Here is a 54984-nt window from a genome sequence, read left to right as displayed (position 1 = left end):
AACTAGAACTGAACTAGAACTGAACTAGAACTGAACTAGAACTGAACTAGAACTGAACTAGAACTGAACTAGAACTGAACTAGAACTGAACTAGAACTGAACTAGAACTGAACTAGAACTGAACTAGAACTGAACTAGAACTGAACTAGAACTGAACTAGAACTGAACTAGAACTGAACTAGAACTGAACTAGAACTGAACTAGAATTGAACTGGAACTGCACTAGAACTGAACTACAACCGAACTGGGTCTCAAATTAAACACAAAGTTTGAATATTTTGAAAACATAAGTCCTGCAATTCTTGTACTAGATTCAGTTTTTAATAAATTTGCAGTCTGTGACACTAACAATAACGTACGTCATAGTAAATGTACATATACATATATAAATCATTAAATAAATTCTTATCAAAAGACTTTAAATTGTTTTAATTAATTGAATTTATTAACAGTAAAGCGAATTTTCAATGTTGCCTTTGTTATAATAAAATAAAAAAAAATATATGTAAGTGTAGAAAATAAATAAACAATAAATAGACTATTTTAACTGATTAGAAGTGACATAAAAATCTCAATAAAAAAAACAAAATCTATTTAATTTTGCAAAAGAAATAAAACTACAGAAAAAAATTAGCAATCAATTTGCACTTGTGTAAAAATCGTATGAAATCAATCAATATTCAAGAAATTAACAATTAAGCAATTATTAATATCGTTGGATAGATTAATGTTAGCGATCGATGTTCTCTTCTTTAAAATAAACACAACATAAGAGAAGTCAACCCCCTTAAAGAGTAAAACATGTTTTTCCTATTTAAAGATGAGTGAGCGTAGAGACAAGAAGTGAGTTTAACACGAGAAAATGTGAAAAAGAAAGATGCATTTTAAAGAACACAAGAAGACCGTCATAAAAGTCAAAATTGTTGGTAATTTATTATGGTATTTTGTTATTTTTAAAACTGGTATTTTTTATTCTTTATCTTTAAGAACAAAAATAAAGTGCAGGTAGTAAAGGTTTCCCATTGTGTAGCATGCAGTTGTTTTCTGAACACAAAACTTTTCTAATCTACAGCAACAATTACACAGCAAGAAATGGGCGAAAGAGTGGGAAAATCATTGTTACAGGTAAGATCAACATCATCCTCATCATCTCAAAATGGTTATACTTAACTTACTATTTATTTTAATCTCAGGAAAATAACCTTTAATGACCTTAGTGTTTAAGTATAGAAACAAATTAGATATTTTTTCACTAGCTTAAATACATATTAGAATAAAAATAAAACAATCTGAACGATAACTGAAGCAGACTGAATTCGAACTGAACAGAACTAAAACAGAACTACAACTATAGCTGAACTAGAACTGTACTAGAACTGAACTAGAACTGAACTAGAACTGAACTAGAACTGAACTAGAACTGAACTAGAACTGAACTAGAACTGAACTAGAACTGAACTAGAACTGAACTAGAACTGAACTAGAACTGAACTAGAACTGAACTAGAACTGAACTAGAACTGAACTAGAACTGAACTAGAACTGAACTAGAACTGAACTAGAACTGAACTAGAACTGAACTAGAACTGAACTAGAACTGAACTAGAACTGAACTAGAACTGAACTAGAACTGAACTAGAACTGAACTAGAACTGAACTAGAACTGAACTAGAACTGAACTAGAACTGAACTAGAACTGAACTAGAACTGAACTAGAACTGAACTAGAACTGAACTAGAACTGAACTAGAACTGAACTAGAACTGAACTAGAACTGAACTAGAACTGAACTAGAACTGAACTAGAACTGAACTAGAACTGAACTAGAACTGAACTAGAACTGAACTAGAACTGAACTAGAACTGAACTAGAACTGAACTAGAACTGAACTAGAACTGAACTAGAACTGAACTAGAACTGAACTAGAACTGAACTAGAACTGAACTAGAACTGAACTAGAACTGAACTAGAACTGAACTAGAACTGAACTAGAACTGAACTAGAACTGAACTAGAACTGAACTAGAACTGACTAGAACTGAACTAGAACTGAACTAGAACTGAACTAGAACTGAACTAGAACTGAAACAGAACTGAACTAGAACTTAATTAGAAATGAACTAGAACTGAACTAGAACTGAACTAGAACTGAACTAAACTGAACTAGAACTGAACTAGAACTGAACTAGAACTGAACTAGAACTGAACTAGAACTGAACTAGAACTGAACTAGAACTGAACTAGAACTGAACTAGAACTGAACTAGAACTGAACTAGAACTGAACTAAACTGAACTAGAACTGAACTAGAACTGAACTAGAACTGAACTAGAACTGAACTAGAACTGAACTAGAACTGAACTAGAACTGAACTAGAACTGAACTAGAACTGAACTAGAACTGAACTAGAACTGAACTAGAACTGAACTAGAACTGAACTAGAACTGAACTAGAACTGAACTAGAACTGAACTAGAACTGAACTAGAACTGAACTAGAACTGAACTAGAACTGAACTAGAACTGAACTAGAACTGAACTAGAACTGAACTAGAACTGAACTAGAACTGAACTAGAACTGAACTAGAACTGAACGAACTGAACTAGAACTGAACTAGAACTGAACTAGAACTGAACTAGAACTGAACTAGAACTGAACTAGAACTGAACTAGAACTGAACTAGAACTGAACTAGACGAACTAGAACTGAACTAGAACTGAACTAGAACTGAACTAGAACTGAACTAGAACTGAACTAGAACTGAACTAGAACTGAACTGAACTGAACTGAACTAGAACTGAACTAGAACTGAACTAGAACTGAACTAGAACTGAACTAGAACTGAACTAGAACTGAACTAGAACTGAACTAGAACTGAACTAGAACTGAACTAGAACTGAACTAGAACTGAACTAGAACTGAAGAACGACTAGAACGAACTAGAACTGAACTAGAACTGAACTAGAACTGAACTAGAACTGAACTAGAACTGAACTAGAACTGAACTAGAACTGAACTAGAACTGAACTAGAACTGAACTAGAACTGAACTAGAACTGAACTAGAACTGAACTAGAACTGAACTAGAACTGAACTAGAACTGAACAGAACTGAACCAGAACTAAATTAGAAATGAACTAGAACTGAACTAGAACTGAACTAGAACTGAACTAGAACTGAACTAAACTGAACTAGAACTGAACTAGAACTGAACTAGAACTGAACTACTGAACTAGAACTGAACTAGAACTGAACTAGAACTGAACTAGAACTGAACTAGAACTGAACTAGAACGGAACTAGAACGGAACTAGAAAGGAACTAGAACTGAACTAGAACTGAACTAGAACTGAACTAGAACTGAACTAGAACTGAACTAAAACTGAACTAGAACTGAACTAGAACTGAACTAGAACTGAACTAGAACTGAACTAGAACTGAACTAGAACTGAACTAGAACTGAACTAGAACTGAACTAGAACTAGAACTGAACTAGAACTGAACTAGAACTGAACTAGAACTGAACTAGAACTGAACTAGAACTGAACTAGAACTGAACTAGAACTGAACTAGAACTGAACTAGAACTGAACTAAAACTAGAACTGAACTAGAACTGAACTAGAACTGAACTAGAACTGAACTAGAACTGAACTAGAACTGAACTAGAACTGAACTAGAACTGAACTAGAACTGAACTAGAACTGAACTAGAACTGAACTAGAACTGAACTAGAACTGAACTAGAACTGAAACAGAACTGAACTAGAACTTAATTAGAAATGAACTAGAACTGAACTAGAACTGAACTAGAACTGAACTAAAACTGAACTAGAACTGAACTAGAACTGAACTAGAACTGAACTAGAACTGAACTAGAACTGAACTAGAACTGAACTAGAACTGAACTAGAACTGAACTAGAACTGAACTAGAACTGAACTAGAACTGAACTAGAACTGAACTAGAACTGAACTAGAACTGAACTAGAACTGAACTAGAACTGAACTAGAACTGAACTAGAACTGAACTAGAACTGAACTAGAACTGAACTAGAACTGAACTAGAACTGAACTAGAACTGAACTAGAACTGAACTAGAACTGAACTAGAACTGAACTAGAACTGAACTAGAACTGAACTAGAACTGAACTAGAACTGAACTAGAACTGAACTAGAACTGAACTAGAACTGAACTAGAACTGAACTAGAACTGAACTAGAACTGAACTAGAAACTGAACTAGAACTGAACTAGAACTGAACTAGAACTGAACTAGAACTGAACTAGAACTGAACTAGAACTGAACTAGAACTGAACTAGAACTGAACTAGAACTGAACTAGAACTGAACTAGAACTGAACTAGAACTGAACTAGAACTGAACTAGAACTGAACTAGAACTGAACTAGAACTGAACTAGAACTGAACTAGAACTGAACTAGAACTGAACTAGAACTGAACTAGAACTGAACTAGAACTGAACTAGAACTGAACTAGAACTGAACTAGAACTGAACTAGAACTGAACTAGAACTGAACTAGAACTGAACTAGAACTGAACTAGAACTGAACTAGAACTGAACTAGAACTGAACTAGAACTGAACTAGAACTGAACTAGAACTGAACTAGAATGAACTAGAACTGAACTAGAACTGAACTAGACTGAACTAGAACTGAACTAGAACTGAACTAGAACTAGAACTGAACTAGAACTGAACTAGAACTGAACTAGAACTGAACTAGAACTGAACTAGAACTGAACTAGAACTGAACTAGAACTGAACTAGAACTGAACTAGAACTGAACTAGAACTGAACTAGAACTGAACTAGAACTGAACTAGAACTGAACTAGAACTGAACTAGAACTGAACTAGAACTGAACTAGAACTGAACTAGAACTGAACTAGAACTGAACTAGAACTGAACTAGAACTGAACTAGAACTGAACTAGAACTGAACTAGAACTGAACTAGAACTGAACTAGAACTGAACAGAACTGAACCAGAACTTAATTAGAAATGAACTAGAACTGAACTAGAACTGAACTAGAACTGAACTAGAACTGAACTAAAACTGAACTAGAACTGAACTAGAACTGAACTAGAACTGAACTACAACTGAACTAGAACTGAACTGAACTGAACTAGAACTGAACTAGAACTGAACTAAACTGAACTAGAACGGAACTAGAACGGAACTAGAAAGGAACTAGAACTGAACTAGAACTGAACTAGAACTGAACTAGAACGAACTAGAACGGAACTAGAACTGAACTAGAACTGAACTAGAACTGAACTAGAACTGAACTAGAACTGAACTAGAACTGAACTAGAACTGAACTAGAACTGAACAAGAACTGAACTAGAACTGAACTAGAACTGAACTAGAACTGAACTAGAACTGAACTAGAACTGAACTAGAACTGAACTAGAACTGAACTAGAACTGAACTAGAACTGAACTAGAACTGAACTAGAACTGAACTAGAACTGAACTAGAACTGAACTAGAACTGAACTAGAACTGAACTAGAACTGAACTAGAACTGAACTAGAACTGAACTAGAACTGAACTAGAACTGAACTAGAACTGAACTAGAACTGAACTAGAACTGAACTAGAACTGAACTAGAACTGAACTAGAACTGAACTAGAACTGAACTAGAACTGAACTAGAACTGACTAGGAACTGACTAGAACTGAACTAGAACTGACTAGAAGTGAACTAGAACCTGAAATATGAACTGAACTAGAGCTTAACATGACCGAACTAGAATAAAAAAAGCTCACAAAATTTAAAATCCATGCGTTGTTATTGTTGTTATACATTTACACAATAAAGTTTTTGTGGTAAAATGTTCCCGTTGTTTCCGTTCTATGTTGGTTTGGATTTAAACTTTGTGCCGATTCACAAGGCCTTACTGCTTCTAGTTTTAGAATCGAAGAAAATGCTATTTCTGTAACATAATTGAACAAAAATAAATGTCTCTATTTATAAACTTAAATCAATATTGTGACATTACTAAAATATCATAACTAGAACGTGTTTAAGTTATAACACTCCTGAATCTTACACAATTCGAAAAATAAAACTGAAACCTCTAATCAATTATCATATTTTTATCTATTTTTTTACACATTTAACTTATGAAAAAAAAAGTAAAATCAATTTGCTACTTTATCTCTAACTGACACAAACGTAAGTCGTATTATAATAAACGCTTCAAATTTTCAAGATTTCAAGAGAAGAACACACAATAAAGTAAACAAAGTTATGATTAACAATAATTTGTTAATGGAAAATTAAACAACTAAACAAATAGACTTAACAATTGCTACAAAAAAATACGCATTTGAACAATAAAAGAATAATGTAAACTTAAATCGTGTATATAGTACCGGCAGACAGACAACCATAAACTGTATTTATCGGAATTTTCAATTGTTATTGTAAAACTGAGATTGAAATAAGAGCAACAGTAGTGTAACATGTCACTCTAGTAAACGTTCTCGTATAAAATGACAACAACAACAACATTATAATTGATTGTAGCTATTATCACCACTTAGCGTGCAACAGTTTGACTTTCGTACTTGTTATCAATTTTTGTAGTTTTTATTATTGTTGTACTTTTTTTGACAACCATAACAACAATAACATGATATTTTAAAAATATACAGACTAATTTGATTCTGATGGAAACTTTCAAAAGTTCTCTTTCCCTTTTTTTGATAATAGTGATAAAAAGTTATTTTACTCTTTCAATTTAGTTGTGTCTCTTAATGTGATGCACATATTTACATCGGCTGTGCATTTTAAACTGAACTAGAACTCAACTAGAACAGAACTGGAACAGAACTAGAACAGAACTAGAACTGAACTAGAACTGAACTAGAACTGAACTAGAACTGAACTAGAACTGAACTAGAACTGAACTAGAACTGAACTAGAACTGAACTAGAACTGAACTAGAACTGAACTAGAACTGAACTAGAACTAAACTAGAACTGAACTGAACTAGAACTGAACTAGAACTGAACTAGAATTGAACTAGAACTGAACTAGAACTGAACTAGAACTGAACTAGAACTGAACTAGAACTGAACTAGAACTGAACTAGAACTGATCTAGAACTGACTAGAACTAGAACTGAACTAGAACTGAACAGAACTGAACTAGAACTGAACTAGAACTGAACTAGAACTGAACTAGAACTGAACTAGAACTAAACTAGAACTGAAGTAGAACTGAACTAGAACTGAACTAGAACTGAACTAGAACTGAACTAGAACTGAACTAGAACTGAACTAGAACTGAACTAGAACTGAACTAGAACTGAACTAGAACTGAACTAGAACTGAACTAGAACTGAACTAGAACTGAACTAGAACTAAACTAGAACTGAACTGAACTATAACTGAACTAGAACTGAACTAGAATTGAACTAGAACTGAACTAGACTGAACTAGAACTGAACTAGAACTGAACTAGAACTGAACTAGAACTGAACTAGAACTGAACTAGAACTGAACTAGAACTGAACTAGAACTGAACTAGAACTGAACTAGAACTGAACTAGAACTGAACTAGAACTGAACTAGAACTGAACTAGAACTGAACTAGAACTAACTAGAACTGAAGTAGAACTGAACTAGAACTGAACTAGAACTGAACTAGAACTGAACTAGAACTGAACTAGAACTGAACTAGAACTGAACTAGAACTGAACTAGAACTGAACTAGAACTGAACTAGAACTGAACTAGAACCGAACTAGAAACTGAACAAGAACTGACCGAACTGAACAAGAACTGACCTTGAACCGAACTAGAACTGAAATAGAATTGAACTAGAACTGAACTAGAACTGAACTAGAACTGAACTAGAACTGAACTAGAACTGAACTAGAACTGAACTAGAACTGAACTAGAACTGAACTAGAACTGAACTAGAACTGAACTAGAACTAGAACTGACTAGAACTGAACTAGAACTGAACTAGAACTGAACTAGAACTGAACTAGAACTGAACTAGAACTGAACTAGAACTGAACTAGAACTGAACTAAGAACTGAACAAGAACTGACCTTAACCGAACTAGAACTGAAATAGAATAATAGAACTGAATAACTGAACTAGAACTGAACTAGAACTGAACTAGAACTGAACTAGAACTGAACTAGAACTGAACTAGAACTGAACTAGAACTGAACTAGAACTGAACTAGAACTGAACTAGAACTGAACTAGAACTGAACTAGAACTGACTAGAACTGAACTAGAACTGAACTAGACTGAACTAGAACTGAACTAGAACTGACACTAGAACTGAACTAGAACTGAACTAGAACTGAACTAGAACTGAAACTAGAACTGAACTAGACTGAACTAGAACTAGACTGAACTAGAACTGAACTAGAACTGAAACTAGAACTGAACTAGAACTGAACTAGAACTGAACTAGAAACTGAAACTAGAACTGAACTAGAACTGAACTAGAACTGAACTAGAACTGAACTAGAACTGAACTAGAACTGAACTAGAACTGAACTAGACTGAACTAGAACTGAACTAGAACTGAACTAGAACTGAACTAGAACTGAACTAGAATGAACTAGAACTGAACTACGAACTGAACTAGAACTGAACTAGAACTGAACTACAACTGAACTACAACTGAACTACAACTGAACTAGCAACTGAACTAGAACTGAACTAGAACTAGAACTGAACTAGAACTGAACTAGAACTGAACTAGAACTGAACTAGAACTGAACTAGAACTGAACTAGAACTGAACTAGAACTGAACTAGAACTGAACTAGAACTGAACTAGAACTAGAACTAGAACTAGAACTGAACTAGAACTGAACTAGAACTGAACTAGAACTGAACTAGAACTGTACTAGAACTGAACTAGAACTGAACTAGAACTGAACTAGAACTGAACTAGAACTGAACTAGAACTGAACTAGAACTGAACTAGAACTGAACTAGAACTGAACTAGAACTGAACTAGAACTGAACTAGAACTGAACTAGAACTGAACTAGAACTGAACTAGAACTGAACTAGAACTGAACTAGAACTGAACTAGAACTGAACTAGAACTGAACTAGAACTGAACTAGAACTGAACTAGAACTGAACTAGAACTGAACTAGAACTGAACTAGAACTGAACTAGAACTGAACTAGAACTGAACTAGAACTGAACTAGAACTGAACTAAAACTGAACTAGAACTCAAAAAATTTCCTTAAAAACCTCGATTCTTTATATATTCTTTAAAAATTACCTGAATGCATTCATTTCTCTTTTAAGATCCTTTCAGTGCATTTCAAACTGTTAGATATTTTCTCTTTAGACATTTATCACACGTTGTTTTTGTTGTGTACAATTTTCATTTATTATATAACTGTGTGTGTGTTTTCGGATGGACCATGTGTATTTGTAATTTGCTCGATCACTCGGTATTTTTGTTTTTCTTTTTAAATATTTTACCCGTATTGTTGTTGTTATTCGTTCATTAATTTTTCCACATGTTGATCGTTTAGTTTTCGTAAAGTGCTCTTTCTTCTTTTTAATAATTTTGTTATTGTAAAATCACACATTTGTATGTTTGTATAATGTGTATGTGTGTGTTTTGTTTTGAACACAAAATTTTCTTCTAAGAGAACTTCTATAAACGTCAATTTCACTTACGACTCGGTTACGTACGGACGGTTATAATGATCGCTCTAAAATAAACGTTAAATTTGAAAAAAAAAATAAAAAAATTTTCAATAACGCTTTTGAAGAAAGCCACGGTTTGTGTGAATGATAAATTTAAAAAAAAATAAATAATAAAATGTTAATTTTTTTGTTTGTGCTTCCATTAATTTACTAATAAAAGCTTAATAATTTTTTTATTAAAAATAAATTAAGAAAAATTAAATTTTAATAAAACGAAAACAATTTTAAATGCTTTAAACAAAAAAGAAATTTATTTTATGAGAAAATAAAAAGTGCTTTTTTTGAAAATAATTGCTTAAAGAAATTTAAATTAAATAGAAAAAGTTTATTAAATGTTTTAAATTTTTTCAACGATTATGATCTTTTCCCTGGGATTAATATAATTGGATTACATATTCCCCTAAATTTGGATTACTTTGGTCGATTTTGCTAACAACTAAAAGGTAAGATATAGTTTTGAAACGAAATCCAGAGACTATGTTCTATATGAAAACTAGTCAGGAATTACGTCTCTATTCCCTTAATGGAGACTATACAGTCTAAATATTATAATCCCAAACTAAACTTTAGTTTACAAATTCCGAATATATTGTTTGAAAATCTCTGAATTTTAAGACTTCTTCGAGAAATCCTCTGAATACGTGAAATATTAAACCGAAACAATTTTTTATCACAATTAATTTAATAAACCCTCAACTAACCGCAACAAAATTTTATAAATTGCTGAACAAAATTCTTAAACATTTCGACCTTGACTTAACAAACTGAAAAATTCTTCAAAATAACCCTTTCAATCTACAAACGTTAATCTCACAAATTAACCTCAAATTTATCGTGAACTTTTTTAATAAAAAAGTAAATTTTAATTAAATTTATTTATTTATACATTTTTATCAATTAACTTACTTTTTCAAAACCCCCCCCAAAAAACAAAACTTAATGATTACGATTTAGTATGAATGAAATATGACTCAATATATTGTGATAAAAATTTTTAGAGAAATATGAAAAAAATAATGCACAATGGAAAAACAAAACAAAAATTTATCACATCAACGATATAAAGTAGTTTATTTCAATTAAAAACAATTAAGAAAATAATAATTCTTAAAGAATACAATAACAAATATTGTAGAAACTATTTTGTTCAAGCTCTCTTGCTCAACGGCTTGAAAACGAGTGCTGGAAGTGAAGAAAAATAAAAACAATAACATTATTTAACTGAAGATAATTGGCAAATTAGTTTTGAATCATATAACTATAGGTCTTTACAAGAAATGACTTTCGTTAACAAATTAGACGAAGCTCTGCGCTTGTTTTCCATTTAAAAAACATGCTCAGACCTCCGAGAACTTTTGCCTGGAAAATAAATTTTCGAGACTGGGCTATACCTAAGCTATAGTTCAGTTCTAGAACTAGAACAGAAATAGAGCAGAACCAGAATAGAACCAGAACAAAACTAGAATAGAACTAGAACAGAACTAGAACAGTTCTAGTTCACTTCCAGTTCAGTTCTAGTTCAGTTCTAGTTCAGTTCTAGTTCAATTCTAGTTCAATTCTAGTTCAGTTCTAGTTCAGTTCTAGTTCAGTTCTAGTTCAGTCTAGTCAGTTCTAGTTCAGTTCTAGTTCGTTCTAGTTCAGTTCTAGTTCAGTTCTAGTTCAGTTCTAGTTCAGTTCTAGTTCTAGTTCAGTTCTAGTTCAGTTCTAGTTCAGTTCTAGTTCAGTTCTAGTTCAGTTCTAGTTCAGTTCTAGTTCAGTTCTAGTTCAGTTCTAGTTCAGTTCTAGTTCAGTTCTAGTTCAGTTCTAGTTCAGTTCTAGTTCAGTTCTAGTTCAGTTCTAGTTCAGTTCTAGTTCAGTTCTAGTTCAGTTCTAGTTCAGTTCTAGTTCAGTTCTAGTTCAGTTCTAGTTCAGTTCTAGTTCAGTTCTAGTTCAGTTCTAGTTCAGTTCTAGTTCAGTTCTAGTTCAGTTCTAGTTCAGTTCTAGTTCAGTTCTAGTTCAGTTCTAGTTCAGTTCTAGTTCAGTTCTAGTTCAGTTCTAGTTCAGTTCTAGTTCAGTTCTAGTTCAGTTCTAGTTCAGTTCTAGTTCAGTTCTAGTTCAGTTCTAGTTCAGTTCTAGTTCAATTCTAGTTCAGTTCTAGTTCAGCTCTAGTTCAGTTCTAGTTCAGTTCTAGTTCAGTTCAGTTCTAGTTCAGTTCTAGTTCAGTTCTAGTTCAGTTCTAGTTCAGTTCTAGTTCAGTTCTAGTTCAGTTCTAGTTCAGTTCTAGTTCAGTTCTAGTTCAGTTCTAGTTCAGTTCTAGTTCAGTTCTAGTTCAGTTCTAGTTCAGTTCTAGTTCAGTTCTAGTTCAGTTCTAGTTCAGTTCTAGTTCAGTTCTAGTTCAGTTCTAGTTCAGTTCTAGTTCAGTTCTAGTTCAGTTCTAGTTCAGTTCTAGTTCAGTTCTAGTTCAGTTCTAGTTCAGTTCTAGTTCAGTTCTAGTTCAGTTCTAGTTCAGTCAGTCTAGTTCAGTTCTAGTTCAGTTCTAGTTCAGTTCTAGTTCAGTTCTAGTTCAGTTCTAGTTCAGTTCTAATTCAGTTCTAGTTCAGTTCTAAGTTCAGTTCTAAGTCAGTTTAGTTCAGTTTCTAGTTTCAGTTCTAGTTCAGTTCTAGTTCAGTTCTAGTTCAGTTCTAGTTCAGTTCTAGTTCAGTTCTAGTTCAGTTCTAGTTCAGTTCTAGTTCAGTTTCTAGTTCAGTTCTAGTTCAGTTCTAGTTCAGTTCTAGTTCAGTTCTAGTTCAGTTCTAGTTCAGTTCTAGTTCAGTTCTAGTTCAGTTCTAGTTCAGTTCTAGTTCAGTTCTAGTTCAGTTCTAGTTCAGTTCTAGTTCAGTTCTAGTTCAGTTCTAGTTCAGTTCTAGTTCAGTTCTAGTTCAGTTCTAGTTCAGTTCTAGTTCAGTTCTAGTTCAGTCTCTAGTTCAGTTCTAGTTCAGTTCTTGTTCAGTTCTAGTTCAGTTCTAGTTCAGTTCTGTAGTTCAGTTCTAGTTCAGTTCTAGTTCAGTTCTAGTTCAGTTCTAGTTCAGTTCTTGTTCAGTTCTAGTTCAGTTCTAGTTCTAGTTCAGTTCTAGTTCAGTTCTAGTTCAGTCTAGAAGATATTTGGTCTCAGAAATATGAGTCTGTTTTTAGTTTAGGAAACAGTCTTATAAGATTGAGACTGTTTTCATTTGAAAACTCGATTCAGATTGATGTTGTTCCTGGAATTAGTCTCAGAATGATTGATTATAACTTCCTGTTAATAAAAGAAGAATAAATTTTAATTTCAATCGATATCTTCTAATTAAATTTTGTACCCTAAATGGGGGATAAATATTAAATCTTAACTCTCCGTATACGTTTTCATCCCCTCTGATATCAACTATTTCTTGTCACCTAATTACTTTTTAAATTTAGATTTCTTCTAAAAAAATTTTTTTATTTCACTTTTATTTTAAAAATCCCCCAAAAGAAATGTTCTATTTTTAAGCAACAATTTTATTTAAGCTTAAAATTTGTGTTTTCTATGTAGCGTTTGTCGTGTATTTTTCAAAAAAAAGTGAAAAATTAGTACATAATACTAAAAAGAAAAAATAAATCATACACTCACAAAAACTAATCTGTTACAAATACCCACATACACGAACGAATTTATACGCACGAGTTAGAAATGTCAAACACAACCACAATTTCCTAATCACTCTCTACACACAGGCTCTCACGTAATCCATAATTTTGTACTCATACTCTCATCACCTCATGCTAAGATAACACCTGTTATTATCAGCTAAAAACAAATGATCATATTTATTATTTTATGACAATTTCAGAGTAAATTAAATATTATATACTGAAACACTTTGATATGAAGCTGTGAGTACTATTTTTACAAAGATCATTAAGATTTTATTATCCGTTAAAATTATGAATATTCTCTTTTTTGTCCAACTCGGACTAATTCTATCTTATTGTGTCAAACCAACATCTTTTGGGGGATTTTATTTTTCTGTTTTCTGCTAAATTATTTAAAATGCTCTTTATTTCTGTTTGTGATTTGTTTGTCCAGTGATCGGTTTATTATAGGAGGGCAGGCGGTAAAGTGTTTTTAAAAGTTCAGTTCCATTTCAGTTCTAGTATAGTTCTAGTTCAGTTTTAGTTCAGTTCTAGTTCATTTCTAGTTCATTTCTAGTTCAGTTCTAGTTCTAGTTCAGTTCTAGTTCAGTTCTAGTTCAATTCTAGTTCAGTTCTAGTTCAGTTCTAGTTCAGTTCTAGTTCAGTTCTAGTTCAGTTCTAGTTCAGTTCTAGTTCAGTTCTAGTTCAGTTCTAGTTCAGTTCTAGTTCAGTTCTAGTTCAGTTCTAGTTCAGTTCTAGTTCAGTTCTAGTTCAGTTCTAGTTCAGTTCTAGTTCAGTTCTAGTTCAGTTCTAGTTCAGTTCTAGTTCAGTTCTAGTTCAGTTCTAGTTCAGTTCTAGTTCAGTTCTAGTTCTAGTCAGTTCTAGTTCAGTTCTAGTTCAGTTCTAGTTCAGTTCTAGTTCAAGTTCTAGTTCAGTTCTAGTTCCAGTTCTAGTTCAGTTCTAGTTCAGTTCTAGTTCAGTTCTAGTTCAGTTCTAGTTCAGTTCTCATTCTAGTTCAGTTCTAGTTCGGTTCTAGTTCACTCTCCATCAAAAAGTACTAAGTTTAACATGTTTGCAAATAAAAGTTGCAAAGGATCCTATATAGGGTATTTACCTTCTGATGGACTTCCAGATGTCCCTCGTAACTGGTGCGTCTGTACATATGAGGGTGAGTGTAAACATATTTTTCAATTTATTTATTTTTTTGTTGTTTCTCTCTTTCCATTTGCACGATCAATTTAAATCAATTAACGTTGGAATTGACTTGGGTTTTAGTTGTCTGATTGTCGGCTTTCTAGTTATTTCCCATATACACGTTTTTTTCTTTGGAATATGTTCTTTTGTTATTTATTTTACATTTTAAAAAGAAAATTAAACAACTTGTTGATTGTATTTAATTTAATTAAGAAAATAGTAATCATAAAAATATTGTATAATATATTTTGTATGTTCTGCTAGTGTAGTAGAATTTACATTCGTATGAAGATCATCATTAGTTGTGAAGAAAATAGAAAGGGAAAGTCGAACGATTTAAACACATTTATCAATAAATATTTGTGTGTTTTGAATGTTTAGTATATAATGGGTTTTTGTTAAATAAATATTTTAGTAAAATCTGACAGACTATGATATAGAATCAGGCATTATTGTATTTGTACTTAAAATGTTGTGTTTGTTTGCACTTTAATTTCAAAATACTGATAAGATTTTGAAAATTTTACATTTGTTTACAAAAAACTAAATGTATGTAGTATACAGGTTAAACATTTTAACGAAATCGGTTCGGTAGACAATTTAGAGCTTTGAGCCAAATTGGGACTATCCAACTCCATATCGCCCAACTTAGCGAAAGTTGTATCCTCAGAATGAACTTCTAACAACATCAGAACAGTCTAGTCTATAGTTTAGTCTAGAGTATAGTTTAGTCTATAGTCTAGAGTATGGTTTAGTCTATAGTCTAGTCTGTAGTCTTGCCTATAGTCAAGCCTATAGTCTAATCACTAGTCTAGTCAAAAGCCTAGTCAAAAGTCTAGTCAAAAGTCTAGTCAAAAGCATAGTCAAAAGTCTAGTCAAAAGTTTAGTCAAAAGTCTAGTCAAAAGTCTAGTCTGTAGTCTAGTCTAAAGTGTAGTCTGTAGTCTAGTCTATAGTCTAGTCTATAGTCTAGTCTGTAGTCTAGTCTAAAGTGTAGTCTGTAGTCTAGTCTATAGTCTAGTCTATAGTCTAGTCTATAGTCTAGTCTATAGTCTAGTCTATAGTCTAGTCTATAGTCTAGTCTATAGTCTAGTCTATAGTCTAGTCTATAGTCGAGTCTATAGTCTAGTCTATAGTAGTCTAGTCTATAGTCTAGTCTATAGTCTAGTCTATAGTCTAGTCTATAGTCTAGTCTATAGTCTAGTCTATAGTCTAGTCTATAGTCTAGTCTATAGTCTAGTCTATAGTCTAGTCTATAGTCTAGTCTATAGTCTAGTCTATAGTCTAGTCTATAGTCTAGTCTATAGTCTAGTCTATAGTCTAGTCTATAGTCTAGTCTATAGTCTAGTCTATAGTCTAGTCTATAGTCTAGTCTATAGTCTAGTCTATAGTCTAGTCTATAGTCTAGTCTAGTCTATAGTCTAGTCTATAGTCTAGTCTATAGTCTAGTCTATGGTCTATTCTATAGGCTAGTCTATAGTCTAGTCAATTGTCTACTCTAAGTCCAATCTATATTCCAGTTTATAGCATGGTCCATAATCTTGTCCATAATAATCTATAGTGTAGTCTGAAGTGTAGGCTATAGTCTAGTCTATGGTCTAGCCAAAAGCTTGGTTTTTAGTTTAGTCTCTAATCCCTTCTATAGTCTAGTTTTTAGTCTGGTCTATGTCTCTGCGATATTGCACACTTTATCGAGTGATCTGTGAATCAAAAGCCCTTAAAGAATTCACAATTTGTCATATCACAACCATTTATGGATCGATTTTCAAAACACTATCGAAGTCATATCTAATGGACTGCTATCATGAGTCTTGAGAAAGTTTTTTGAAACAAAAAGACATATATCTCTAAAAACACTTCATTACCATTTTGAATTTCTTTTGATTAATTTTAAATTTTTTATTTTCTCAAATTTTTCATTTATTTCCTCACAATTTTGCATTAAAGGCTTAAATTACCCATTTACTAGGTAAAAGAAAGGAAGTATTTTGACCGAATTATCTTTAGAAATTTTTGAAAAAAATATAAGAAAAATTATCGAAACAATTTGTTTTTTCTCAACTTAACAGAAAGATAAAGTTAAAATCATTAAAATAATACGCAGAATAAGTTTGGGGAAAGCATGGGCAGAAGTGGGAACTTAGGAAAATTATTTTTTAACAAATTTCACATATTAACCGAAAACGTTAATATATAAAATTTATGCAGCAACCGGAACTCTCTGTCTAAATATTATTCCATATTAATCATACGCCCCGTATAAAAGTCGCCATAATAATTGTTTATTTTATATATATTTTTTTAAATATTGTTATGATTGATCATTTATTAGAACGCATATTTTTCTTACCACAATATTCTCTTTTTTTAAACCTTATGGAGCCATATGGATTATGAAATTCATTAAATAAATATAATTCAAATAAAATATCTTGCATTTTTTTAAATTACTAATAAACGTTTCAAATATATCTATATATATAAAATTCTAACGTTACTGACTGACTGACTGACTGACTGACTGACTGATTCACTGACTGATTCATCATCGCACAGCCTAAACGGTTGAAGCTAAAGAGCTGAAATTTGGACAGGAGGTTGGCCTCCCGCCAAATAGATCCACTAAGACGGGATTTTTGGAAATTCGAATGTTTAGGGGGTAAAAAAGGGTAAAAACGGGTAAATTCGGTAACCTTATATCTCCTAAACTAGAAAAGATACAAAAACAGTTTAAAGCTTATCGCCGTTCATTTAAAAAATAAACGGACAGGTGTCTGGTACTTTTTTAAAATTCGGCCCCTTTAGGGAATAAACGGGTAAAAACTGTATTTTGGTACTTTTTTCGCACCCCATGTATCTTTTAAACCAGTGCACATTCAAAAAATATTTTTAACTTCTTCATAACTTAACGAAAAAATAAAAATATGAATTTAGTACTTTTTGGATATTCGGACGTTTAAGGGGTTAAAATTGTACCTATTTTTGGTACTTTTTTCATAAAACATTGTTTTTGGTTTATTAAATTATACATATGAATACATAATAACGGGCTCCCACTACGATGTTGCAACTTTTTGGAATAGAATTTTTATTTCGTTAATGGGGAGGAAAAAAGTACCAAAAGGGGTAAAAACGGGAAATTTGATTTTATTCAACCACAATGATCCAATTTAGATAAAATTTTTAAATTTAGAAACACTAAATATCCTAATGGGGTGTTATTTGGAACCCCGGTATCAAGTGATATTTTTTGGTACTTTTCATTCTCCAACTGGTCCTTTTTGAGTTTTCTATGATATTGAAATAGAAACATGAAATTAATAATAAAGGGACTTTTCGCTACTTTTTCGTTCTACACAGGTACTTTTTTGAGTTTTCTTTAAAATTAAACCTAGAAACATGAAATTAAGCATGTAGAGCTCGGAGTAAATGAGAATCTATAAAATGGGACTTTTTGGTACTTTTTCGTTCTTCAAAAGGTACTTTTTGAATTTTCTATAATATTGAACCTAGAAACATGAAATTAAACATGTAGAGACCGGAGTAAATGAGAATCTATAAAAGGGGACTTTTTGGTACTTTTTCGTCCTTCGACTGGTACTTTTTGAGTTTTTTATAAAATTTAACCTAGAAACATGAAATTAAGCATGCGGAGGCCTTAGTTAATGAGAATCTATAAAAGGGGACTTTTTGGTACTTTTCCGTCCTTCGACTGGTACTTTTTGAGTTTTCTATAAAATTTAACCTAGAAACATAAAATTAAGCATGTAGAGCCCTTAGTAAATGAGAATCTATAAAAGGGTACTATTTGGTACTTTTTCGTCTTTCGACTGGTACTTTTTGAGTTTTCTATAAAATTTAACCTAGAAACATGAAATTAAGCATGTAGAGCCCTTAGTAAATGAGAATCTATAAAAGGGGACTTTTTGGTACTTTTTCGTCCTTCGACTGGTACTTTTTGAGTTTTCTATAAAATTTAACCTCTCTATAAAATTTAACCTTAGTAAATGAGAATCTATAAAAGGGGACTTTTTGGGTACTTTTTCGTCTTTCGACTGATACTTTTTGAGTTTTCTATAAAATTTAACCTAGAAACATGAAATTAAGCATGTAGAGCCCAGCGTAAATGAGAATCTATAAAAGGGGACTTTTTGGAACTTTTTCGTCTTTCGACTGGTACTTTTTGAGTTTTCTATAAAATTTAACCTAGAAACATGAATTTAAGCATGTAGAGCCAAAAGTAAATGAGAATCTATAATAGGGACTTTTTGGTACTTTTTCGTCCTTCGACTGGTACTTTTTGAGTTTTCTATAAAATTTAACCTAGAAACATGAAATTAAGCATGTAGAGCCCAGAGTAAATGAGAATCTATAATAGGGGACTTTTTGGTACTTTTTCGTCCTTCGACTGGTACTTTTTGAGTTTTCTATAAAATTTAACCTAGAAACATGAAATTAAGCATGTAGAGCCCTTAGTAAATGAGAATCTATAAAAGGGGACTTTTTGGTACTTTTTCGTCTTTCGACTGGTACTTTTTGAGTTTTCTATAAAATTTAACTTAGAAACATGAAATTAAGCATGTAGAGCCCGGAGTAAATGAGAATCTATAAAAGGGGACTTTTTGGTACTTTTTCGTCCTTCGACTGGTACTTTTTGAGTTTTCTATAAAATTTAACCTAGAAACATGAAATTAAGCATGCGGAGGCCTTAGTTAATGAGAATCTATAACAGGGGACTTTTTGGTACTTTTTCGTCCTTCGACTGGTACTTTTTGAGTTTTCTATAAAATTTAACCTAGAAACATAAAATTAAGCATGTAGAGCCCTTATTAAATGAGAATCTATAAAAGGGGACTATTTGGTACTTTTTCGTCTTTCGACTGGTACTTTTTGAGTTTTCTATAAAATTTAACCTAGAAACATGAAATTAAGCATGTAGAGCCCTTAGTAAATGAGAATCTATAAAAGGGGACTTTTTGGTACTTTTTCGTCTTTCGACTGGTACTTTTTGAATTTTCTATAATATTGATCCTAGAAGCATGAAATTAAGCATCTAGAGCCTGGAGTAAATGAGAATCTATAAATGGGGACTTTTTGGTACTTTTTCGTCCTTCGACTGGTACTTTTTGAGTTTTCTATTAAATTGAACCTAGAAACATGAAAATAAGCATTTAGAGTCCGTAGTAAATGAGAATCTATAAAAGGGGACTTTTTGGTACTTTTTCGTTCTTCAAAAGGTACTTTATGAATTTTCTATAATATTGAAAATAGAAACATGAAAGTATGCATGTAGAGCCTGGATTAAGTGAGAAACTATAAAAGGGGACTTTTTGGTACTTTTTTGTTCTTCAAAAGGTACTTTTTGAATTTTCTAAAATATTGAACCTAGAAACATGAAATTAAACATGTAGAGCCCGAATTAAGTGACGACCTATAAAAGGGGACTTTTTGGTACTTTTTCGTTCTTCAAAAAGTACTTTTTGAATTTTCTATAATATTGATCCTAGAAGCATGAAATTAAGCATGTAGAGCCTGGAGTAAATGAGAATCTATAAAAGGGGACTTTTTGGTACTTTTTCGTTCTTCAAAAGGTACTTTTTGAATTTTCTATAATATTGATCCTAGAAGCATGAAATTAAGCATATAGAGCCTGGAGTAAATGAGAATCTACAAGAGGGGACTTTTTGGTACTTTTTCGTTCTTCAAAAGGTACTTTTTGAATTTTCTATAATATTGAACCTAGAAACATGAAATTAAGCAAGTACAGCCAAGATTAAGTGATAACCTATAAAAGGGGACTTTTCGGCACTTTTTCGTTCTTCAAAAGGTACTTTTTGAATTTTCTATAATATTGAACCTAGAAACATGAAATTAAGTACGTAAAGCCCGGAGTAAGTGAGAACATATAAAAGAGGACTTTTTGGTAATTTTTCGTTCTTCAAAAGGTACTTTTTGTGTTTTTTATAACATGAAATTAACCATGTGGAGCCCAGAGTTAATGAGAATCTATAAAAGGGGTAATTTTTCGTTCTTCAACTGGTACTTTTTTAATTTTCTATATTATTGAACTTAGGAACATGAAATTAAATAAAAGAGGTCTTTTGTTACCTTTTTGTACTTCATTGGTACTTTTTGAGTTTTCTAAAATATTGAATATATAAACATAAATATAAATAGGGGATTGCAGATATATATACATTTACAATAATATTTATTTTATTCCATTACGATGAGGGTAGCGAAGCACACTGGGTATAGCTAGTATTTAATAAAAATAATAACACAACAAAATTTATTTACCCCCGAAAAGTAAAAAGATTTGGTTTTTGTTTTATTATTACTTAGCTAGTGGATTTGTGTTTATAATATGTGTCCATCTATCTAAACGTCTGTTTGTCTGTCATATTTTTTTTTCTTAAAAATTTTCTTTTTATAAAAAAAATTTAAAATTTCTTTTATGTGAGTTTAAATGTAGGTGTTTTTTTCATACTTTTTGGTTTATAATATAATTCTAATACATGTTTTTAGTTTTTGGTCATAAATTTCATTCATTTGTTTTGTTTTATTGGCGTTTTCGTTGGACAGGCACACGCCGTCCACATATTGTTGCACATTTTCCACATTTCCTGCATAAAACCGATACATTTTATTTGCTGTGTTTTAGAAGGGGGAACATTTTGTTTTTCTATAAATCTGTGGCATACATTAGGAAAAGTTTGTGTTTATATATTGACCAGTGTAAATTTAAATTTATGAAAATTATGGAAAAGTACAAAGTTGGGAAAAACTTTTTGGCGGCGTCTCACATAAGACATGTTGTCTAGTACCTTAGTCTATATACTGGTCTAAAGTGTAATCTATAGTATAGTTTATAACCTAGTCTGTAGTTTATTTTATAGTCTAGTATCTAGTCTAATCTGTAGTATAGTCTAGTCTATAGTTTACTATAGGCCATAAACTATACTAAATACTAAACTATACTATAGACTAGAATAAAGACTAGACTATAGACTAGACTAAAGACTAGACTAAAGACTAGACTATAGACTAGACTAAAGACTAGACTATAGACTAGACTAAAGACTAGACTATAGACTAGACTATAGACTAGACTATAGACTAGACTATAGGCTAGACTATAGACTAGACTATAGACTAGACTATAGACTACACCATTTTAAGTTTAAATTGAGAAAATACAAATTCATATTGAGAATTACAAATTAAAATTTGGAAAATACAAATTAAAGTTCAGAAATTTAAATTAATATTGAGAAAAACCTATTTGAAAATGGGAAGTCCAAATTAATATTGAGAAATAATTAAATTAAATTAAGAAATGCAAATTAACATCTAGAAAACACTAATTGAAATTCAGAATTCCAACATTATATTAAGAAATTAAAAAATTAAAATTGAGAAATTAATAAATGATAATGAGATATTTAAAATTTGTATGAAATTATTTGAAAATACTTTTTTTTATAAGTCTTTTATGTATTTAAAATGTTATAAATTTCAATACAAAATTATTATTACCAATATTAATTTACGTTTTCGTAATATCATTTTGTATTTTATCAATTTCAATTTGTATTGTCTCAATATTAATTTCGATTTCTCAATATCAATTGGTTTTTTCTCAATATTGAGTTGAAATTTCAAATTTCAATTTGTTTTTTCTTAATATTAATTTTGATTCCTAAATTTAATTTTGTTATGTCTCAACATAACAAACTAGACTATAGACTAGTCTATAGTCTAGTCTATAGTCTAGTCTATAGTCTAGTCTATAGTCTAGTCTATAGTCTAGTCTATAGTCTAGTCTATAGTCTAGTCTATAGTCTAGTCTATAGTCTAGTCTATAGTCTAGTCTATAGTCTAGTCTATAGTCTAGTCTATAGTCTAGTCTATAGTCTAGTCTATAGTCTAGTCTATAGTCTAGTCTATAGTCTAGTCTATAGTCTAGTCTATAGTCTAGTCTATAGTCTAGTCTATAGTCTAGTCTATAGTCTAGTCTATAGTCTAGTCTATAGTCTAGTCTATAGTCTAGTCTATAGTCTAGTCTATAGTCTAGTCTATAGTCTAGTCTATAGTCTAGTCTATAGTCTAGTCTATAGTCTAGTCTATAGTCTAGTCTATAGTCTAGTCTATAGTCTAGTCTATAGTCTAGTCTATAGTCTAGTCTATAGTCTAGTCTATAGTCTAGTCTATAGTCTAGTCTATAGTCTAGTCTATAGTCTAGTCTATAGTCTAGTCTATAGTCTAGTCTATAGTCTAGTCTATAGTCTAGTCTATAGTCTAGTCTATAGTCTAGTCTATAGTCTAGTCTATAGTCTAGTCTATAGTCTAGTCTATAGTCTAGTCTATAGTCTAGTCTATAGTCTAGTCTATAGTCTAGTCTATAGTCTAGTCTATAGTCTAGTCTATAGTCTAGTCTATAGTCTAGTCTATAGTCTAGTCTATAGTCTAGTCTATAGTCTAGTCTTTAGTCTAGTCTTTAGTCTAGTCTATAGTCCAGTCTATAGTCTAGTCTATAGTCTAGTCTATAGTCTAGTCTATAGTCTAGTCTATAGTCTAGTCTATAGTCTAGTCTATAGTCTAGTCTATAGTCTAGTCTATAGTCTAGTCTATAGTCTAGTCTATAGTCTAGTCTTTAGTCTAGTCTATAGTCCAATCTATAGTCTAGTCTATAGTCTAGTCTATAGTCTAGTCTATAGTCTAGTCTATAGTCTAGTCTATAGTCTAGTCTATAGTCTAGTCTATAGTCTAGTCTATAGTCTAGTCTATAGTCTAGTCTATAGTCTAGTCTATAGTCTAGTCTATAGTCTAGTCTATAGTCTAGTCTATAGTCTAGTCTATAGTCTAGTCTATAGTCTAGTCTATAGTCTAGTCTATAGTCTAGTCTATAGTCTAGTCTATAGTCTAGTCTATAGTCTAGTCTATAGTCTAGTCTATAGTCTAGTCTATAGTCTAGTCTATAGTCTAGTCTATAGTCTAGTCTATAGTCTAGTCTATAGTCTAGTCTATAGTCTAGTCTATAGTCTAGTCTATAGTCTAGTCTATAGTCTAGTCTATAGTCTAGTCTATAGTCTAGTCTTAGTCTAGTCTAGTCTATCTATGTCTAGTCTATAGTCTAGTCTATAGTCTAGTCTATAGTCTAGTCTATAGTCTAGTCTATAGTCTAGTCTATAGTCTAGTCTATAGTCTAGTCTATAGTCTAGTCTATAGTCCTATAGTCTAGTCTATAGTCTAGTCTATAGTCTAGTCTATAGTCTAGTCTATAGTCTAGTCTATAGTCTAGTCTATAGTCTAGTCTATAGTCTAGTCTATAGTCTAGTCTATAGTCTAGTCTATAGTCCAGTCTATAGTCTAGTCTATAGTCTAGTCTATAGTCTAGTCTATAGTCTAGTCTATAGTCTAGTCTATAGTCTAGTCTATAGTCTAGTCTATAGTCTAGTCTATAGTCTAGTCTATAGTCTAGTCTATAGTCTAGTCTATAGTCTAGTCTATAGTCTAGTCTATAGTCTAGTCTATAGTCTAGTCTATAGTCTAGTCTATAGTCTAGTCTATAGTCTAGTCTATAGTCTAGTCTATAGTCTAGTCTATAGTCTAGTCTATAGTCTAGTCTATAGTCTAGTCTATATACTAGTCTATAGTCTAGTCTACAGTCTAGTCTATTGTCTAGTCTATAGTCTAGTCTATAGTCTAGTCTATTGTCTAGTCTATAGTCTAGTCTATAGTCTAGTCTATAGTCTAGTCTATAGTCTAGTCTATAGTCTAGTCTATAGTCTAGTCTATAGCCTAGTCTATAGTCTAGTCTATAGCCTAGTCTATAGTCTAGTCTATTCTAGTCTTTAGCTGCAGACACACTGCCGGTCTGCTAAGATTTTGCCTTCTTATCGACCTGGTACTCTTTTTATTTACTTCTTAATTTATGACTTTTTAAAGAAATGCTCATTAAATAGAAATAATATTAAATAAGAATTCTTAAAATTTTCTCTATAATTGATTTGATTGCTTCTGCATTTCTTTCCTTCATAAATATGTTTTTTAGAAAAATAAATTTAAAAGAATTTTGTAACAATTTTACAAAATGTGTTTCATGTTATTAAAGTTTTCGAATTTTCCCCAAAAAAAACAGCCATCGAATTTGTTTAAAAATATTTATATTTATTTATAAAATGACACTAACGAACAATGATTTTGTAAAAAGCTAAAAAAATAAAATTAATTATAGAAAAATTTTTAACACTTTCCGTAAAAATATTTTCCCGATCATTATTCGTACATTGTTGTGGTGAATTTTCGAAAGATTTGTGAATGAATATTGTGGTTGATGGTTTTGGTGCAGTGTAAACGCTTGTGTTGTGGGTTGTTTGAGGGGGAGAATGGAGCTTTTTTTCTATATAATAACAGGTGTTTTAACATATTTCTCGTAAACATTAAAATGAGTGAATATTATTAAGAGATTTTCATTTATTTTCTATTTGTGTAGGTTTGTGTGAAGATTTATTCGATGTGATTGTTTTTTGTTTTTACTTTATAAACAGATTAGAAATAGTTTGTTTTAAGATTTATTATTTAATTCAAATTGATTTACTATTGTTTGTCAAAAAAGGGCTTTTTGTTTGATGTCATACAAATCTAGGAAAATATTATTGTACTCGAGAGATTAATAAAATCTTTAAATAAATAAAGAAAATGTTTAAATGAGATTAGGAAGTGATTATCATTAAATAAATGTTGTTGCAAAAGTGTTGATAGCTTTCTGAGACCAGGGTGTTTTAGTAATTTATAGTTTAGATTACTACAATATGGCAAAGACTATGACTAGACTATATTATGGACTATATAATGACTATAGTCTGGACTATAGAGTGGACTGTAGAATAGACTATAGTCTGGACTATAGAATGGACTATAGTCTGGACTATAGAATATACTACAGTCTGGACTATAGAATAGACTATAGTCTGGACTATAGAATAGACTATAGTCTGGAATATAGAATAGACTATAGTCTGGACTATAGAATGTACTATAGTCTGGACTATAGTCTGGACTATAGAATAGACTATAGAATAGACTATAGAATGAATTATAGTCTGGACTGTAGAATAGACTATAGTCTGGACTACTGAATAGACTATAGTCTGGACTATAGAACAGTCTATGGACTATAGAATAGACTATAGTCTAGACTATAGAATGGACTATAATATGTACTGTAGTCTGGACTGTAGAATAGACTATAGTCTGTACTATAGAACAAACTCTAGTCTGTACTATAGAACAAACTATAGTATGTACTATAGAACAAACTATAGTATGTACTATAGAACAAACTATAGTCTGTACTATAGAACAAACTATAGTCTGTACTATAGAACAAACTATAGTCTGGTCTATAGAACAAACTATAGTCTGAACTATAGAACAAACTATAGTCTGAACTATAGAACAAACTATAGTCTGAACTATAGAACAAACTATAGTCTGGACTATAGAACAAACTATAGTCTGGACTATAGAACAGACTATAGTCTGGACTATAGAACAGACTATAGTCTGGACTATAGAACAGACTATAGTCTGGACTATAGAACAAACTATAGTCTGGACTATACAACAGACTATAGTCTGGACTATAGAACAGACTATAGTCTGGACTATAAAACAGACTATAGTCTGGACTATAGAACAGACTATAGTCTGGACTATAGAACAGACTATAGTCTGGACTATAGAACAGACTATAGTCTGGACTATAGAACAGACTATAGTCTGGACTATAGAACAGACTATAGTCTGGACTATAGAAGAGACTATAGTCTGGACTATAGAACAGACTATAGTCTGGACTATAGAACAGACTATAGTCTGGACTATAGAACAGACTATAGTCTGGACTATAGAACAGACTATAGAACAGACTATAGTAAGGACTATAGAATAGACTATAGTCTGGACTATAGAATAGACTATAGTGTGGGCTATAGAACAGACTATAGTAAGGACTATAGGATAGATTATAGAATGGATTATAGTGTGGACTGTAGAATATACTATAGTCTGGACTACAGAATAGACTATAGTTTGGACTATAGAACAGACTATAGTATGGACTATAGAATAGACTATAGACTGGACTATAGAATAGATTATGGATTAGACTATAGGCTGGACTATAGAATAGACTATAGTCTGGACTATAGAATAGACTATAATCTGGACAATAGAATAGACTATAGTCTGGATTATAGAATATACTGTAGTCTGGACTATAGAATAGACTATAGAATGGACTATATTCTGGACTGTAGAATGGACTATAGTATGGACTATAGTCTGGACTATTGAATAGACTATAGAATGGACTATAGTCTGGACTATAGAATAGACTATAGTCTGGACTACAGAATAGACTATAGTCTGGACTATAGAATAGACTATAACCTGGACAATAGAATATACTATAGTCTGGATTATAGAATAGACTGTAGTCTGGACTATAGAATAGACTATAGTCTGGACTATAGAATATACTATAGTCTGGACCATAGAATGGAGTATAGTCTGGACTATAGACTGGACTATAGTCTGGACTATAGAATGGACTATAGTCTGGACTATAGAATGGACTATAGAATGGACTATAGAATGGACAATAGAATAGACTATAGCCTGGACTATAGAAGAGACTATAGTCTGGACTATAGAAGAGACTATAGTCTGGACTATAGAATAGACTATAGTCTGCACTATAGAATAGTCTGGACTATAGAATAGACAATAGTCTGGATTATAGATTGAACCATAATCTCGACTATAGAATGGACTGTCTGGACTATAGAATGAACCATAGTCTCGACTATAGAATGGACAGTCTGGACTATAGAATGAACAGTCGAGAGTCGAGATTTTTGCAATAAAATCTATTTACAATTTAAAGAATTCAAGAAATTTGATTACAATTTTCTAACATCCCTCGTAGATTTTAAAGTAAAATGCAAAATATGTATATAATTATCTAGTGCATTTAACAATAAAAAATTTGCTGACATTTTTCCCTACATTTTAAGACCTTTTTTTCAACATATTAAGTAGATATTTTTAATATAATTATTTCGTTTGCTGTTATTATAGAATTTGCGTGTTTAGCGAATATTTTTCTTTTGTTATAAACAAATTATTTTGTTAAATTGAAATTTTGTGATTGAAAAGGAAATGCTTACCTAGAGAGAATGACAAGACACCCTTAAATGCATAAATTATGATTTTGTACAAAAAAAAAAAAAAATGTTTTGAAATTAATCATCTAAAAAAGTTAAAATAACTATTTTTTATTTAACAAGTATGATTAAATTTCATTTAAACAATATATATTTTTATGACTAATTGAAAGTTACTTTTAAGTTGAATAACTAAAAAAAGTCTATAGAATATTTTTGTTATTTTTGCAAAAACATCATTATCGTTATTTTTGAAATTAGCAGTTGTTTTTACTGTTTAGTAATACTTATGTATTATTCATATTTTATTGATTTATTGCGGTATCAAAGTCTTCGAGGCATGTTTTCTGAAACAGTCAAGAGAAATTATATGAAATAATGTATTTAGCGTTAATTTAAGTTTTAATAATTAAAAAATAACCATTTTCTTTGTTTGTTTTCTGGATAAAATATCGAAATTCCCAATGATTTTAATTATTGCATTTAGTATAAAATGAACATATGTATTTCTATTACTTTTTCTTAGTTATTGAATCAGAATTTTTTAATAAAATAAAGTAGTTTTTTATAAAACGAATAGAATTTTTCAATATACTGCAATCGGTTGAAAAGCTATATCCGGTCATTTTAAGATATGAGTTATTTCATTTAGAATGACATTTCCGATTAACTAAGTACTACACTAAATCTTGGAGAAGTCTTAACTATAGTCTGGAATAGAGACTAGACTATACTCTGTCCTATAGTGTTGGTTAAGGTCTGGACTAGAGAGTAAACTACATTCAGAAGTATAGAGTAGAATATAGCCTCGACTATATAGTAAACAATAGAGCTACCTATTCTCCGGACTAGAAGTTAGAGTAGACTATATTCTGAACTATAAAGTAGTAGTGTAGTTTGTACTGTAGATTAGACTAAAGTCTGGACTATAGAGTAGACTATAGTCTGGACCATAGAGTTGACTATAGTCTCGACTATAGAGTTGACTATAGTCTGGACTATACAGTAGACTATACTCCATACTATAGTGTAGATTATAGTATAGACTAAAGATTTGACTATAATCTGGAGTATAGATTAGACTATAGTCTGGACTATATAGTAGACTATAGTCTGGACTATATAGTAGACTATAGTTTTTACTATTAAGTTGTCTATAATATGGACTATTAAGTTGTCTATAATCTGGACTATTAAGTTGTCTATAGTCTGATTAAATAGTAGACTATAGTCTGGACTATAGAGTAGACTATAGTCTGGACTATATAGTAGACTATAGTCTGAATTATAGTGTAGACTATAGTCTGGACTATAGAGTAGACTATAGTCTGCACTAGAGAGTAGACTATAATCAGGACTATAGATTATACTATACTATAGTCTGGACTATAGATTAGACTATAGTCTGAACTTTAGAGTAGATTATAGTTTAGACTATAGAGTAGACTATAGTCTGAACTACAGTGTAGACTATAGTCTGGACTATAGAGTAGACTATAGTCTGGACTATAAAGTAGACTATAGTCTGGATTATAGAGTAGACTATAGTCTGGACTATACAGTTGACTATAATCTGTGCTATAGAGTTGACTATAGTCTGGACTATAGAGTAGACTCTAGTCTGGACTATAGTGTAGATTATAGTATGGACTAAAGATTTTACTATAATCTAGACTATAGAGTAGACTATAATCTGGACTATAGATTAAACTATAGTCTGGACTATATAGTAGACTATAGTTTTTACTATTAAGTTGTTTATAGTCTCATTAAATAGTAGACTATAGTCTGGAGTATAGAGTAGACTATAGTTTGGAATATTGAGTAGACTATAGTCTGGACTATAGAGTAGACTATATTCTGGACTAAAGAGTAGACTGTAATCTCTCTTGTAGAGTAGACAATAGTCTCGCCTATATAGTAGACTATAGTTTGGACTATAGAGTAGACTATAGTCTGGACTATAGAGTAGACTATATTCTGGACTAAAGAGTAGACTGTAATCTCTCTTGTAGAGTAGACAATAGTCTCGGCTATATAGTAGACTATAGTTTGGACTATAGAGTAGACTATATTCTGGACTATAGAGTAGACTATAGTCTGGACTATAGAGTAGAGTATAGTCTAGACTATAGCGTAGACAATAGTCTGGACTATAGAGTAGACTATAGTCTGGACTATAGAGTAGAATATAGTCTGGACTACAGAGCAGACTAAAGTCCGGACTATAGAGTAGACTATATTCTGGATTATAGAGTAGACTATTGTTTGACCTGTAGAGCGGTCAGAGTAGAGTGTTTTCTATACTATCGAGTAGAATATTCTCTGGACTATAATTTGCAATATAGTCTGGACTATATAGTTTTGGCTATAAAGTATACTACAGCCTATACTTCCTCAGATTTCTTTCATTTTATTTAAAAATATTTTTACGACAGATTTTCCGCATTAACTTTAGTCATAAATAAATAATAAAGTTAAAACCAAAATGAAAACTTTTATAAAAGATTCATTTATTACCTGTCACCAGCTGAGTGGGTTGAAGGTGTTAAGACACCATAAAATTATGAATTTTTAAAACATATTTTATACGTATAATTTTTACGAGACACATTTAATGTTCCCTAACAAAATTATAATCTTAAACATATTTTCTCGATAAAATCTAGAAAATCAGCTGAGTAAAATTCTAAGATTTTTAGATTTTCCAAATGTTCTTTGGAAAAGGTTTAAATACTTGCTAGTATTATATTTATGAACAAATAAATTTTTCTTTTAAAGACCAAAGTGGGCGTAAGAGTATTTAAAGTATTTAAATTTATAAGTATTTCTTTTGAAGTTTATAAAGTGACAAATTTTAAGGTTACAAATGTAATAAATTTCCTCAAAATTTTCTGTTGAGTTCGAAAAAGAAAACATTGATATAGATTAATATTTACTGGGAAGGTGAATGAGTAGATATTCAAAAATATCTCTTTCATATTTACAGTTTCGTCATTATTTATTTAAGTAGTAGTAAAATGTTTTCCAGTATCTTATCATTTAGTACTAGGTATAATAGATAGATCTAAATTGATAAGAAATGAAATACGAACGAATATTTCTTATCATAGTTGACATATTTCTGTTATTGTTTTAAAATCTTATCTTTTAGAAAAATATGTAAGAAATGTAATGAAAGCAGAAAGAATTGCAGCTAAAATTATAAACTTTATTGGAAATATGAAGTTCATTTTGTAATTTTAATAATAAAGTAATTTTTATGTTAGATTAAGACAATTCGATTCGAATCTACTTGTAACTAAAGTGAATAGTCTTGCCAATAGATCAGTCTATAGTCTTGACTATAGATCAGTCTATCGACTTGACTATAGATCAGTCTATAGACTTGACTATAGATCAGTGTATAGTTTTGATTATAGATCAGGCTATAGTCTTGACTAGAGATCAGTCTGTAGTCTTGACTATAGGTCATTCTAAATTTTGACTGTAGAACAGTCTATAGCCTTGGCTACAGATCAGTCTATAGTCATTACTATAGCTCAGTCTATAGTCTCGACTATAGATCAGTCTATTGCCTTGGCTACAGATCAGTCTATAGTCTTGATTAAAGCTCAGTCTATAGTCTCAACTATAGATCAGTCTATAATCTTAAATACAGTCTATAGAGGTAACTATAGATCATTCCATAATCTTGAATAAAGATCAGTCTGTAGACTATAGATCAGTCTATAATTTTAAATGTAGATTAGTCTATAGACTTGACTATAGATAAACCTATAGACTTGACTATAGATCATTCTATAGTTTTGACTATAGATCAGTCTATAGTCTTGACTATAGATCAGTCTATAGTCCCAACTAGACATCAGTCTATAATCTTGAATACAGTCCATAGACTTGACTATAGATCAGTCTATAGACCTGAATATACATCACTAGACATCAGTCTATAATATTCAATACAGTCCATAGACTTGACTATAGATCAGTCTATAGACTTGACTATAGACTGATCTATAGACTTGACTATAGACTGATCTATAGTCTTGACTATAGACTGATCTATAGACTTGACTATAGACTGATCTATAGTCTTGACTATAGACTGATCTATAGTCTTGACTATAGATCTGTATCTATCTATCTATCTATCTATCTATCTATCTATCTATCTATCTTCTATCTATCTATCTATCTATCTATCTATCTATCTATCTATCTATCTATCTATCTATCTATCTATCTATCTATCTATCTATCTATCTATCTATCTATCTATCTATCTATCTATCTATCTATCTATCTATCTATCTATCTATCTATCTATCTATCTATCTATCTATCTATCTATCTATCTATCTATCTATCTATCTATCTATCTATCTATCTATCTATCTATCTATCTATCTATCTATCTATCTATCTATCTATCTATCTATCTATCTATCTATCTATCTATCTATCTACTCTATCTATCTATCTATCTATCTATCTATCTATCTATCTATCTATCTATCTATCTATCTATCTATCTATATCTATCTATCTATCTATCTATCTATCTATCTATCTATCTCTATCTATCTATCTATCTATCTATCTATCTATCTATCTATCTATCTATCTATCTATCTATCTATCTATCTATCTATCTATCTATCTATCTATCTATCTATCTATCTATCTATCTATCTCTATCTATCTATCTATCTATCTATCTATATCTATCTATCTATCTATCTATCTATCTATCTATCTATCTATCTATCTATCTATCTATCTATCTATCTATCTATCTATCTATCTATCTATCTATCTATCTATCTATCTATCTATCTATCTATCTATCTATCTATCTATCTATCTATCTATCTATCTATCTATCTATCTATCTATCTATCGATCTTATCTATCTATCTATCTATCTATATCTATCTATATATCTATCTATCTATCTATCTATCTATCTATCTATCTATCTATCTATATCTATCTATCTATCGATCTATCTATCTATCTATATCTATCTATCTATCTATCTATCTATATATCGATCTATATCTATCTATCTATCTATCTATCTATCTATCTATCTATCTATCTATCTATCTATCGATCTATCTATCTATCTATCTATCTATCTATCTATCTATCTATCTATCTATCTATCTATCTATCTATCTATTATTATGCAGTTCAAAATTAAACTTATGAATTTTGAACTAATTCTCACGAGAGTATGCATTTTGTTGTACTAGAAAAAAAATCAAGTTTATTTTTAACAAATTTCATCTAAAGGTCAGCACCAGATACCACCCCATCCATTATTCCACAAACAATCAAGAACAAAACTAAATAAATTAAATGAACGGTTAGATAGCATGAGATCAAAACACACCTCTAAATTTATCCAACTAAATACGAACTTGAAAATCTAGGCCTGTCTGTCACTGAAGGTTTCTCCTCCCCACAAATACTATAAATGTCTGAGTTCGGATTAAACAAAAGCACTTACTTAGCAATAAATACGACTTATGTATGATATTGCTGTTGTTATTGTTTTAAAACATTTGTTGTAAATTTGTGATAAATTACTTCGATGACATTTTTACTATTTCGTTAATTTGTGGTATTATTTAAATTGTAGTTTGAAAAACTATATTAGAAATTTATTGTACATATTTTCACATTTTCCTTTATGCAAATCAATGTTTTTTTGGAAAAGCGGCGATAGGCATGAATGAATTTTGTTTAAATAATTTTGTTATTAAGGCAAGGCATTGATCTTCAAAAGATCAATTAAATTGTTTATAAATAGAAATTATAAGTATTAAACGATTAACACGTAATTGATGATGATTATTGGAAAAAATTGAAAATTTTAAAAAATGTATCAAAGAAATATTATTTAAATACATACATAAGTACATACATATTAGGTCTGTTCAATAACTAAAAGCTGTTATTACATGTAACAAATTTTCATTAAAAGTAATTGAAATTTATATTTAAATACAAAAACATTTTTTTTGTTATTGAACAGATTTGATCTTTTATATCTTTAAGTTCATTATCACTCAATTGGAGTCTTAATGGAATAAAAAGGTCTCAATTTTATAAATATTGTGTCACATCTCTACAATGACCAGCATTTGTCATAATAATTAAAAAATATTAAAATACCAATTTAAACAAACAAACAGTTCAGTGTCCTGTTTTATTGTTGCCTTCCTTTCTCACTCTCTCCTTAGCTCTTTCCTAAAATACCTCACACATGTTAACAAGTAATTGTGAGGATATCAAATTTCAAACCACAGCCGAAACTCATTGACCATAAAAATGTTTTTAAATACAAATTTCATGGTACACTTTTGTTTTTTTTTGTGAATCAAGTACCAAATTCCTTTAAGTGTGAACCAATGCAAATATATTGAAATATTTCATCATAATTTTGTTGTAGATCCCTACAGGAGATTTTTAAATGTGTTTAATTTGTTGAAACATTTGTAATTTTTTTTTAATTTTCAATAATTTTACTATTTTTGGGAAATTTTAAAATATTTCCTTTTTTATAGGAAATTGTCCATAATTTCAATCTTTTCACAGGAAATTTTCAATAATTTCTTTTTTTATAGGAAATTTTCAATAATTTCCCTTTATGAAAAATTTCAATAATTTCCCTTTTTATACAAATTTTCAATAATTTCCCTTTTTATAGCAAATTTTCAATAATGTCCCTTTTAATAGGAAATATTTAATAATTTCCGTTTTTATACGAAATTTTCTATAATTTTCCTTTTTATAGGAAATTTTCAATGATTTCCCTTTTTATGGGAAATTTTCAATAATTTCCCTTTTTATGGGAAATTTTCAATAATTTCCCTTTTTATGGGAAATTTTCAATAATTTCCCTTTTGATAGGAAATTGTTTATTAATTTCCCTTTTTATAGGAAATTTTCAATAATTTCCCTTTTTATAGGATATTTACAATAATTTCCCTTTTTATGTAAAATTTTCAATAATTTCCTTTTTTCTAAGAAATTTGCAATAATTTCCCTTTTTAGAAGAAATTTTCAATAATTTCCCCTGTTATAGGAAATTTTTAATAATTTCACTCTTATAGGAAATTTTCAATAATTTCCCTTTTTCCAGGAAATTTTCAATAATTTCCCTTTTTTTAGAAAATTTTCAATAATTTCCCTTTTTCTAGAAAATTTTTACTAATTTCCCTTTTTACAGGAAATTTTCAATAATTTCCCTTTTTATAAGAAACTTTAAATAATTTCCCTTTTTATAGCAAATTTTTAATAATTTCCCTTTTTAGAAAAAATTTTCAATAATTTCCCTTTAAGAAGAAATTTTCAATAATTTCCCTTTTTATATGAAATGTTCAATAATTTCCCTTTTTATAAGAAATCTACGACAATTTCCCTATTTATAGGAAATTTCCCTTTTTTCAATTATTTCCCTTTTTATAGGAAATTTGTAATAACTTCCCTTTTTATAGGAAATTTTCAATAATTTCCCTTTTTATAAGAAATTTTTAATAATTTCCCTTTTTAAAGTCAATTTTCAATAATTTCCCTTTTTAAAGTCAATTTTCAATAATTTCCCTTTTTAAAGGAAATTTTCAATAATTTACCTATTTATAGCAAAATAATAATTTTGTAATATAATCTGTAGTGATCTTAACAAATTCGACTAAATCCTAAAAATACATTATTAACTGTCATCTTCATACCATTGTTTAACTAAAAATTAAAAACTGAAACTGACCCTTTATTTATTGCATTCAAAACTAATTTGAAATTCCTCCGTTTTTTTCTTCTTCTCATTTTAGCATGGAACTCAGTTCAGTGATCTTGCAAATTTCATTTCTTATAATTTTTGGCAAAATGTTGGCATTCGGTTTTGTCGGTCCCGAAGAGCGAAAGTGTAAATATTTGCGAGTGGATAAATTATTGAAAATACGCTGTTACGATATGAATCTGAAGGAGGTGCCGCAATATCTTAAAACATCTGTAGAGGTAAAGTGAAAGTGTTAATTTAATAAAAGTAAAATTTATGTAAATTTTGTCTGAACAAAAGTGGTTTTATCAGTTTTAATTGAATTAGATTTTCAATTATTTTTCGTTGTCATTTTAAGTGATCATTAACTTATGTGAACTTGATTTGTTGCATTTTTTCATACATTTGTATGTATGTGTGTATCTATGTATGTACTTTGTTGAAAGATCAAATGAATGAATGTAAATTAAATGGATTTGTATTTTAATTAAATGAGAAAGAAGAATGTTTGTGGTATCCACACTATCAGTGTACATGTTGTAACTTGCTGCAAATGTCACTCAGGGTTCGGAATAATTGATAAAATAAATGTTGTAGCTTAATTGAATTAAAACAAATGAATAAATTATTAGGTTTAATAGTAAAATAAAGTAATTTAAAATCTTAAATTTTTGAATATGTTTAAAACTTTTAAAGAAAGACACTTTCTTAAAGAAATTTAATTGAGAACACAATGAAAGAGAAATAAAAGAGCAATGTAACTTATAAAAGAGCAATCTTATACATATATAAATAGTGATTTTGAACGTGTGGTTAACAACTTTTTAACCGATTTTTAAATTTTATATAATTTTGAAACACAATTTTGTCTTCCTATTTATTATTCTTTATGAATAAGTTTAATATTTTTTTACAAAATTTTAGTGGGAAAATTGATATTTCCTGCACACAGTTTATGTTTTACTCCTTTAAAGTCAGGGTTGGAATTATTAAGAACAATAACAACAACAACTTCCATTTGTCGGCAATTGCGACAATTTATATCAATAAAACTTTATACTGCATATAATCATACAAAAGAACTGAGGTTTATTCGAAATTCTATGAATGCTGCTACAACACAAACCAAACACGATAACAATATTGCACTAAGACCCCGTTTTACGATGACATTTATATTGTTTTTCATAGGATATTGTTTAATAATTTGTCTATTTATAGAAAATTTTTATTAAAATTCCTTTTTATAGGATATTTTCAATAATTTTTCCTTTTTATAGAAAATTTTCAATAATTTCCCCTTTTAAAGGAAATTTTCAATAATTTCCCTTTTAAAAGAAGTTTTCAATAATTTCCCTGTTTTACAGGATTTTTTTTTTCAATATTTTCGCTTTTTAAAGGAAATTTTCAATAATTTCCCTTTTTAAAGGAAATTTTCAATAATTTCCCTTTTTAAAGGAAATTTTCAATAATTTCCTTTTTTAAAGAAAATTTTCAATAATTTCCCTTTTTAAAGGAAATTTTCAATAATTTCCCTTTTTAAAGGAAATTTTCAATAATTTCCCTTTTTTAAGGAAATTTTCAATAATTTATTTTTTTAAAGGAAATATTTAATAATTTCCCTTTTTATAGGAAATTTTCAATAATTTCCCTTTTAATAAAAAATTTCAATAATTTCCCTTTTAATAGAAACATTTTCAATAATTTATATAATCTCCCTTTTAATAGAAAAATTTCAACAATTTCCCTCTTTAAAGGAAATTTTCAATAATTTCCCTTTTTAAAGGAAATTTTCAATAATTTCCATTTTTAAAGGAAGTTTTGAATAATTTTCCTTTTTTAAAGGAAGTTTTGAATAATTTTCCCTTTTTACAAGAATTTTTTCAATATTTTCCCTTTTTAAGGGAAATTTTCAATAATATTTCCATTTTATAGGAAATTTTCAATAATTTCCTTTTTTAAAGGAAATTTTCAATAATATTTCCTTTTTATAGGAAATTTTCAATAATTTCCCTTTTTATAAAAAATTTTCAATAATTTCCCTATTTATAGGAAAATTTGAATAATATCCCTTTTTATAGGAAATTCTCAATAATTTCCCTTTGTATAGGAAATTTTTAATTATTTACCTTTTTATAGGAAATTTTCAATAATTTGTCATTTTTATATGAAATTTTCAATAATTTTTCTTTTTAAGTAAATTTCAAATAATTTCCCTTTTCAAGGAAATTTTAAATAATTTCTCTTTTTATAGCTAATTTTCAATAATTTCCCTTTTTATAGATAATTTTTAATAATTTTCCTTTTTAAAGGAAATTTTCAATAATATTTCATTTTTATAGGAAATTTTTTAATAATATCCCATTTTAAAGGAAATTTACAATAATTTCCCTTGTTATACGAAATTTTCATTAATTTCCCTTTTTATAGGAAATTCTCAATAATTTCCCTTTTCAAAGAAAATTTTCAATAATTTGCCTTTTTAAAGAAAATTTTCAATAATTTCCCTTTTTATAGCAAATTTTCAATAATATCCCTTTTTATAGGGAATTCTCAATAGTTTCCCTTTTTATAGGAAATTTTCAATAATTTCCCTTTTTTTATAAAATTTCAATAATTTCCCTCTTTATAGAAAATGTTCAATAATATCCTTTTTTCAAAGGAAATGTTTAATAATTTCCTTTTTTATAGGAAACTTTCGAAAATTTCCCTTTTTATAGAAAATTTTCAATAATTTCTCTTTTTATAGCAAATTTTAAATAATTTCCCTTTTAATAGAAAATTTTCAATAACTTCCCTTTTTATAGAAAATTTTCAATAAATTCTCTTTTTATAGCAAATTTTAAATAATTTCCCTTTTTATAGGAAATTTTCAATAATTTCCCTTTTTATAGGATATTTTCAATAATTTCCCTTTTTATAGGAAATTTTAAATAATTTCCCTTTTTATAGAAAATGTTCAATAATTTCCCTTTTTAAAAGAAATTTTCAATAATTTCCCTTTTTAAAAGAAATTTTCAATAATTTCCCTTTTTATAGGAAATTTTCAATAATTTCCCTTTTTATAGAAAATTTTCAATAATTTCCCTTTTAATAGGAAATTTTCAATAATTTACCTTTTTATAGATAATTTTCCGTAATTTCCCCTTTTTAAAGGAAATTTTCAATAATTTCGCTATTTCTAGAAAATTTTCTATACTTTCCCTTTTTTATAGGAAGTTTTCAATAATTTCCGTTTTTATAGAAAATTTTCAATAATTTCGTTTAAAAAAAAATGTTCGATAATTTCTAAATTTTTAGGAACATTTCAAATAGTTTTCAGTTTATAAAGCAGAGGAATAGTTAACCAATTCGATCAATATAAAAATGTACTGCAAAGCGAGGTTGTAGTGTAATATGAAATACATACATTTTGTATGGCATAATTGACGCTCAATTGATCTTAATTATTAAATAAAACACTTGTTCCAGCTATATGGCTGGCTTCCAGCAACAACTAATATACATTTATATATAATTTTATACTATTTAAAATAATTTTAAGAAAAATTTATTAAAACTAAATATAAAATGTATTTCTTTGCAGGTTTTAGATTTATCATTTAATCGCATTAAGAAACTTAAACGCAGCTCATTTCAACCCTATACAAGTGTTAAGTATTTATTACTCTATGAGAATATGATACAATCCGTGGAACCGGGTACCTTTTCACATTTAACATCACTACAGGTAAGTGACACTTTTTCACAAACGTTATAACACAATGACAGTTTTATTACTGTTATAATAAAACAAAAATGTTATTCACATACAAATTATCAGATTAATTATTTCACTCATTACGTTTGAGATTAATTGTTAACAAATCATTTTACTAAATAAGAAACATGCAATTGTCATATTAACTAATTACATTTTAGACAATCGCCTGTAACTAACAAATTATTTGAAATTATTATTAAAAATAAATCTCACACAATAATTATAACACTTTTGTTAACAAGCGTTTAATAACATTTTTGTATTCCCTTACAGGAAATAGATTTATCAAATAATGCTCTTATGACCATACCGTTGGAGCTGTTGCAATTACCCTCTTTAAGAAATCTATATATAGATAGTAATGAATTGACTTTCTTGGAAAGAGATCTAGAGGCTTTGGAAACTCCTATAAAAGCTCCTTTAGAATATTTAAATGTGGCCGATTGTGGTCTACAGGATATACCCGATTTGGGTATATTACCAAGTAAGTTTTTTGTTAAATTACTTTTTAAAGGAATTTGATTTAATGTTCAAATATTTTTTTCTTTCAGAACTTTGGCATATAAATGCCTCTATGAATCCTTTAATGGACTTAAGTATTGATCGTTTTGCCAATTTGTGCAATCTGAAGAGTATAGATTTAACACGCACTCAACTATCACAGTGTCAGTGCCAGCAGGTTAATAATCACTTAAGAAGTTTACAAGTGAAGACAAAATTTGTTCCAGTTTGTGTGGGTAAGTTGAAAGATAAAATTGATTAAGTCTTTAGAAAAGATTAAAGTCCAGACTATAGAACATACTAGACTGTAATGCAAACAATCGGCTATACTATAGTCCACACTATAGACCATATACCAGACTAAAGTCCAGGCTAAAGTCTAGCCTATTATCCACACTATAGACTAGACTGCAGACCAGACTATAGAGTAAACTACAGTACAGATTATGAACTAGACCAGATTATAGACTAGACTAAAGTCCAGACTATAGAATATACTATAATCCAGAGTACAGACTAGACTATAGTCCAGAATATAGACTAGACCACAGTCCAGACTATAGACTAGACTAGACTAGACTATAGTCCAAACTATTGACTAGACTATAATCCAAACTATAGACTACAGACTGGACTATAGTAAAAACTAGAGGCTAGACCATATTCCAGACTATAGACTAGACCCTAGTCCAGACTATAGACTAGGCAATGATCCAAGCTATAGACTATGCAATAGTCCAGACTATAGACTAGACCATATTACAGTCTATAGACTAGACTTTAGTCTAGCCTACAGACTAAGCTATACTCCAGACTGTAGACTTGACTTAAGTTCAGACTATAGCCTAAGTTATTATCCTCACTATAGACTCTAGTCCAGGCTATAACTAGACAATGGCCCCAACTATAGACTAGATTATACTCCAATCTATAGACTATAGTCCTGAATATAGACTAGACTTTTGTTCAGACTACAGACTGAACCATAGTCCATTCTAGAGGCTAGACTATAGTCCAGACAAGAGTCTATACTATAGTCCAAGCTATAGACTAGACTATAGTTTAGACTACAGAATAGACTATAGTTCAGACTGTAGATTGGACTAAATTTCAGACTGTAGACTAGACTAAAGTTCAGACTATAGACCAGCCTATTAACAACACTATAGACTAGACTATAGTCCAGACTATAGAGTAGACCATAACCCAGACTATAGACTAGACCATTGTCCACACTATAGACTAGACTATATTTCAAACTATCGACGATAGTCCAGACTATAAACTAGACTAGACTATAGTTTAGACTACAGAATAGACTATAGTTCAGACTGTAGACTGGACTAAATTTCAGACTGTAGACTAGACTAAAGTTCAGACAATAGACCAGCCTATTAACAACACTATAGACTAGACTATAGTCCAGACTATAGACTAGACCATAGCCTAGATTATAGGCTAGCTCATTGTCCAGACTAGAGTCTAGACCATAGTCCACACTATAGACTAGACTATATTTCAAACTATCGACGATACTCCATACTATAGACTAGACTTTAGTCCAGACTATAGACCAGGTTAAAGAAGAGACTATACACTAGACTTTAGTCCACACCACAGACCAGACTATAGACCAGATAATAGTCGAGGCTATAGACTAGACCGTAGCGCAGATTATAGACTACACCGTTGTCTAGACTAGAGTCAAAGCCATAGTCCACACAATAGACTAGAATATATTGAAAACAATCGACTATAGTCAAGACTATAGACTAGACTTTTCCAGACTATAGTCCAAAGTAAAGACTAGACGTATTAACAGTCCAGACTATAAACTAGACCATAAGCTAGACTAGAGTCTAGAGCATACTCCACTATAGACTAGACTATATTTCAAACTACATACTATAGTCTAGACTATACTTTTTTCAGACTATAGATCAGACTATAGATTACACCAAACTATAGACTAAACCATACTATAGACTAGACCAGACTCTAGACTAGATCAGACTAGAGTACAGAGTATAGATTAGACCATAGTCCTGACTATAGACTGGACCATAGTCCAGATTATAGACTAGACCAAAAGCCAGACTGTAGACAAGACCATAGTCCAGACTATATACTAGACTATAGTCCAGACTGTAGACTAGACTATAGTCCAAACTATAGATTATACTATAGTCCCGATTATATATTACACTAGAGTATAGTCCGGACTATAGACCAGACTATAGACTAAACCATACTATAGACTAGACCAGACTATAAAGTAGATCAGACTATAGTCCAGAGTATAGATTAGACCACAGTCCAGATTATAGACTAGACCAAAAACCAAACTGTAGACTAGACTATAGTCCACACTATATACTAGACTATAGTCCACACTATAGACTAGACTATAGTCCAGACTATAGACTAGACTATAGTCCAGACTATAGTTTATACTATAGTCCCGATTATATATTACACTAAAGTATAGTCCAGACTATAGACGAGAAAGAATTTATAAAAAAATACAAATTGTTAACAAATTGTTCTTCCTAAATATTTACAGAAGTTTTAGAAACCTCCATCTGTCCACTGCCTTACAATTTCACCATCGATTCTGAAACATTTCAGACATGTAAGACTACGGTGAAAATAGCAGAAGCACGAAGTATGTGGATGCTGGTAGCGGGCTGCGCGGGCGGCGTACTAGCAGTTATATTAGGTAAGTTATAAAGCTAAGATTATAAAAAAACAATCCGAAAATATATATTCTATTCTAATTTTTGTTTCAGTGGTCTGGTACTGCATCTACAGACGACGCAAGAGACGTAATAAGAAATTAAGAGCCGCTGCCTTGCATCGCAAAAGTTTAGTTATATCGCCGAAAAATGCCATAAATAGAAATGAAAAGGAATTTCACTGCATCAATCACAAAAATGAACTGTTATACTGTGATACTGCCTAAATAAAATTTTAATTTTAATTGAAATTGAAACCCTTCCTCAAATATTTACCAAACAATTAATTAGTTTTTAAGTCCATAATAACATTAATGCCATATGACTTTGTTTTGTAAAATAAAATTTAATTTATTATTTTTAACGGTTCTATATAGTTAGTGCCTTAGCTTGCTGTAGAAATTAGTATTATTAATTAAAGTTTTAATTAAACAATCACACAACTAGTTAATTAATAGTTTCATTAATATAATTAATATTTAATTATTATTAGAAATATTTTTTATAAAATCTTATAAAAAATTTTAAAAAAGCCAATCACAAAGGTGCCTTATTTTTTAAACTAAATTTATTGTTTAATATTTAATATGTTTAGTCAATTAATTTTTTTTTTAATTATTTTAATTTTAAGTTTATATATAAATTTATTATAATATTTAATTACAAAAATCCCACCATAATATTTAACAAAAAAAAAAAAAGGAAAATTAAACAAAAAACGACTTAATAAAATTTTAAAATGTTTTAAAAATATTAAATTGTTTTAAATTTGTTTGTGTTTTGAAAATTTGAACAAGTTTTTATTTTATTGACTTTTATTAACATGAAAAGTGACTAACAAATGTGTCATAAAAAGTTCAATGTCCTTAATATTTAGTCCTCCCACAATGTATGCAGTTTACATAGGAATATGTTGTTAGTTAAAAGCCTTTAAAAGTTCTAGAAAAATCTAGATATGAAATACAGTGACAGCGAACAAAGAGGGGAGTAAAGGCTATGACGGACGAAAATTATATCGTTTTAACGAAGTCTATTCTATATAGCAAACATTCCAGAATATAGAATAGACTATAGCCCAGACTGTTGTCCAGACTATAGACTAGACGATATAATAGACTATAGTCCAGACTATAGACTAGACTATTGACTAGACTAGATTATAGTCACGACTATAGGCTAGACTAAGGTCACGACTATAGTCTATACTATCTTCATGAATATAGATTAGTCTATAGTCCAGACTGAAGACTAGACTATAGTCCATATTATGGAATAGACTATAGTTCATAATATAGACTACACTATAGTTCAGCCTATAGATTAGGCTATAGTCAAGGCTATAAACTTGACTATTGTCCAGAACAAAGACTAGACTATAGTCCATACTATAGACCAGACTATATTCTAGACTATAGTCCTATACTATACTATAATCCATATAATAGACTAGACTATATAAAATACTATAGTCCACACTATATACTAGATTATAGTCCAGACTATAGAATAGACTATAGTCCAGACTATAAAATAGACTATAGTCCAGTCTGTAGACTAGACTATAGTCCAGGCTATAGACTAGACTACAGTCCAGGCTATAGACTGAAGTAGACTATAGAATATAGTCCAGTCTTTAGACTGGAGTAGACAATAGTCCAAACTATAGATTGGTGTAGACTGTAGCCCAGACTATAGTCCAAACTCTAGACTAGACTATAGTTCATAAAATGGACTAGACTATAGTCCAGATATAGACTAGATTATAATCTAGACTATAGTCCAGTCTATAGTCTAGACTCTAGACTATAGTCCAGAATAGACTAGGATGTAGTCCTGAAGTAGACTATAGAATATAGTCCAGTCTTTAGACCGGAGTAGACAATAGTCCAAACTATAGATTGGTGTAGACTGTAGCCCAGACTATAGTCCAAACTCTAGACTAGACTATAGTTCATAAAATGGACTAGACTATAGTCCAGATATAGACTAGATTATAACCTAGACTATAGTCCAGTCTATAGTCTAGACTCTAGACTATAGTCCAGAATAGACTAGGATGTAGTCCAGACTATAGACTAGGATATAGTCCATACTATAGACTATGTTATAGTCCAGACTATAGAATTAGACTATAATGCAGATTATTGACTAGACTTTAGTCCAGACTATAGACTGGAGTAGACTATAGTCCAGACCATAGATTATAGTAGACTATAGACTGAACTAGACTATAGTCCAGACTATAGATTGGAGTAGACTATAGCCCAGACTACAGCCCAGACTATAGTCCAGACTATAGCCTAGACTATTGTTCATACTATAGACTAGACTATAATCCATACTATGGACTAGATTAGACTAGACTATAGAATAGACTATAGACAAGGCTATAGCCCAGACTGTAGACTATAGACCAGACTATAGACTGGACTAAAGTCCAGACTATAGACTGGACTAGTCTAGTCCAGACTATAGACTGGACTACTCTAGTTCAGACTATAGACTGGATTAGTCTAGTCCAGACTATAGACTAGACTGTAGTCCAGACTATAGACTAGACTGTAGTCCAGACTATAGACTAGACTGTAGTCCGGACTAGAGACTAGACTATAGTCCAGATTATAGACTAGACTATAGTCCAGACTATAGACTTGATTATAGTCCAGATTATAGACTCGACTATAGCCAAGACTATTGAATAGATTGTAGACTAGAGTATAGTCTAGACTATAGACTAGACTATAAACCAGGCTATAGACTAGACTATAGACTAGACTATAAACCAGGCTATAGACTAGACTATAGACTAGACTATAGTCCATACTATAGACTAGACCACTATAGACTAGATAAACAACTAAGATTACTTTCAGAAAGTTCTACAAGCCCGAGTAGTAGAATTGTCCATATGTAAATATTTCAAAACCCACGACTCTGTTAAAATTCTAGAACTTTCGTTCACGTGTTCAAAAAAAAACAAATATTTTGTTTTATGTTTTTATATGCAGCTAACCTATTTAAATAAAAAAATAAGAACTTTATAACATGCAACAGGACTTATATGTAAACAAAACATATAGAAAACTAACGTCAACATAAATGAATCGATTAGAATTTTGCAACTTATCACTCAGTTCATAAAATCAACTCCAAACGACTGCAACACAAATACGCGACGGTACGGTGAATAAGCATGGATTTAAAAACTAAACTTTTTTGTTTAATAATACCCATATATACCCTGCTAGTGGTCGATGAATTACTCTATACGGAGGCATTTTTAAAAAGTGTACGTATCGATGAGATACCCTTTGCTCTGTCGTTGAAAATTCACAATCGTACAAGTGATAGTTCTTCCCTTAGACATCCGGTTCAAGATGACACAAAAAATATTTACGCCATGAAACGTTTGGATCAACATAAAAGTTTTCTAAAAATATTCAATATACCATGTAAGTTTTGATAGAATTTTAAAGTTTCATATCGCCCTCATCTCATCTCATTTCATTCATATATTTTCATCTTTCATTTTCATATTCTTTTGGACTCTTAGATATAATTTGCTTTTTTGCGGCTAAAGGTAAATGGCCGTTCATACCGCCTTTTATGCAAAATCGTGTTGATGCTGCCGCTCGCACTCTGTTCAGTCAGAATGATAGTTTTATTAAACAGTTTTGTCAGAAATGGATACAGATTAAGGAATGCTTTCGCCCGCTATTTTGTAAGTAATTGTTAATTTGTAATTTAAGGAAACTTTTCGAGTAATAGAGATCGGTAACTGTGTTATACAACTGCAGTTCTCAGAATTAAAATTTGATTTAAGACCCCAATGTTGAGAATTTTCAGATAAAATCCAACATTCCATATCCTCTAGAAATATAGCAATATATGCTCAATATTTGTATCCTACACTTCTGTAGTGGGGAGGTCCCTAATTTAAAATATGCTTATCGGCTCAGAATCATTTTTTGAGTTGATTAAGCTATGTCGGACCGTTTGTTCTTCGTCTTCCACGTAAACTATAAACTATACCAATAGGTTCAGAATCGTTTTTTGAAACAATTTAGCGATGACCGCCTGTCATAAACCTTGTAATAAAAGTAATTACCGCAGACTATAAACTAGACATAGACTAGACTAGACTATAGACTACTATAGACTAGACTATAGACTAGACTATAGACTAGACTATAGACTAGACTATAGACTAGACTATAGACTAGACTAGACTAGACTATAGAAACTATAGACTAGACTATAGACTAGACTATAGACTAGACTATAGACTAGACTATAGACTAGACTATAGACTAGACTATAGACTAGACTATAGACTAGACTATAGACTAGACTATAGACTAGACTATAGACTAGACTATAGACTAGACTATAGACTAGACTATAGACTAGACTATAGACTAGACTATAGACTAGACTATAGACTAGACTATAGACTAGACTATAGACTAGACTATAGACTAGACTATAGACTAGACTATAGACTAGACTATAGACTAGACTATAGACTAGACTAGACTAGACTATAGACTAGACTATAGACTAGACTATAGACTAGACTATAGACTAGACTATAGACTAGACTATAGACTAGACTATAGACTAGACTATAGACTAGACTATAGACTAGACTATAGACTAGACTATAGACTAGACTATAGACTAGACTATAGACTAGACTATAGACTAGACTATAGACTAGACTATAGACTAGACTATAGACTAGACTATAGACTAGACTATAGACTAGACTATAGACTAGACTATAGTCTAGACTATAGACTAGACTATAGTCTAGACTATAGACTAGACTATAGACTAGACTATAGACTAGACTATAGACTAGACTATAGACTAGACTATAGACTAGACTATAGACTAGACTATAGACTAGACTATAGACTAGACTATAGACTAGACTATAGACTAGACTATAGACTAGACTATAGACTCGACTATAGACTAGACTATAGACTAGACCATAGAGTAAATTATGGATGAACATCCGTCCAATCGATCGGAAGAAGCTAGAAGGCTGAAATCCTGATTATTACCTTGATGTTTATATTAAGATCGATATATGATAATACAATTCAATATGAAACTAATAAATAAACCATTCTTTTAAATTTGGAAATAAGTTTTGGGGTCATATTTTTTATTGATATAAATAAATGATTCTGATATCATTCAATGCCCCCACATATGACAGCATCCGCTTATATTTTGTTGTTTATGAAAAGAGTACTGCCAGCCTTAAGAAATGATCGTGTATAAGCTAAGACAAAAACCAAATTAAACAAAGCCCCTAAAAAATTTAAAAAATGGGTTTTTGGCTATACTACAAGCAAAAACTGTACAAATGAAGGTTGCCAGCTGTAAACTACATATAACATGAAATGGCTTGATCATGGGCTTGTTCACTGCCATAGTATTAACTAATATCAATATTATGGCATCCGGGAAGTGGTAGTGATGTATCTGTATCTCACAGGGAAAATCTAAAATTTTGTTTCATTCGACTTTTATGTTATTTGACAAGGGAATTTTTTGTTTTCCATTCGATTTTAATGATTGTCTGAAAGTGTTAGTCTAGATGTTCCGCTTTATCACGATATCGTGCTATAATGTTCCGTTTTATCGCGATTTCCTAACTGGGACTAATATCTCACCGTTTCCGACAAAAGAAATTTCTCTAGTAAATAACGTAAGAATGAATACGTAATTGATACCCCTTACTGTTTTAATTTGTTTAAGAGAATTCCTAGAAATATGTCGAGGTTTTGATATTATGGGCCTTATTCATAATTATTTATAAAATTTTTAAAGAATCAATCAAGTTCCATTATTCATTGAAATTCCTACAAAAAAACAGTTTTATGGAGGTATTGTTTATTATTTGCCTATAACTGTTGGACTCATTGACGTATTATTTATTGATGAATATAATCATTTTTTAGACTTAATCTAAAATGAACTAAAGAACCGCTAACATTGGCAAATTCTTATCTTAACTGATTTGTACTTAAAATATTAATTTGACATTGATATGGACTACAAATTAGCAACATCATTGAACAAAATAATTTTTTTTGTTTTTTAATTTTATCATCCAAGTGCAGTGTCATTAATTTGGTAAATAATTTATTAAAATATTTGTTTAATATAAGTTTAGATTAAAAAATTGATAACTTTTAAAAGTTTATCAATTTCTGAAAATATAATTTTATAAGTTAATCGGAAATATTCATTAAGGGACTCATAAATTTAAATCAACTTCCTCCAAATTTCTTAAAAATTTAATAATCTTTTTCCAATTTTCTTTTACAGCCCCGACCACAACTGTTTCAAGTTTGGATGTGGTCACTGTGCCCAATCAACGTTGTCAGTGTGCTAATCTAGTGGCTACCGATGCACCAGTTCCCGTTGTTTATTTTGATCGTGATCATATAGGAAATATCAGTGTGGAAACTATTTCGAATACTATAGAGTTTTTGCAAAACTTTTTACCACCTCCTACTAAGAAGGGTAAACGGAAAAATCGTGTACGTTCTCGAGTCGATGAAATGGAAATTGAATGAATGGATTTTTTTTTTTTTTGCAATCGCATATAAGATTTTCGATTACTGCCTTGTATTTATGAAAGTTCTAATAAATATTTAATTAAATATAATACTTAAATAAAAGTTTTGGTTTTACAATATTTTCGGAAGTGTTAAGTCATATTTCAGAAATTTAGTTTTTAATATTTGAAATTTTCTAGACTAGGCTATAGACTAATCCATAGACTTGTGTATAGATTACTTCATTTGTTATTCCTCAGATCTGTCTTTACGCTAGTCAATAGAATAGTCGGTAGACTAGTCGATAAACTAGTCGATAGAATAGTCGACAGACTAGTCGATAGAATAGTCGATAATCTAGTCGGTAGACTAATTAATGGACTAGTCGATAGAATAATCGATAGACTAGGTGATAGAATAGTCGATAAATTAGTCGATAGGCTAGTCAATAGACTAGTCTATAGAATAGTCGATAAAAGAGTCAATAAACTAGTCGATAGAATAGTGGCTGAATAGTCGATAGAATAGTCGATAGACTAGGCGATAGAATAGTCGATAGACTAGGCGATAGACTAGTCAATAGACTAGTCGATAGAATAGTCGATGGACTAATTAATAAAATAGTCGATAGACTAGTTGATGGAATAGTCGATTGAATAGTCAATAAACCAGTCGATAGAATAGTCGATAAACTAGTCGATGAACTAGTTGATACTCTAGTCGATAGAATAGTCAATAGAATAGTAGATAGAATAGTCGATAGAATAGTCGATAGAATAGTCGATAGAATAGTCGATAGAATAGTCGATTGAATAGTCGGCGATAAAGTAGTCGATAGAACAGACGATACTAGTCGATAGAATAGTCAATAGAATAGTAGATAGAATAGTCGATAGAGACTTGTCGATAGAATAGTCGATAAAACAGTCGATAGAACAGTCGATAGAATAGTCGATAAACTAGACGATAGAATAATCGATAGAGTAGGCGATAGAATAGTCTATAGAACTGTCGATAGAATAGTCAATAGACTAGGCGATAGACGATAGAACAGTCGATAGACTATGCGATAGATAGAATATTCGATTGACTAGTCGATAGACTAGACGATAGAATAGTCGATATACTAGGCAATAGAATAGTCGATATACTAGGCTATAGAATAGTCGATAGACTAGGCAATAGAATAGTCGATAGACTAGGCGATAGAATAGTCGATAGACTTGACGATGGAATAGTCAATAGACTAGGCGATTGAATAGTCGATAGGCCAGTTCATAGACTAGTCCACAGATTTGTCCATAGATTAGTCCATGGAATAGTCAATAGACTAGTCCATAGTCTATTCCATAGACTTGTCTATAGGATATTCCATAAACAGGTTCATATATCAGTCTATAGGCAATGTACTCTGGGTATATAGTAATAAAATAAGCACTTACCTTATTCAATACTTTCTTCAATTATTCCTTTTTACAAATTTTTAATTTGCTTTTACATTTATTTTCACAACATTTTTTTCTTATTTAGTAAATAATATTTACAGATTTTTTTATTTGCTTTATATTTTTTTTCTATTTCTTCAGCTTTTTAATATACTCTTTTATTTATTTTAACAACTTTATTCTTTTCTCATTATTTTAACTTGTTTCTTTCAAAGATCAACATTTTATTTCCTTCACTACATTTGAAAGCTTGTTGCTTATTTTCTTTTATTTCCTCATTTCTTTTACTACACTTATTAAAGCTTTTTTCCTCTTCTTTGCTTCACAAAACCTTAATTCACTTCCAACTATACCAACTGTTGCACTTAACACATTCTTCCCACAACCATACTTACATACATACACACATATATTGTATGTACATTATTTACTAACCAAACTAAAGCTAAACACCGACCGGCTCGGCATTTTATCATTTTCCAAACTATGTATTTTCACTAATTTACACGTTATTTTTTACCAATATTTTTACACAGAAATATTAACAAACATTTAAATTTTATATTTATGCAAAAATATTAACAATTTATTAACTTTTAACGGATTTATTAATTAATTAAACGACCACTAATCACCAAACAACCGAACACTTGCGAAATTTCTAGAAAACTAAAAGAGAAAAAAATGCAAGTAATGATTCTGTTGTTGTTGATGCTGCTGCTGTCATTATTTGATTTGTACTAAATTGTATGCCAATATGTGTGCAATGTGTTTGTTGTAATTTTATTGTGTTGGGTGGTGGGGGGAGAATATTTTAGAGTGCGTAAATAGATTAGTAGCACAATGTTAAGTAGAAGAGTTTTTAGTAATGATAAAACTAGGATTTTATAAATCGACTTTAAAATTGTCGAAGAATCGACTTTTTGTCGAGAAAAGTCGAAATCGAAAAGCCGACTGTCTTGTAAGAAAAGAGTCGAAGAATCGATTTATAAATAAAAGTCTAAAAAATAGATAGATAGAGAGATAGATAGATAGATAGATAGATAGATAGATAGATAGATAAGATAGATAGAGGCATAGATCGATAGAATAGATAGTCAGATAGATAGATAGATAGATATATAGATTAGATGATAGTATGCTGCTCGCTCGCTCGCTCGATAGCTCGCTCGCTCGTCGCTGCTAGACTCGATCGCATCAGCTCCTCACTCGCTAGCTCGATAGCTCGCTCGCTCGCTCGCTCGCTCGCTCGCTCGCTCGCCTCCTCGCTCGCTTCGCTCGCTCGCTCGCTCGCTCGCTCGCTCGCTCGCTCGCTCGCTCGCTCGCTCGCTCGCTCGCTCGCTCGCTCGCTCGCTCGCTCGCTCGCTCGCTCGCTCGCTCGCTCGCTCGCTCGCTCCTCTCGCTCGCTCGCTCGCTCGCTCTCGCTCGCTCGCTCGCTCCTCGCTCGCTCGCTCGGTCGGCTCGCTCGCTCGCTCGCTCGCTCTCTCGCTCGCTCGCTCGCTCGCTCGCTCGCTCGCTCGCTCGCTCGCTCGCTCGCTCGCTCGCTCGCTCGCTCGCTCGCTCGTCGCTCGCTCGCTCGCTCGCTCGCTCGCTCGCTCGCTCTCGCTCGCTCGCTCGCTCGCTCGCTCGCTCGCTCGCTCCGCTCGCTCTGCTCGCTCGCTCGCTCGCTCGCTCGCTCGCTCGCTCGCTCGCTCGCTCGCTCTCTCGCTCGCTCGCTCGCTCTCTCGCTCGCTCGCTCGCTCGCTCGCTCGCTCGCTCGATAGCTCGCTCGCTCGATCGCTCGCGCGCTCGCGCCGCTCGCTGCTCGCTCGCTCGCTCGCTTCGCTGCTCGTCGCTCGCTCGCTCGCTCGCTCGCTGCTCGCTCGCTCCTCGCTCGCTCGCTCTCGCTCGCTCGCTCGCTCGCTCGCTCGCTCGCTCGCTCAGCTCGCTCGCTCGCTCCTCGCTCGCTCGCTCGCTCGCTCGCTCGCTCGCTCGCTCGCCGCGCTCGCTCGCTCGCTCGCTCGCTCGCTCGCTCGCTCGCTCGCTCTCTCGCTCGCTCGCTCGCATCGCTACGCTCGCCTCGCTCGCTCTCGCTCGCTCGCTCGCTCGCTCGCTCGCTCGCTCGCTCGCTCGCTCGCTCGCTCGCTCGCTCGCTCGCTCGCTCGCCTCGCTCGCTCGCTCGCTCGCTAGCTCGCTCGCTCGCTCGCTCGCTCTCGCTTCGCTCGCTCGCTCGCTCGCTCGCTCGCTCGCTCGCTCGCTCGCTCGCTCGCTCGCTCGCTCGCTCGCTCGCTCGCTCGCTCAGCTCGCTCGCTCGCTCGCTCGCTCGCTCGCTCGCTCGCTCGCTCGCTCGCTCGCCGCTCGCTCGCTCGCTCGCTCGCTCGCTCGCTCGCTCGCCTCGCTCGCTCGCTCGCTAGCCTCGCTCGCTCGCTCGCTCGCTCGCTCTCTCGCTCGCTCGCTCGCTCGCTCGCTCTCTCCTCGCTCGCTCGCTCGCTGCGCTCGCTCGCTCGCTCGCTCTCGCTCGCTCGCTCGCTCGCTCGCTCGCTCGCTCGCTCGCTCGCTCGCTCGCTCGCTCGCTCGCTCGCTCGCTCTCGCTCGCTCGCTCGCTCGCTCGCTCGCTCTCGCTCGCTGCTCGCTCGCTCGCTCGCTCGCTCGCTCCTCGCTCGCTCGCTCGCTCTCGCTCGCTCGCTCGCTCCGCTCGCTCGCTCCTCGCTCTGTCGCTCGCTCGCTCGCTCGCTCGCTCGCTCGCTCGCTCGCTCGCTCTCTCGCTCGCTCGCTCGCTCGCTCGCTCGCTGCTCGCTCGCTCGCTCGCTCGCCTCGCTCGCCTCGCTCGCTCGCTCGCTCTCGCTCGCTCGCTCTCGCTCGCTCGCTCGCTCGCTCGCTCGCTCCTCTCGCTCGCTCGCTCGCTCGCTCGCTCGCTCGCTCGCTCGCTCGCTCGCTCGCTCGCTCTCTCGCTCGCTCGCTCGCTCCTCGCTCGCTCGCTCGCTCGCTCGCTCGTCCTCGCTCGCTCGCTCGCTCGCTCGCTCGCTCGCTCGCTCGCTCGCTCGCTCGCTCGCTCGCTCGCTCGCTCGCTCGCTCGCTCGCTCGCTCGCTCGCTCGCTCGCTCGCTCGCTCGCTCGCTCGCTCGCTCGCTCGCTCGCTCGCTCTCTCGCTCGCTCGCTCGCTCGCTCGCTCGCTCGCTCGCTCGCTCGCTCGCTCGCTCGCTCGCTCGCTCGCTCGCTCGCTCGCTCGCTCGCTCGCTCGCTCGCTCGCTCGCTCGCTCGCTCCTCGCTCGCTCGCTCGCTCGCTCGCTCGTCGCTCGCTCGCTCGCTCGCTCGCTCGCTCGCTCGCTCGCTCGCTCGCTCTCTCGCTCGCTCGCTCGCTCGCTCGCTCGCTCGCTCGCTCGCTCGCTCGCTCGCTCGCTCGCTCGCTCGCTCGCTCGCTTCTCGCTCGCTCGCTCCTCGCTCGCTCGCTCGCTCGCTCGCTCGCTCGCTCTCGCTCGCTGCTCGCTCGCTCTCTCGCTCGCTCGCTCGCTCGCTCGCTCGCTCGCCTCGCTCGCTCGCTCGCTCGCTCGCTCTCGCTCGCTCTCGCTCGCTCCTCGCTCGCTCGCTCGCTCCTCGCTCGCTCGCTCGCTCGCTCGCTCGCTCGCTCGCTCGCTCGCTCGCTCGCGCTCGCTCGCTCGCTCGCTCGCTCGCTCGCTCGCTCGCTCGCTCGCTCGCTCGCTCGCTCGCTCGCTCGCTCTCCTCGCTCGCTCGCTCGCTCCTCGCTCGCTCGCTCGCTCGCTCGCTCCTCGCTCGCTCGCTCGCTCCGCTCGCTCGCTCGCTCGCTCGCTCGCTCGCTCGCTCGCTCGCTCGCTCGCTCTCGCTCGCTCGCTCGCTCGCTCGCTCGCTCGCTCGCTCGCTCGCTCGCTCGCTCGCTCGCTCCTCGCTCGCTCGCTCGCTCGCTCGCTCGCTCGCTCGCGCGCTCGCTCGCTCGCTCGCCTCGCTCGCTCGCTCTCGCTCGCTCGCTCGCTCGCTCCTCGCTCGCTCGCTCGCTCGCTCGCTCGCTCGCTCGCTCGCTCGCTCGCTCGCTCGCTCGCTCGCTCGTCGCTCGCTCGCTCGCTCGCTCGCTCGCTCGCTCGCTCGCTCGCTCGCTCTCTCGCTCGCTCGCTCGCTCGCTCGCTCGCTCGCTCGCTCGCTCGCTCGCTCGCTCGCTTTCCCCTTCCCTTCTCTCCTCCTCCTCTGCCTTTGCCCTCGCCTTCCCCCTCTCCCCTCCCCCCCCCCCCCCCCCCCGTCCTTCCTCCCTTCCTTCCCTTTCCTCCCTCTTTCCGTTTTGCCCTTTTCCCTCCTCCCTCTCCTACCCCCTTGCTCTTCCTCTCTTTCCCTTTTTCTTCTTCTCCCCCTCGCTCCCCCCCCTCCCCTCCCCCCCCCCCTTCCTTCTTGCCCTCCTCCCTTTCGTCCCCTCCCCTCCTGCCCCCGCACC

General features: G+C 32.9%; 2 protein-coding genes and 1 non-coding gene across 3 annotated transcripts; 2 read left to right on the top strand and 1 right to left on the bottom strand.

Moving 5' to 3' along the window:
• Window positions 1–9678: 9678 nt before the first annotated feature.
• On the top strand, window positions 9679–43044 carry LOC119612361 (leucine-rich repeat-containing protein 4B-like). The gene is made up of 7 exons (XM_037968169.1): window positions 9679–10158; window positions 35596–35782; window positions 39130–39273; window positions 39580–39790; window positions 39858–40043; window positions 42371–42526; window positions 42597–43044. Exons 2-7 carry the CDS (start codon window positions 35597–35599, stop codon window positions 42767–42769), a joined length of 1056 nt encoding a protein of 351 aa, XP_037824097.1. The 5' UTR covers window positions 9679–10158; window position 35596; the 3' UTR covers window positions 42770–43044.
• Window positions 43045–44976: 1932 nt separating this feature from the next.
• Window positions 44977–45142, bottom strand: LOC119612362. Its single transcript, XR_005232134.1, has one exon. It is a non-coding gene; the product is annotated as a small nucleolar RNA snR80 (small nucleolar RNA).
• A 593-nt stretch (window positions 45143–45735) lies between these two features.
• Window positions 45736–49141, top strand: LOC119612356. The gene is made up of 3 exons (XM_037968163.1): window positions 45736–45994; window positions 46096–46263; window positions 48891–49141. The coding sequence occupies exons 1-3, from the start codon at window positions 45736–45738 to the stop codon at window positions 49139–49141; spliced, it is 678 nt and encodes a 225-aa protein (XP_037824091.1).
• Window positions 49142–54984: the final 5843 nt, after the last annotated feature.

This window comes from Lucilia sericata, unplaced genomic scaffold (genome assembly GCF_015586225.1).
Source record: "Lucilia sericata isolate MDLA Ls3-8-SP2 unplaced genomic scaffold, ASM1558622v1 Contig001661F_arrow, whole genome shotgun sequence".
In the NCBI taxonomy this organism is placed as follows: domain Eukaryota; kingdom Metazoa; phylum Arthropoda; class Insecta; order Diptera; family Calliphoridae; genus Lucilia; species Lucilia sericata.
Note: the sequence above shows the minus strand (reverse complement) of the source record. Positions and strands in the feature narration are given on the sequence as shown.

Excerpts from the sequence above, each read along its gene's own strand:
- LOC119612361 (XM_037968169.1), top strand. The coding sequence starts at position 35,597 with ATGGAACTCAGTTCAGTGATCTTGCAAATTTCATTTCTTATAATTTTT. Across the intron at positions 35,783-39,129 it reads ATCTTAAAACATCTGTAGAG|GTTTTAGATTTATCATTTAA; the intron begins GTAAAGTGAAAG and ends ATTTCTTTGCAG. Across the intron at positions 39,274-39,579 it reads CACATTTAACATCACTACAG|GAAATAGATTTATCAAATAA; the intron begins GTAAGTGACACT and ends ATTCCCTTACAG.
- LOC119612356 (XM_037968163.1), top strand. The coding sequence starts at position 45,736 with ATGGATTTAAAAACTAAACTTTTTTGTTTAATAATACCCATATATACC. Across the intron at positions 45,995-46,095 it reads AAAAATATTCAATATACCAT|ATATAATTTGCTTTTTTGCG; the intron begins GTAAGTTTTGAT and ends TTGGACTCTTAG. Across the intron at positions 46,264-48,890 it reads ATGCTTTCGCCCGCTATTTT|CCCCGACCACAACTGTTTCA; the intron begins GTAAGTAATTGT and ends TTTCTTTTACAG.